This window comes from Ricinus communis, chromosome 10 (assembly GCF_019578655.1).
Source record: "Ricinus communis isolate WT05 ecotype wild-type chromosome 10, ASM1957865v1, whole genome shotgun sequence".
Classification (NCBI taxonomy): domain Eukaryota; kingdom Viridiplantae; phylum Streptophyta; class Magnoliopsida; order Malpighiales; family Euphorbiaceae; genus Ricinus; species Ricinus communis.
In genome coordinates this window covers 19,747,443-19,802,704 of record NC_063265.1, presented here as the reverse complement: position 1 = coordinate 19,802,704, position 55,262 = coordinate 19,747,443, and the positions used below count along the sequence as shown (strand labels likewise).

The 55,262-nt window shown below is 28.4% G+C and overlaps 3 protein-coding genes across 8 annotated transcripts; 1 reads left to right on the top strand and 2 right to left on the bottom strand.

The window, feature by feature from the left end:
* The first annotated feature begins 3,741 nt into the window (after positions 1-3,741).
* Positions 3,742-5,635, top strand: LOC8287663. The gene has a single exon (XM_015725584.3). The coding sequence runs from the start codon at positions 3,946-3,948 to the stop codon at positions 5,497-5,499; it is 1,554 nt and encodes a 517-aa protein (XP_015581070.1). The 5' UTR covers positions 3,742-3,945; the 3' UTR covers positions 5,500-5,635.
* A 19,413-nt stretch (positions 5,636-25,048) lies between these two features.
* LOC8287661 (UBP1-associated protein 2A) lies at positions 25,049-32,149 on the bottom strand. Of its 2 annotated transcripts, XR_001535978.3 has the most exons (3): positions 30,629-32,149; positions 28,831-29,393; positions 25,049-28,693 (listed from the first exon to the last, which is right to left on the bottom strand). XR_001535978.3 is itself a non-coding variant. In XM_002529455.4 (2 exons), exon 1 carries the CDS (start codon positions 32,019-32,021, stop codon positions 30,633-30,635), a length of 1,389 nt encoding a protein of 462 aa, XP_002529501.1. In that variant the 5' UTR covers positions 32,022-32,148; the 3' UTR covers positions 29,658-29,908; positions 30,629-30,632. The 2 variants fall into 2 exon arrangements, 1 of the variants encoding a protein (XP_002529501.1); XM_002529455.4 differs by lacking the exons at positions 25,049-28,693; positions 28,831-29,393 and adding an exon at positions 29,658-29,908 and having other exon boundaries at positions 30,629-32,148.
* A 4,474-nt stretch (positions 32,150-36,623) lies between these two features.
* On the bottom strand, positions 36,624-51,562 carry LOC8287675 (villin-3). Of its 5 annotated transcripts, none has more exons than XM_048380119.1 (24): positions 51,052-51,562; positions 48,661-48,847; positions 48,371-48,470; positions 48,067-48,135; positions 47,705-47,941; positions 47,415-47,592; positions 47,119-47,251; positions 46,262-46,421; positions 46,034-46,184; positions 45,850-45,950; positions 45,590-45,748; positions 44,150-44,218; positions 44,009-44,077; positions 43,752-43,889; positions 42,507-42,635; positions 41,857-42,004; positions 41,699-41,709; positions 41,480-41,620; positions 41,154-41,279; positions 40,196-40,261; positions 38,705-38,806; positions 37,677-37,923; positions 37,255-37,487; positions 36,624-37,164 (listed from the first exon to the last, which is right to left on the bottom strand). In XM_048380119.1, the coding sequence occupies exons 2-24, from the start codon at positions 48,714-48,716 to the stop codon at positions 37,051-37,053; spliced, it is 2,937 nt and encodes a 978-aa protein (XP_048236076.1). In that variant the 5' UTR covers positions 48,717-48,847; positions 51,052-51,562; the 3' UTR covers positions 36,624-37,050. The 5 variants fall into 5 exon arrangements, with proteins under 5 accessions (XP_048236076.1, XP_048236077.1, XP_048236078.1 ...); XM_048380120.1 differs by having other exon boundaries at positions 48,661-48,843; XM_048380121.1 differs by having other exon boundaries at positions 48,661-48,840.
* Between the last annotated feature and the right edge of the window lie 3,700 nt (positions 51,563-55,262).

Here is a 55,262-nt window from a genome sequence, read left to right as displayed (position 1 = left end):
TTTTGTTATATTTGTATGGTCAGGAAGAAGGTGGGTATTGGATAATTTGGGACAAAGCTTTCAATTTCATAGGTCCCAACCCACAAGTTTCTTATTTTATGTCACCATTTATTCACATCCTTCCTGTGTACACAAACGCATTCATTTCCCACAATGTCGGTAACATGTCTATTTATAAATATATATAGTCTAATTAACAATTATCATATTAATAAATGTTACTTTATGAATTATTTTCATGGTTAATTATGTGAATAACTATTCTTTACTTATTTTATTAATTGAACTTTTCGATATGGACTATTTGCTTTTAACTAATTGAATAAATTTAATATGATACAAAAAGAATCAATATACTTGTGTCACTATAATAATGTAAAGTAATATGTTTTTATCTAAATTACCATTCTTATATAAGCAATAGAGCATAACTTAAGCAAGGAAAAAACAAAATAATGGGCTCCTAAATTGGTTTAGATATATATATATTATATACACACTTAATTATCATAAAATCAATTAGCACTAGTTTTAGACCCATGAAAATGATAATAATATAAAATAGATAATAACTACTATAAATTAGATCCAACATATATTTTTAAGAATAAATATCTATAATAGACTAATTTAAATAAAATTCAACTTATTTGTGATTTTAGGGTTTTGTTTTTGCAAATTATCAAAATCAAGAAAAATATAGTTATTTGTGAAAATAAGGAATTAAATAGTACTCTATGTTAATTGATTAATAAAATAATTTATTTAATACTTAAATTTAATACAAAATATCAATTTATTAAAATATATAAAAAATTAAATAAAATTAAAATTTAAAAATTACAGGATATTACATCCTTTCTCCCTTAAGAAAAAGTCATTCTCGTATTTAGGAATAAGGCTTACCTCAAAACTGAAATAGATGGGAGTATGAATCTCTCATTTCCCACTCGGTCTTCTAGGTACACTCTTCGGTAGAATGGTTTCACCATAAAACTTTTATTCTAGTTATAACTTTAGATCTAAGTTGGCGAATCTGAATATCTACGATCATGACTAGCTACTCTTCATAAGTTAAATCTTCGCTCACCTCACATATTGAGGTTGTAACACATGCCAGGGATCTGGAATAACTTTCTTAATATGGAAATATGAAACACCAAATGCCATGTGAAAAACTAGGCGGCAAGTCCATCTTATATGCTACATCTCCAATCTTATCAATAATTCTGAAGAGGCCCACATAACGTGGAACTACCTTGCTCCTCTTACCAAATCGAATTACACATCTCATTGGTGATACCATTAAGAATACATACTCTCAAACTCCATATACTTCCTCCTCAGGTCTGCATAGCTCTTCTGCCTACTAAAAGCTCTTTTCGGTTTTTCTTGGATAATAAGAATCTTCTCAGAAGTAATTTGAACCAACTCCCGGCCTACCAATTTTTGTTCATCAACTTCTTCCTAATACACGAGCAATATGCACTTCCTACCATATAATGCCTCAAAAAGACATTTCAATACTGGTATGATAATTGTTATTATATGTAAACTTAATCAATGGCAGCTACCTTCAAAGGAGGCATCTCAATCTCATTGTCCACCAACATCTATAACATATATTCTGAGGATATCCTTCAAAGTTTGAATTGTACTTTCTGACTGACCATCAGTCTAAAGATGGAAAGCTGTGCTAAAGTGTAGTTTGGTACCGAGTTCTTGTAGCTTTTTCCAAAATCTTGAAGTAGATTGTGGTCCTCTATAAGATACTTTAAAAATAGAAACTCTGTGAAGATCTTACAATTCTTTTCAGGTACACCCTCATATATTTGCTCACCCGAGTAAGTAATTTTTACGGTAGGAAATGTGCTAACTTAGTCAACTGGTCCATAATTATCCAAATAGAGTCGTACCTTGCCAAAGTCTTAGGCAAACCCGACACAAAATCCATAATAACTTTTTTCTACTTCCACTCTGGAATAGGAAGTGGCTGCAACAATCCTGACGATTTTATATATCTTTTATGACTATTGTTATTATCATAATTATATATATTTGGCATTACTGATGTTGAGAATTAGTTATAACATTAGATATTAATATGAATATAATAATAATATATGACTTATTTAAAGTAAAATTATTAATTTACTTAAAATTGTTATAACTAAAACACATTTAGTTACCACATAATTTTATTTTTTTAGAAAAAGTATATTTAAATTCATAGATTTATGTGTGAAAACACTCATAATAGTAATAGAAAAATTAAAAGTTTGGATCATAAATAAAGAAAAGTTGAAAGAAACTTGCAATATGTAAAGAACTTATTGATACAAAGGACTAAAAAACAATTACATCTAAATAGTGAAATTCAAAAATATTAATATTTAAAATGTAACTAATTATATTTAGAATTAAGAATGATCGTTTAATTAGAAAATTAATTTGTTAGTTTATATTTTATTTTTTTAATTAAAATTATTATTTAATTAAAAATAATATTTTCTGGATAGAATAAAAAGTAATATCAATAACACAAAAATATAACATTTTGAAACAACAACAATAATATAAGAATATAAAAATTATAAATCAACATAACACATATGTATAAAAGAATAAGTAGACGTGATAACCTTTTTATATGTTTAAATTTTTATATCTCGAACATAGTTTTTTCGCGTGCTGAACAATTATTATGATTTTAATTATATAATTTATCATATAAATAAATTTTTGGAACTACACTCTGCTATACACTTCTTGCGTGAGGACAATCGTCGTCTTTGGTGACACTCTACTTCGCATCGACGGCACCGACGCTAAAATCATCCTACTTGGAATTTCTTTTACTTGGAAAGATTTATAGAATTTAAATATTTTATGAAATTTGTAATATTTTAAAAAATAATAATACTTTAATATTTTTATATGTTTTTAATAGAATTTTTAATATTTTATATTTCATTAATTTAATAAATACTATCTATTTTATTTAACAATTTAAAGTTAAATTATATGATTTTTTAATATTTTAATTAATATAAGTACTTTTAAGATATTTAAATTTACTAGAATTTAATTATGTTAAAAACTAGAGTAATTAAAGAATACTAATAATTATTTTTATACACACACTAAAATTAATTTTTATATAAAAATTAGAAAGGAGATATTCATATAATAAATAAACTATATATAAGAGGCAATTTGTATATTACATTAAAGATCAAAGGGTAAATAGTATAAAACTAAACTTAGATAACGGTTGTTTAATAAAAAAATTTACTGAAGGAGTTTTTAGTATAAAATTATAAATTAAAAGGATGAAATATAAGAGAAAATAGTGATTACCTATATATATATATATATATATATATAACATTTTCTTATCGTATATTAAATATAAATAACTTTTAAAATAATTTTCTATCTTAATTTAGTAATTATACAGCAATAGAATATAAAAAGAAATATTTTTTTAGAATTAAAAATTATTTTTATTTCATTGGAAAATAAATTTTTAATTAATAAATGAGTTATACGATAAATATAAAAATTAATATCAACATGCAATGGATAGTTGTTAAAAATAAATAGATACGTGTGATATATACGGTTCGTGAGCATTACATTATAGAAATCTGGTTGAATTAAAAATAACCGCAAACATTATTCTAAGAAGAAAAAACCACGAGCATAAGAAAAAGAGTCTTATATTATTAGAAAAAAAAAAAAAAAAAACAGTCACGTATTGGAATTCAATTAGAAAGTTCATATTAAATAGTAAGTCAGCATTAAAAGACAAAGAAAAAGAAAAGAAATTTCTCCTTCTCCTGAAGGCAAAAGGAAAAAACGCGCAGTGAGGTTTTGCTATTTGACAAACAAGTAAAAAAGCATTAGGAATTAGGAGCCTATCAAACCCAGAGTATACACGGAATGGGAATCACAGCCAAGTCCAAAGCTAAGAGCAACCACGACAATTGGGGCATGGGTTTCCTCCTCGTCTTCCTCCCTGAAGACAATTCTGCCACCGCCACCACCGCCGCCGACGCCATTGTTGATAAAGCTAATACCTCTCCGTCCCCATCTTCTAGTTATAATAGCACTAAAACAATCAAAAGAACCAACTCTAATAATCCCATACTTACAAAAACCCAATCAACCATCTCTATTTGTGCTCTTCTGCTCTTCCTTAGTCTCCTCCTCTTCACTCTCTCCACCTTTGAACCTTCCATTCCGAACTCCGCCAACACTCTTAAAACCCCGCGAAGATTATTGCCAGAGAAGTTTCCGAGCAATCCCATTAAAATCCATCAGCCAATTATGACCAAATCAAACTTTTCTTGGTTTTCCAAGATTTGGCTTTCCAGGAATGGAAATAAAAGAAGTGAGTTGCTCTCTTCTTTTGCTTTACAAGGAATGGGCAAGCTTTATTTGCGTGGCACAAAAGCTATGAATGATCTTGTCGTTGGCCATGTAGCAGAAGATACTAATGAAGATGAGTTTAGGGTTTTCTTGCGTCTCTTGCATAGGTCAGGCGTTACAGCTAAAGCTGACTTGGTTTTTATTTTCAGTTCTTCTTTATTAGTATCGAGATTTGAAGGTTTGATTCGAGAAGAGAATGACTCGTTCTTGAAACTCGTTCAATACTATAAACAATTGAACAGTACGAGTCCTGACCCGGTGTCGGTGGCCGCCTCGGGTTTAAGATTTGATGTGACTCAGTTTGTTAAGCATGGGAAGAAAGAAATGGCAGAGCCTCTATGGGGGAAGAGAATTCGGGTTAATAATTATAATGAATCGGAAGAAACCGAAAGTGAGTCGACCAGGTTGAGTTATGGATCGGTAGTCGGGTTCGAAACGAGTGAGCTTGATCCTGAGAACTCACTCAATGGATTCTTAGACCATGTGCCAATGAGTCTGAAAAGATGGGCTTGTTATCCAATGCTGCTTGGTCGAGTTAGAAGAAATTTTAAGCACGTAATGTTAGTAGACGTCAAAAAATTGGTGCTACTCAGTGACCCACTTGGGCGAGTCAGGAACCGAAGTCCTGAGTCAGTGCACATATCAACAAAACTAGAAAGTAGCTCCTCAACTAAGCATGTGAAACGAAACTCAGACAAAACCCAGTCTCATTCCCAAGTTAACTCGGGGATATTGATGGGTGGAATTCGGGGAATCAGAAGGCTTTCAAGTGCAATGTTGACGGAAATAGTTCGAGCGGCAATGCAGAACAAGAAGAAAATCTCAGTTACGGAGTCAAAAATTCTAAGCCAGCTCGTAAGCAATGGGCACATTCTGAAGAACATCGATCTGATAATGGCAGCCGAGTCAATACCGGAAATGAGTTCGCTCACAGAGGCAAACTCAGCAAGGTGGGATCATCATAAAATAATCCAACGGGGTAATGGTAATCATGATGTTAATTCAATTATTTTGAAGCATATATGTTCATGTGAAATAGATTCTTCTGTTTATAGAGATTGCTAGGCTAGCATGTTCTTATTAGAGAATAGAATTTTGGATAAAAGAATAAGGGACATAGACCTTTTGTTGTTTCTATAGTTACCCAATCAGTTTTGTTTTTACATGTACATGTTACTAAAGAAATTATTTATATATTGAATTTCTTTTGTTCAGAAAAAAAAAAAAATATATATATATATATATATAAATATTAGAATGGGTACATTCCATATGATATCAGCAAAATGAGAACATGACAACAGAATAGCCTAAAAGCAATGACATTTTTGGCTTTGTACAACCCAATAGAAGATGTAATTTTTGGCTTTACTTAATAGATTAATTTTATAATAACGTTAAATACCATATCAGGTAGGAAATTTGATATTTTTAAAAAAGATATATGAAATTGATTCGATATTTTATTGAATAAAGATAACCGTTGAAATAAATAAATTTTATTTATTATATAAATTAGATAATTAAAATGTCGAATTTTATTATCAATAATTTACATATTATTACATAATAATAGAATTTGAAAGTCTAAGTAAAACTTTGAAAAATTAACGTCGTGGTCAACTTAATTAATTAAACTGCATGTGCTAAAATATTATAATTATAAGGGAGTTGATTAGTGATTTCCAAGAAGGGGGAGGGGGGAAAAAGTGCAGGCGAAGGCAATGTAGTAGAGTAGCGTGAATTGGCGAAAGCAAAGGCTGTAAAACTGGAATTTTGATTTGGTTGCTCGTTTCAAGGCGAAGAAGATATTGCAATTTAAATTGAGAGACTGTCATGGAGAGAATGTGAATCACCTACACCACGCGTATCACATTTATTACATCCCCATGTGCCTCTCTCTCGTCTTTCCCTTTTAATAATACTATTAATTTTATTTGTAGATAGAATTAATAATAATTTTTTTAGTTTAATTAAATTTTAAATTTTAATTTTAAGTATATTATTGTATTAACAATTTTAAAATATTAGATCTAGATGTATATATTTAATAAACATTATTAATTTATTTTATTTTAAATATATATTATAATATAAACTTAGATAAAAAAATATATTCATTAAGATTAAATAATGAAATGTTTAAATGTATAAAATGTTTTCTATTTGTTCTAACAATTTATAATGAAGTCCAAGGGTCAAAATTATTTTATTTTTCTAATATTCTTAATCCAATAGAGTCAAAACTATAAAGAAGAATAATACATATTCTATATGTAAATTCTTATTCTTTCTATAAAAACAAATCGAAATTCTTAAGGATTAGGGGGATATGGTCATCCTTAGCCCTCTCTAGGGGTAGAATAGTTAAGTCTTACTCTATGTTAAATTTTACCTTTTGCTTTTGGGCGGGAATATTCCAGTTATTTATTTTTATCCTCCATCCTTAATGTATTTAGAGTGTAAAAATATACATATCAATTTAAAGAAATTTTTAAATTTATATTATATTTCCTCAATTGATAATTAAAAAAAAAAAGATATTTTACGAATGTATAAATAAAATAAGGTCTAATAACATTAAAAATCTAAATATTTGTCTTTTTTATAAAACTCTAGGTACTAATCTTTTTTTTATTTTACTAATATTGTTTGTCTCTTAAAAGAATACATAAAATTACAACGAAAATGAAAAAAGAAATGACTTCATCCTTTATTCTTTTTATTGATTCATGATTTTTCACTTGTAATTTACTTTTCCATTCATTTATAACCCGACCTTAGTAATTTGTGTGCTTTGTAAATATATATGGCAGTAATGTATAAATTACTGATAATAACACGTCAAACTATTTTGACTGAGATTTTAATAAGACTATAACTGCAATCAATTAGCCAAATCGGGCCATTTAAGTAAAAACTAAAAAGATGAATCAAATTCGCAATTAGATACAAATGTTTGGATTTTTGTATCATTAGATCATAAAATAATAATAATCTCTTCTAGTTTATCTAAATTTAGATATGTAATTATATTAAAACTCTTAAGATACTATCATATTATCCATGAAAAATTTATTCTGACACGTTATAAATTAATTTTAAATATATATATATATATATATATATATATATATATATTAAAATAATAAGAGAATTAAATCAAATAAAAGACAGATTTAAATATAAATAAATAGAGCATATACCATTGCTTTTTGGTAGCACGAAAAGCATTAAAACGTCCTCTATACGAGTGTCTTTCCTACGACTTTCTTTACCTGTGCCTAACCGAACCTAGTAAATGAGTTCAGATGCAATTAAAGTTCAGAAGGCAGTTAGATTTCAGACGGACACATTTACAATGATGTCTGTAGTAAAGATTCTGAATCTTCTGATGCCAATCTTTATTAGTTTTAGGTGGCGATTTTATTGATGAACCCAGAAGAAGTGAACAAGTATAATTTCTTACATATCCATATCAGCATATGTTAGTGTTATTTTCCCAACAATGATATGTATTTTTCCCTATCCAAGACTGACACGTGTTCTACGTATTTTAACATGGTACTGTACTGTCATATATTTTTTCCGTTAAAAGAAATGTTTCTTTTCTATTCATCATTGATTATAATTTATTTTTTAATTGTTAATTCGATAAATAATTATCAAATATGATTTATTAGTTAATGATAACTTAATATAATATGCTCACCCATAGTATTAACTAAGTCTATACTTAAATATAACAAAGAGCGTTAATCTGACTCGACATAAAATTTTGTTATATGACTAAAAAAACTAATTTTAATAGAATTAAGATACCTTATATTTATAAATTCCTATTCTTATAGGATTTTACTTATTCACTATGCTTTATATTTACTCTAATTTAAATTTAAAAATGAATTTTTTTAATTAAATTAAATATATAGAGACTACGACAGAATATATCAGCTACATTTTATTTTACCTATTCACTATACTTTATATTTACTCTAATTTAAATTTAAAAATGAAAATTCTTATTTAAATTATAATGAATTAAAAAAGTAATATATATATTAAATTTAAATGTTGGATATATATTTAAATTAAATTAAAAAATTAGATAATACTTTTGGGAAAAGTAGAAAGATATAAAGTAATGGAAAAATGCATAGTAAATTTCAAACAGTAAAACTCTTCAAGTACACTAATATGAAACTTGATCCGATGTCAAATTCGTATCATTGGGATGCCTCCTTTTTTCTTTTTCTTTTTTGGTTTCCTTTTTGCTTCCCCTCTTCTTTTTAATTTTCTTTTTCTTTTTTTCTTGGAATTCTTCACTTTATTTTCTGTTCATTTTTTCTTTCGGTTCTTTTAGAGAGGTTTACCCAATATTTGATGTTGAACTTTAAGTTTAGTGGCCATTGGACTCCAATTTTGTCGTATTGGAATACTATTTGCACACCAAATGGAAAATTATTCAATATGTACCATTATGATAAATTGGTCTTATGTTGAATATGGGCATCATAAATTAAAAAAAAATTGCCCATTTTTAAGCACTTTACACTATATAGTAACTCAAGTATTTAAGGAGATTAGAATGTATTTCATATTATGTGAAAAAAGTCTATTCTTTTAGTTAATTATATACTACCCGATGTGTTCCTTATGTTTATTATCATGCATTAATAAAACCATTTATATGGATCTTTATATTTTTCACATTTTATCACATCTATCTATTGGTAACCGATATAATTTATATTTATATATGGGTCAAATATTTTTCTAAATTTGTAGCTCGTAGTTAAATAATTTTATATTTTAATAAATAGATTTAAAACTTCTATTAAAAGACTGAATAGATTTAAAAATTTTGAAAAAAATTTTCTTATTTAAATTAACAAGATAAAAGAGGATAGGTACATAAAATTATTTTATGGTTTCATCATTTTACAAATTTTAGTATGTGATTTTTTTGACAAAAAAAATCATGTGGTTATAAATCGTGACAAAAAAATATTTCACCATTAAAAGTTTCGATTTGTAAGGATTTAGCCATATTCACTCTGATCAGTCATTATGATTATATTTCACGTATTTGATAATATGGGTTTAGAGTTTAACAACTCAAAATATTATTTTTTTGACCGTTAAATTGATATCATCGAATTAATAACTTATTAAATTATGATTTAACAGTCAAATATTAGAATTATGAGTTGTTAAGTTCTAGACTATCCCTTTCAAAACGTCGGGTTTCTAAATTCTCATAGCCCCCCGTACCTGTCTTTTGTTCCATTCTCAAGTCTCTAAACTTTTGAAGTCTAGTTTCTGTAGTGGACCAATTCGTTAAAATACCGCCGAGCCATTTAGTCGTATTTAAAGTAAAGGTGCTTTTACTAAAGAGCAAGACTAGGTGCGTTTATCAAACACAGACAATATGATAATGATAACCGATTAGCTTAAAGACAGCTGAATTCTTGCAAATCGACTTTTTCATAATGAAATATTTTTTTTTATCACGATTTATAACTACATATTTTTGTTTATTTAAAAAAACTACATACTAAAAATTGTAAAATGATAATACTATATGTACTCTCATATACTTATCCTAAAATAAAATAAAATAAAATGTAAATAAATATTAATGTTTAACATCGAAAATTAAACTTTTTAACTTTTACATGTTAAATGTGTTTTTCTTATTTTATATGAAAATCAAAATTAACAATTGATGCATATACTCTACCACCACGAATTTCAAACAACCATTACTATCATTGCCATCAGCCTCTAATAACATAAAATTCATGGATTGGCTGCAGTATCGCATATTACATGAAATGTCATCATAAAGAAAAGACCATAGAAATAATAGAAGAAATACTTTTGCATTTTGATTCATCTGATGTCACCTTCCAGAGATGCGCAAGAGCTCATTGTTTTTCTTTTTTTTTCACCTTCTGTTAAAAGGAGAAAGAAAAGCCAAGCCACCGACATTGAGAAAAATCGTGCCACGTGTCATAGTAATGTTCATAAAAAGAAAAAAGATGACTTGGCTGGTCTTTAATTGATTGGATTTGACGTGGGTAATTGGTGGGCCCAAATGGAGCAAGATTCCACGTGTTGTAACGCAATTTTCTTGTGGGTGAGAACGAAATCCCACGAAGTTGTTGGTGCCAAACAAACTTTAGACTGGCAGAATATGTAAAGGAGAGAAAAATTATAAATTTATATTAAATATTTAGCAGATGAAAAGATTTATTTTTATTTTTATTTGTATGAATGGAGATATTAAATAAGCTGTTCCATTGTTGGTAATATTTTATATTTGGGTCATTATCATATATCATGAGTATATATTATTATATAAATTTATAAAAATTAATTTTATTTTAATTTATAGTAATATAAAAATAATTAAATATTATATTAGTAAGTTATATAGAAATTTTTAGTTATTGGTCAATTAAATATATTATTTTTATTTATTTATAAAATTAATTAGTAGTACTTGATAATTATAAAATTTAATTAAATAATTTTAAATAATTAAAAATTATATAAAACTTTATTGATAATCTAAATTAATAAAAAGAGGTCTCCAATTAATAAATTTTTTAAAAATATTTACTAATTAATTATTTATTGAAATATACATTTATATTGATAGAATACGATAACAGTACTTTACTAATTTATTTTGATACTTTTAATTAAAAATATATTTAAAATCATTATTAAATATTTACTAAAGTAAATATAAATTTTCGATAATTTAATTCATTGACTTATTTATTTTTTTGATAAATTATGTTCGTTAGATTTGCTTTTAGAAATAATCAAGTTATTTACTTTTCTTAAAAGAAAATGGAAAGCTGATTTGGTCATCATAGTCTCAAATGGAGCCTTAAAATATGGCTTTTATTTTATAGAAAAAAAAAACTTTTTCATTCTTTTCTGTTTTTCTCTTTTCTAAAAAATGACATTATATGTGAACTTTTGTTTTATTTTTCTGGCGTCCACTCCTTTCTTTTCTCAAATAAACACCCAAATAAAGAAAATTAAACAATTCTTTTTCTTTCTAATTCCTCCCTCTTGAACTAAACAAAACTACAAGTGACTTTATGAGTGGATGAAGATGGAAATCAGAAAATGAAAAACTCTTGTAATTAAAAATTATTGAAAGAGAAAATGGAGGAAACAAAATCCCAAAAGTTATTGTTAAGATGTAAGAAACATTAGTACTGGAATTGGGTTCCATCTCCTTCTCTTCACACTGACTTGGAAGATCTCAGTGTACCAATGCTTTAGCTGTGACTTCTTTCAAAAATGCTCCCATGGCATTACATTTTCCTTTGCACAATCTTTTTTATTCTATTTCTGAGAGAAATTTGTTTTGAGATGTTTAGTGTTACATTATGCTTTTACATAGATAATCTCGATTAAATTATGAAAATCAATTTTGTGTTAGATTTTTATATTTAAGTAAATTAATGACATTATTAGGATAAAAAATTAATGAAATAAGAATAGTTAAAATTATTTATTTAAAGAGCAATATTTAAATTTAATTCAGTTCAGTAATCGGGTTTATTATATTCTAATTTTAATTCATGTTTTAAAGTAATCTTATATAATATATCAATTTGTATAATATTGTTTAAGAATTAAATAAAAACTCCATATAATCAATATTAGTAAGTTCCAAAGCAATAAAAAGAAAGAAGTAAGAAGTAATTAAAAATGTCAAAAAGAGGACAAAGGTGCACACAGTAGCTCGTCATGAGGCTCCACCGAAAGGTTAATGGCCGCCCCTCCCATCTTTATTTATTTATTGTGAAGACCAAAAGATGCTAAATTATGTTTAATTTATTTAGCTAATCACTACGTCTAATGATTAGGCATGTTATAAACACCACTTTTCTCTTCTTTTCTTTTGTAAAGAAAAATAAATTCAAATTTAATATTTTGCTTAAATTAGATATGAATTTACATGGGATTAAGTTAATGGATATTGCAATATTATAAATATTGAATATTTACAAGTGTCCCAATCTAAAGAGTTCCATCTCAATTTGGCAGTTGTATAGATTTGGATTTATACAACTTTCCAAAATAAAAATTTATAATTTACGATTTCAAAAATTAGATATTAAAGAAGTTGTTTTCATCTTTACTGATTATATGAAATGAGTTTTTTATATTATATATTATTGTTCTCTTCCAGCACTAACAACTAATATATTCTAATTATATCTTTAGTTAAAAATAAAGAATTATGCCATATACTTTTGGACAGTCATTAAATTTTATTTATCTGATTTAATTTAAATTCTGAGAAAAGTTTGAAGATCTAAACTTCTAGTCTGTTGTATATATAATTGATTAATTTAAATCAAACAGTTTACTGGATTATATGTTGGGTTATTTAATAATTAGTGACTTTTTGAGAAGCAAATGATCATAGACACTTTTCAAAAGATGTAATAAGCCCTAATGAAAGAAGCAAAATTAATCTTCTGAGAGATATAAAATGGACAGACAATCATTCCACACATGGTACACCAAAGTGTAGTATTTCAAGTGAAAATGGCAGCTAATCTACTATACTAACTTGCACAAATTTGTCTCTACAAGGCCTAATTATATGCATCATGTGTACCTAATTAGCTTTAAATATTCGCAAGCGGAAAAATCGAAATTGCATAATTATTTGGAGGTCAATCTTGCAAAAACTTGAAAAAGAATATACTTGTATAATGTTCTGTATATTTTCTTATGTATGCCAATTAATATAAATAATGAAATAGATTCTTAAAAACTCCAAGTAATCTTAATTTTATAAAGAAAATAAATAAATATTTTGATAGAATGGGTATTTGGATCACTAACTATTCAATGCCATAACAATTTAAAATAATGACCCTTTTTGACATGGAATTAGATTATAGGGCTCTCTAATTAAGGCTAGAAATATTTAATCGGATGGTGATTGACTGGCCGTCTCTCATCTTGGACCTATTTAATTTGTGCCTTTGATGTATGGTCAAAATCAATTAAATAGTAAAAGCTTAATAAAGCTTTTTTCTTTTTTTATCTATTTTAGACTAAAGCAAGCTAATGTATTCATTTCAACATTTGATTATATAAAAGCTAGTTATTTTAATAACCTAACTCTCATATATTCAAATTAATTAAACAGGAAACCTAACTAATTATTTATATTCAATTAAAGCCTTAAAACACATTGAATATAAATAATTTCAAAACTCATAAAAGAATAATTAATTTAAATACAATAAAGAGTTCACAGAGCACCCACAATATATTTAGCTTCTATGACCTTTTAATTGATAAAAAAAAAGATTTAGCTTTTATAATAATAAGCACAAAAAATTTAAATATATTAAACATATAAAATAAAGTTCAGTTAGTTGAAATTTATTCCAAAATCTTAAAAGAAATTAGCCTTCCTCTTTAAAGACTCCAAGCAAATCCACCAAAGGAGAATGAGATGGTTTGAGGAATAGCTCGACGCCAGGATGATAAAAAGCTTAACACCCCTCATTCTTATTACTTTTTCAATATGAAAAAAAAAATAAAAAGGTCGTCTTATTCAAAATCCCAATTATGAAATCCCCTTTCTCCCACTTCACACCTCGGAACGCACCGTTCTTATAGAGAGAGAAGCGCTTTCGCATCTTCTTAACCCGAAATGGTTGGGGAGAGGAAATGTTCCCTTTTTAGGGTACTCCCGGGAACAGATCCAGTAGAGACGGGGTGAGGCCTATAGCTCAGAGGGGTACAATTATAATTTTATTTTTATTTTTATTTTATTTTATATATACACGAGAAATGGATTATAGAATCTTATTTTTATGGTTCAATAACTATCTTTTTATGTCACGGCTTAAAATTTTTAAAAAATTATTTATATGATATTTTTTTAGAACTATATCTTAGTATTTTTTTTTGATATCCTATCTATCCTTTTAGTGTTTTTTTTTAATAAAGTTGTGACAACAACATTTCAATTTTTTTTATCTCTATTAATTTTTTTTATAGAGATCCGAATAATTATTATAAATATATTACTATCCATCTTGGCACTCTTAAATGAAATTTTTAATTTTATTTTTGTTTTATCTATATAATTTTGACTGTATTTTTTATATTATGCTATATTTCTTGAAATATATATTTTCATTATCATCAAAAAATACACTAGCTGCTATAAAAAAAATTATATCCATCAATTAATAGATATCAAATATAAAGATATAAAATAAAAATAATAAATCTATATCACTTGACTAGTTTAATAGTAATGCAAGTTAAATAATATTATTTCAGTATCTTTTATATATATATTTTAGTATTTTTTAACAACGTTTAAAAAAATAATATAAATAAATTTTAAAAAAAAGCATAAAAGCAAAATTTTTTTTAAAGTCACAAAATTATTTAATTTTTTATATAAAAAATTGCAAGCAATGAAATTTTTTGGAGAAAGGGTCAATTTGTGCCTCTGAACTTATATATAAGGATCAAATATATTTAATTTAAATTTTTTCAACAAATAGCACCCTAAACTTATTTCCAAAGTCAAATGCACATAATTTAAATATTCTAAGCAGATAATCTCTTGAACTTGCATCCAATGGTTAAATACATCAAATTTCAAAATTTTAGAAAGAAAAATAATATTAGATTTTTAGATTTTAATTGAAATATAAAATTATAAATAATATTTATTTTATTAAATAGATACAATATCTAATGATGCGTTATATAATAGTATGTTTGAAAAAATTTAAAATTTCAACTATCTAAGGATTAAATAAGTCAAATTTTAATATTTTTAACAAATATGCTCATAATTTGTCATATTTGGGCTAACTAAATTTAAATTTAAAATTTTTACCAAATATACTCTTATATAGCACATCACTAGATATTGTATAAGTAAATTAATGAAATAAATATTATTTTTATTTTTATAATTCAATTAAAATCTAAAAATCTAATGTTATTTTACTTTTTTAAGAATTTAAATTGGGTGTATTTGATCCTTGGATACAAAATTTAATGATCTGTTTGCTGAAAAGTTTAAATTGGGGGTATTTGACCCTTAGACATAAATTCAAAGATTTTTTACTGAAAAAGTTTAAATTGGATGTATTTGCACTTAAACATAATTCAGGGTTCAAATTGACCTTTGTCCAAATTTACTCCATAATTGTATGTACCCTGTAGGCCTGTAGCGGAGTTATTTTTGTACTTTCAGCCCATCTGGTCCCTGTAATCTAAATCCATTTTAAATTGTTATCTTTTGGGTCATTGACCCACTGATTTGAATGTTCTTTATGCCAATCTTTTGTATACTTGGTTTCTCTTATACTGATTGGATGTTATACCCCACTTTAATACCATCAATATCTTTTAACTATAATATTATATAAATTTTTTAAAAAATTAAAATAAATATGACATGAAAAAGCTTATCCTTATGTCCCATACTATCTTATCTTAAAAGAACTAGAAGAGCCATTATGATTAGTAATTAATACAATTTAAAAATAATGCTATTCAACTTATTATTATATACCTCAAATTTTGCTTACTCGACGTGATATATAATATTTTTATTAAATGATTTTTTTAATATTTTGAAGCTAATGGGCAGTTTAAAAAGTATTATATACTATAGTATGCGAGTAAAAATTAAAATAAATAATTAGATAAATAAGAATTGAGATAAATAACGAGGTAAGTAAGAATTGAAATAAATAAGGATGATTGTTAAGCCCTATCCATAATTTAAGTATAATAAATTGAAAGGTTAGGTGTTTGGATAAGAGAGTATTAAGGTAAAAGCTAGTAGTGTGGTTGAGAATACTTAGAAACTAGGCTCCAAAAGTGGTGACCTTGGCTTATAGTTTATATATAAAAGAAAAAGGCACATGATCAACTCACATGGGCTTTCAATTAAAAGACAACTTTTACATTAAATGATGAATTTCTTTTGTCCTCAAGAGCTTATATTATTATATGAATAACCTTTCAACATCCGGCATATACTTAAAGGCATTTAAACCAAAAAAAAAAAAAAAATCATCAGTTTTTATTTTTGTTAAAAACTTTGTTTCCTCCATTAATACTTTGAATTTTCTCAGAAGTGCCAAGGTTATTTAATAAGTCGGGTTTTAATTCTTTTTATCTTTATTCTTTATGAATAAATCGTTCTCAAATATATAGAACCTAATTACTAATTAAATTTTATATTTTATATTTTTTAATAATTTTATTTAATCATTTGCAAAAGAAATACTTATATTTTCAATTTATTTTCAAAAATTTTCTTCAATAATAATTTTTAAAATTTAACAATTAAGAAAATAATGTGTGGTAAATTAATTTTACTTACTAAAGATTAGCGAGGCAATAAAAATTTTATCACATTTACGTATAAAATATGTGAAAGAATGCACATATTTGAGGTTTTTAATGGTTATCTTATTAAGTCTATGAGAAGCTATTTGTGCTGATTCATAATTATTCTTTTAGTAAGCACAATTGACTTTCCACATCATCTTTCTTACTCTGAAAATTTCAAAAATTATCATCGAAAAGCATTTTGAGAATAAATTAGAAGAATAAATATTTTTAAAAAAAAAATTTTGAAACAATCAAATAAATTTATTAAAAAATATAAAATATAAAATATAATTTATAATTAGGTCATTCTAACAGTTGATTGTAGAATTGATAAGCAAATTTTACCTATACGGAATGTAAATTACGCAATATATAAGAAAGTGATAGTATATATAAATCGATTTAGAGTATAAGTAAGAATATTAACTTAGACAAGATAAAATTTTTCACAAATCATAAATATGAACCGGTGAGAACACTCCTGTAACAAAATCTCTTATACACCAAAGTTTAAAAATACAATTCCATATCTAAGTTGCATAAATGTGTAGGCCAAAGAATACATCATTATGTGTGCCACTTGAAATATGCTTAATATTTAAAGTAATGTTTTCAATGATTGTGAGCCAATGAAGCCGATAGATTCGCAGTGACCCATTGCATAGATTGATCAAATCAACGAGACATAAGGCAATTAGAGATATAATCATACACATGTGATTATATATTGTTTCTGGGTTCCAGCAAAGTCTCTTAAACAATGCTAAAACTGTTTCATATATATCATAACATCATACATTATGAGACAACATTCTCAGAGTTCCCCACCAGCTCTGCATTTAGATAATCTCTATTATGATTTTGTTTTCTTTTTCAATTTGATTATAGTTTTTTTTTAAACTCTCTTAGTAGTAAGACTAAGAAAATCGTGTTAAATTTTTTAGCTTAATGAGTTTAAATTTAAGGCATATTCCTATAGTGATCTCACTTTACTATTAGGTTAAACCATTAGATGAAAATCACATCAAAATTAAGATAATTGTATATGAAAGTTTGATTCAGGTGAGACGGTAAATACCTGTTAGCAATAGAACATAAGGTTAATTGTCAAAGACCAATTACGTACTTTGTACTTATTATTAAATTTAGCACTCGATTTTTAAATTTTCAATTTCACCATCATACTTTAACATTAATTTCAATTTTAATTTTCGGTGAAATTATGATTTCACTTTTAAAGACTACTTTCCACCATCGTAATAAGGAACTTATTTTTTCAACAACTAAAGCATATTAATGAGCATCTTCAATACTGTACAAACAAAGTACTCTCATCTCATTTCTAATAGAATTATTCAGACCAACAAGACATAAAGAAGCAACTTGTTCATTGCTTCAAGAAACCCTAGGTCATCGAACTTTGTTGTCTAGTTGATATGAATTTAACCTATATCGAAGAGTTAAACCCATAGGACGATTGATTTCTTTGTCAATGATCTATCTAGAATCAAGTTTTTGGATGAAAAACCATAGACCTTTCAAGTATATTAAACTATCAAATCCAAGATATTTAAGGTAGAAAAAACACCATAATTAGTGATGGGAAACTAAATTTGTAAGTCAAAGATTGAACACCAAAAAATAAGAATTTGATCAATAAGTTTGAAATAGCTCTTAACCAAAACTAAGAAAGAAATAGTAAGAACTCACACATTTATTCATTATTGAATTAGTTAATACATATGCTTGGCGAGCAAGGGTATTTATAGGCCTCTAAAACCCTATTCAATTAGGAATAGATAATATTCTTACCCTAATAGTACAATTTGAATTCTTCCTAAATGAAAAAGATATCATAAGTACTTATTCTAATAGGAAGGGAAATAATAAATTACTTTAATTAGTCAAAATCGTACACAAAACATATTCAACTTAGGGTTTACTCAATTAGGACTTTTAAATACTTTGATCGATTTTAAAAGTTATGAGATATTTAATCAATGATCTTTAAAGACTCTTTAAAAAAGTTAAGGTGTATTTGATAATGACTTTTATAAACTTAAAAAAATTCTCTAAAAGTTAAGAGGTATGCAATTAAGACTTTTAAATAGTTAATAAAAGAAAATAAGTCATAGATTTTTATAGACAATAGACTTTTTTTTATATTTTGAATGACTTTATAGGTAAAGAGAGTATGATCCAATCATGTCTAGCAACATAATTTAGAATACAAGGTTGAAATTATTATCAATATCTATGTACATTGTGTTTCCTGAATATGTAGATTGACCCAATCTGAGTTGTAATATGTTAAAAATAGTTACCCTTTATTTTGCTTGGAAGAAGAGTTGTATAATGCTTTAATCCTAAGTATTACATTCACCAAACCAATTAATACATATTAAGAGTACATGAAAATGTAATGTAAATTAAAATTAAAATGATATTAGTCTATTATTGTCATAGTATAGTGCCTTTGAAAATACCTTTAAAATATTTATATATCATTAATATTTAATATCATCTAAATTTATTTTTATTAGGTTACTTACTCAATCGTGTTTCTTTTATATTAATTATATTTATTTATTTATTATATATATTACATATATATTATCGTAATATAATAATGACGGACACAAACCAAGAAAATAACAAAGTTAAAGGAAGAGTTGGTGAGAGAAATAAAATTTGGACAGTTGAAGAAACTAACAAGTTACTAAAACTTGATGTTCCGAATCGGGATTGACACAATAGCAATGACTTGATAGGTAAAGAAACTTTTGAGAAAATGATACTCCCTGCTTTAAATAAAAACATCGGATGTAATAAGAATTATTCTCAATATTTAAGCCATTTGAAATGGTTTAAACAAAAATACAATAATGATTATAATATTTTGCGTTATAACTCTAGATTTGGATGGAACCTTGCAATAAAGAAATTTACTCCTCCGAATGTAGTATGAGAGGATTACTCTAAGATAATTTTTTATTCAAAAATATATATACATCAATTCTCTTTATTTATTTGGTTGATGTTTACTTTTATTTAATTTTTATTTATTTATTTATTGACTTTTGTTATATATACATAAAAGCTTGAAGCTTTATTTGGTGTGTCCAAATTTAGAGAAATCTACGTCCTCTTTCTTGTTTTACCTATTATTTTCATATCTATAAGCTCATATATTGATTTTTTTTTATCTTGATTAGTCTCATCCTACCTATAGAAACTACCACATAGACATTTTTTGCAGACTATGAAGATTTGAGAATCGTAATTGAAAATGGAACTGCAATTGAAAAAAATACAATTAGACTAGGGGAAGATATTGAAGCAATAACACTTAATAAAGATGAAAATAGAGGTTATGCTTTAGATGAGTTAATTTATGATACTTATACTGAAATATTTAGGCAGAAGGATATATAAGATTTCTTGTATCATTCTCCATCTTATGGATACTCCATTTCACCACTATCCTCTAATACTATTCATCTGCCCCTCCAACACGCAAAAGACGCAATAGAAGTGAGTTTGAAGAAAAAACTACTTCTTTAAAGTGTAACAATAATCAAGTATATATTGTCAACAAACTCACTCGTCCGTTGACAAATAGGCTGAAGCTACTAAATCATTTGATAACATTAAAAACAATTGTTGGAATTTTATCAAAAAATATCAAACTTAGACAAACATGAAAGTTTCAAGGCATTTCAGTTTCTCAATACTATAGCAAAGAAGATCGAGTTCTTGAAAATGACTTTGAAGATTGTTCTAAATGAATAACTTATCAGTTGGAGTAGTTAAAGATGAAGTTATTTAATTATAGATCTTATTGTTATTTTTTTTAGTTTTAATTAAAAATACATTTTGCTACTTTATGATGTTTATTTATTATATTTAATTTTTTATGTTAGTTTTATGAATGAATAATGGATTTGCTTAGAACTAATATATTATAATTTTCTAATAATTAATATATTTACACATAGATTTATTATTTTTTCTCAGGTGATTTTATTTATACATTTTAAATATGAATGGAGATGATGAAGAAGAAAATCAAAGCATAGAAGAAGAAGAAGAAGAAGAAGAAGAAATAGAAGAAGAATGGTATGAAACTTTTAAGTATTCGTTGGCGACAATTCAAATAATGGTATGTGTCTTGAATGAGCTTACAACTAATATGTCCCAAAATCGTGTCCAATATCTTTTATCTAAGCGGCCAAGAACTTCAAACAAATACAATTATATATATAAAATCTTAATGAAGATCCTTCAGAATTTCGACAAGTATATAGAATGAATCCTAATGTGTTTCTCAAGTTTTGCAGGATTATAAAAAAAAAAATACTCTTACTTTATACAAGGTCTATATGCGAACGAAGAAATGCTTGCAACCTTTCTACTCACCATTGGTTAAAATTTTAGATATTGCTTAGTTTGCAAAATATTTAACCGTTCATATTTCACTACTAGCCAAAATTTCAACAAAATTGTGAAAGCATTATATAAAATTGCAGTAGATATGATGGCTAAACCAAATTCCTCAATTCCAAAAAAAAAAAAAAAAGTACAAGATTTTATCCTTACTTTAAAGTAACTATGTTATAAGTACAAGATTCTATCATTACCTTAAAGTAACTATGTTATCAATTTCTTATAGTACTTTATTATTATTGCCACTTTCAGTACTTTTTATAGTAAGCATTTATTTATTACTTTTTTAGTGATATTATTGTTGTTCTAATTAAATATCTTTTTATATTAATTCAGGATTACAATGGAGCTATTGATGGTACTAATGTTCCTGCAATTGTTATTGGATATGATATTAATAGCTACACCAACCGCCATGAAATAACTTTCAAAATATTTTAGTAGCTTGTAACTTTGATTTGGAATTCATATATGTGCTTAATAGGTGCACATGATTTAAAAGTATTAAATGATACTCTATCAAGGAGTAATGGACTTAAAGTGCCACAACGCACTTTTAATCTACTTATTGCAATTTCAAGTTCTCTTCACTTTTCTTTTTATATTTTTTATTTTGTTAACGTGTTCTTTTTATTATATATATGTTAGGTAAATATTTTGGGTGGACTCCAAATTGATTTTAGTATTTTAGTTTTTGTTCGAGGTGTTCGCTATCATTTAAAAATGCATATGAGTTATTCAATCTTTGTCATTGCTTCTTTGAGAAATACAATTAAGAGATTATTTAGTATCTTTAAATTATGTTTTACAACTTTTAAAACATAGCATACAAGCACAACTCTCTTTGAAAAGAATATCGTTCGAATGAATTTCCAGTTGAACCATATAGTGAATCATGTCCAACTATACCAGTAAATCAAGAAGAAGATTTTAAACTAATTGGTATACCTAAAAAATGGATTTTGATTAAAATCCGTGACTCAAAAGCAATAAAAAATACTCCTAATGAATGGAGAACTATTATAGCTACTAATATGTGGAATGATATTAAGCATATGGATAATATTGAATGTTAACTTTTTTATGTTTAATATTATAATACCTTATGACAACAAAGAGGGACAGGGTGAATTGGTTGTTTATAAAAATCAATTTCAACTAAAGACTTTTGCTTTGAAATACCTGAGTAGTAAAACCAATATTAGCGGAAGCAATTAACCGATCCGATATGAGAATGCAATCAATAAGATAAATACAAATAAAATAAAAGAGCTTACGAAAGAGAAAATCAAACTCAAGAGTTTATAATGGTTCAACCAACTCATTGCCTACATCCACTCCTCAAGCTTCACTTGAAACTTTCACTACCAATGATCCTTTTATGGGTGCAAGTTTAAACCCAAATATTTTCAAGCTCACACTCAAACTTCTTATAAGTGTTTCGATGGCTAACACTCGAACCCAAGTGTTTTGTATGACTAACACTCTAAACCCAAATATTTTCTCAAGGCTCACACTCTACCCCAATCTAAGATTTTCAATCTTAATTACAATAGCAATCAATCCATTACCCAAGTGCTCAACCTAACCTTTTTAAACTTTGAGCATATAAATCAATCATTCAACTACCTAGTGATTTAAGCCCTCTTTTGAATCTTCAATACAAGATGACTTTCATGAAGAAATAGAGATTGTTGAGAGATATAACAAATAGGAGGCTTAAGTAAATACTCTTGCTTGACATATGACAATTAGAAATAAAGTTTAAATAGTCATAGGTGAAATAGAGACATTATATCCTCATTAAATGGAAATATAACTGTTTTAACAACCTTCTTAAATGTAGGTTCATAGGTGGGAACAATCCTTCACGGCCGTGAAACATTAACATGAAAAATATATTTGAAAAACTGAAATCCGTCAGGGCCATGAACCATTCTTCACGGTTGGGAAGGTCTGCTTTCACAACTGAGAATTTTGTCTTTAACAACTAAGAACTTTGGCCCTGAAGGCTACTGGACTTGTAAGGAAAAATCTCTTCACGAACGTGTATTTTTGTTCATAGCCAGAAAGATTTCTTTCACGGCTGGGAAGATTTCTTCATGGCTGTAAAGATCTACTTTTACGGCTAGGAATGTCAGCCCTAAACGCTTCTGTCGACTTTCTGCTTTTCAATCACTAGCATAACCATTTAAAAACTCAAAATATTGATCTATACAACTCCAAATGCTAAACTATTTTTTTGTTAGAAACTTTGGTTAATCCACTATAACATTGTAGTTTTGAGCAATTCCAAAATCAGCAATCTTTATACTCCAAAAAATAGAAATATTTTATTGCTCATCTAGTCTTGATAGTTTGGACATGCTTCAGTATTTCGACTATTGCGCTTTCCATACACCTCAGATTGATGTAAAACCTTTTTCATATGAAACTAGACTCCTAGGGCTATAAATCTGGAGAAAGGAATATTAAATTTCTCTTGTAGAAATAATGCCACTAATTCTAATTGACCTTATCTGCTGCAATCAAATCTAACAGTTTGAGCATAATTCACTCGAAAATCTGAAACTCCATTTTTATAGCTCCAAAAAATATTTCAATTTTTGTTCTTGAAAGTAAACTGATGTAGCTATATATCTATATATGGATTTTTCTTATAAACTCTTTCAAGTAGTACAGTTTATTCTTCAAACTTTAGCAACCGATTTTATTAGATTATACTTGTTGACATGAGTTTCTTGACTCCTCATGCTCATTGCGCTTATCTGTTCTATCACTTTTTCCATCTTTAATATTTCATATTTTATCTTGATGTTCATATTGAATCAACTATTTAAGTCCTTGACTCTTGAATCCATCTTCATACTTATGCCTTCATCTTCATTTATATGCATCAATGATAATCAAATATTATCTGTGAAGAACAACAATACTAAACAAGATTGTTAGCAGCAATGATGTTTTGCATCATCAAAATCACATATAAAATCTTGGACTCAACAAATATTATTTTAAGTGTTATTACATAGAGTTAGTTAGATTTTTTTATTTAAAAACATCTACTTTTATTAATTATTTTAAATTTTTTATTTTATCATATGATAAAAATTAATTTATTATATCAAAATATATTTATTAAAATTAATAAAAAATTTCCAATATCTATAAAAATCATAAACCTATATAAAGATTTTTTAAACAAACTCTATAAAAGTCATTAACAAATTCATGAACTCTATAAAAGTCTTTCAAAATAAAGTCTATAAGGATAATATTCTTTTAATGAAAAGATTATAATAGAACTAAAAATTGTGAAAATTTTACAAAATTTAATTGGTCTTTAGATTTTTGAATGTTGGAATTTAAATTTGAAAAAGATAAGTTCAAGTCTATGAGAAACATAATTACTAAAAAAAAATGTAACTTCAGATGTTTTTAAATATTACTCTAAATTCATAAAATTTGAAGTTATATATTCAAACTAAAATCTTAGTTGATTAACCTTTTAATAAAACATTCTTATTCATAAAAGTTTTGTAATTTTAATATAAATATTTAATATTATATGATATGAAAAAGAGAATTTTAAAATTCACCTACTAAGAACAATAAACTTTAAATTCTTAGAAATTTTAAATCTTGAAAATTTTAAATCTCCAGACTTGAAATTTTCAAGCATTTAGGATTTCCACGGAAAGAACAAACCTTAAAAGTCATTAATAAATTCATAAACTTTAAAAATCATTAAAAACATAAACTCATGCAAAAATCATTCACTGAAAGGAAAGTCTATAAATACCCTTAATTGAATACATTTCCCTTAATCAACCAACAACCCATATAACAAAGGAATTTTGACTAATCATCTTTGAATTGCGATCATTTTTTACTCCGAAGACGGCAGAAGTTGCTAAAACCCAAGCCACGATTGCCTCAATCCGATTTCTCTAAAGTCCGCTTAGAACAATATATCATTCAAGGATTGGGAAAGTGAAACATAACTTGTAAGTTGGCGCGATTTTTAAGTCTTTCTACTTGAGCAACTTGGATTTGCATCGCAAGTCCTCAACCAACATGCGCTTTGCTTCAAAAAATAGAGTTCCTCGTGCAACTGCATTGGATAATAAATTGGCATAATTGCTTTCAAGGCTTAGTTTCATATGCTCCGAAGTGCTCACATTAAGCTTGCCTTGTAGGACGCATTGCTCTCTAATTCTCTTCCGGTACCTCTTAATTAAAGCCTCGCAAATAACAGTTTTTGATCTGCCACATGCTTCCATTAAAAGCAATTCTCCAAATTGGAATCTCAATCTAAATAACCATCAGGATGGGGCTTTCCATGAAAATTCGACTTCTCGACTTCGACAACCGCCCTTTCAATCAATGTCATGCCACTTGTTTAATGAATCCAGCTTCATGGAAAAGGTTTTCATCTCCAACTTCATCTTCAACCTCAAGATATCCTTGTTTTATGAATCCAGCTTCATGAAAAAGGTTTTCATCTTCAACCTCAAGATTTCCTGGAATGTCAGAGGGTGTTCTGATCACCTTCCAAATTCTCTATTCAAGCTCCTATTGGTCCTTCACGCAGCAAGACTTGTAAAACCCAAGTCATCAAAAATTCTCCACATTCAACCATCTGTATTTCTTGGGGCTAGTTGCCTCTACCTCAACCATCCATGGTGTACTAGCTAAAGATCCTTGTAAGAATATAGGATGTTTCGCTCTAATACTACTTGACGATGAACAACGCAGTTAAAGGAATTAGCAGGCAATTAGTTCCCAACAATTAAGTAGAATAAGATTGATTGTGGTAGGCACAAGAGAGAAGATGATAGGTTAGGACAAATCCTCATTGTTGTAGAATTCAGAATCAGGATACCCAGAAGAGATGGTCTTCTAGCATTCCCTTTTACACTAGCTATAATAAAGGATTTAACGGAAGTAACCTACCCAAATATTATATAAAAGAAAATTAAACATAAGTGATCCAAACAACATTCCATTAAGGGAACTTCGAAACATTAAATACGAAAACTGAAAGAGGCTTGAACCAAATTCATTCGGAAGATTAAAACCATATTAGAGAAGAAAATTGAATAACGTATGCTCCTGCATCAAAAAATACTGAAAATAAAAAAAAATATAAACCAACATGAGTCTGGGTGTTTGTTGATGGCAGAGATCCTCGCGTAACACAATTTCATTTAAAACATGCATCATGAATAACCACTACCTGAATTCTTGAATACAACCTGTTACCCTGTTAGAACTTACAGCACAATTTGCAGAAGCCAATAAAATAACACTGAGAACGAATAGTCCATTGTATATTTACCACTGCAAATAAGCATATTGAAGTACCCTTTGAATATTTAAAAAAGAGAAGTTCCAAAGATGAGTAAAAACTAGGTAAAGTGATTTTGTTCAATTTCACTCATTGCGTAAAGTACAAATGATTCATGGTAGTCAAATTGTTCCCAAAGCTTTCGAACTATGTACTAAAGCACAAGATAATATTAAATGGAAGAAAAAAAACAAAAGTAGAGAAACAAACACTATTTATTGGAGATCAAAGAGTTCTTTTCATTAGTCCATTTCTAAACATACTATAAGAATATCAATCAAGAATATTCATATCCTTGGCTATGAATTGATTGAGTTGAAACTTGTTAAAATACTATGAAACAAGAAGCAAGCAAAACTCAACAAAATAGTTTTACTCATGCTAAACATATTTCACCTGAACTTCTAAATCATTTATACGGACTCCGCTCTCCAAAAGGAAAGAGAAAAAAAGAGAGAATGTGTTAATATATTTTGGTTTATATAAAAATGTTAATTTAGGTGGACTTTGGGGCTTCGCTAAAATTATATAGAACAACCAGAAAGTCCCACAGTGCAACAATTTCAGCACAACCAAAAAATACGCAATCTATATTGTAGTCAATAAAGTTGAAATCAGTTTGGTTTTACAAAATTTCAAATAATGGCAAAAAGATCGATGATATATTATATAAAGAAATACTGAACAGAATATGCATATTGTGATCATAAAGATAAGGCAGAGAGTTGCAGAAATTAAAAGCAAGGTTTTAAACCGTAGCCACTTTGACTATTTCAGGGATGCTGTAGTCGAAGTGTATGTTTCCATTGTCACTAACTTGATATCTTTTTCTTTTTGGAAAAGCACCATGACATAAGTTCTCAATCTAACACATAAGGTACAGTTACTATTGAGTCTAAATAAATTAGAACAAATCAATTTCCAGTTATAACTGACATGCCAAACTAATAAACCGATATCAGACTACAACAGCCATCACAAGCAGAATCCTAAGTGATTCCAGATAAATATGCTGAATCAGTATAAGAGTGTGTCTGGAACTGTTGTTAGGTGTTGAAAAAGTAGGTTTAAAATTTTTTTATGTATTAATTTTTTAGAAACTGTTTTCTCGAACCTGTTTTTGGAAAAAACATCATTTTACCTGCTTTTTGCAAAAACAGTTTTTAAATTCAAAAAATAAAATAAATTAAGAATTGAGGTTGGAAATGCCAAACACACCCTAAATCAAATTGAAACCATTTCTTTATTATGAATTGACCCTACTTTTCATGCACAGTTCCATTTACTAAAATGATTGAAATTGATATAGCACCTGATTTATTGATGGCATAAATCTATTTGAACATAAGGATCCAAACCTGCTTGTTGTACCACCATCATAGCCAGTCGAGAATGATATGGAAATTCTTTCCAAGTACAAGTGCAGCAGCTCTTTTGGCCCATGATCCATAACTGAGATCCCAATCACTCCTAGTTCGACTATAAGCTCTGCAAGTGTGATATCATTTTTCTTTTATCCCTGCCAATCAGAATTTTCCCAATTGCCAGTAGGTATCAGAGATGTGCTTTCTCCATGTGATGCTGAACCCTATTATCTCTAAACCTAGTGACCTTGATATTTCCCAAATTCACAATATGGAACTGCAATCCTGTTTCACTATCCTTTATAGAAGAAATCCCAGTCCTTTCCAACCAAATTTCCAAACACCAATTTTACTATCAGAATCTATCTTCCGACATCAAGCATTTTTGGCCATACAGATCATCTTGGTTATTTTTCCTATCTCAATCCTGTTTAGAAAAGGTTGCAGGATAGTCAAAATGGCAAAGGTGATGACTTATGTTTATGGACATCCAAAGTAACTACAACTATTGGACCATCAGTTGACCTAAAATATAATGACAAAGTTTTCTTCCTCAAGACCTTGCTTTTCCACAGAAAATTTCTAATACCTCCTCAAAATCATAAAGATGTCCTCCTTTGTAATCTGAACAGAGTATGGCCATTTTGTATCTTATAAATGAACCCTAAAGAAAAAGTAAAAAGTCAGGAAATTTTTACTTGAACAAAAAAAAGATAATAGACAAAAAAGATAAACAAGTTAAGTGCCATATAGATTCTTTAGCTAAGAAGCATAAAATAATAAGTTCCATTCCAATCTCACCTTTGATTCCATTGCAAACACCTTGTTTTCTTGGAAGAAATCAACTGTGAGAATCAATGCCATTGATATAGTTGGCCCCTAATGCATGAAAACTAGAAATTTAAGCAAACAATAGTTTGCACAGTAAGAGATAAAACTCGAGCTTAAAAATTGTTTACTGTATGACATCAAGTGAAATCTTAAGGCATCTCCCCCCAGCCAACTCTTCATTGTGAGTTTGAAACAGAAAGCTCTCTTTTTTAGAACAATGAGAACAATTGTTCAAGAGTCCTAAACAGAATGCCTTCCTTAGAAACATTTGATCACTAATGATATTTAAAAACCCCTTTAAAAAGTAATAGGGATAAGAATATACATAAGCACAAGCTAAAGCATTCCCATTGGGAAAAACAAATTGGTTTCAAATAACCCAGTCCCATGGAGAGAAAAATCTGTCAAATGACAAATATGGGGGCAGCCCTGATAAAATCAGCATAACAAAAATATTTTAAAATTCTGCACAGTTATATTTTCACCCAACTGCATACTCTTTCTGCAAGTTAGTATATGAACCATTGCTCAACCTGCACCAAAATCAACGACAGTAAATTTTCCGTAACAGCTCTGGGTGTGTTCTGCCAACAGAGACCGATGCATAATACAATGTGATGCTTCAAGTTCCATTTAAAGCATGCATCATGAACACCCATGAAACTTATACGCAATCAAGCAAATTAAGTACCATGGAATATCGAAAAATGAAAAAATGCCAAATAGCATTGCATGAGTAAAACAAAGTAAAGTAATTCTCATCAATCTCACTCACAGCACACAGTACACATGATCAATAAAAGTAATAAAATTGTTCCCAAAGCTTTTAAATTAATAAGTATTGAAACTCAAAATACAATATTTTGAAATGAAAGAAAATACGGAAGAAACAAAGCAAATTAGGGAAAATAAAAATACATTTAAGAATGTTTCTAGTAACCAAAAGTAGCATTTGTTCATATTTTGAAAGACTTCAATTGCTCCATAAACTTGAGAAGAATCAGCAGGCCATTACATAAAAAGACTGATGCATGCACCTATATGGAATCTGCAAAATTAGTAGGAAAACATAAAGACAACGATTTCAAAAGAGAATAATAGTTAAAATTACTTAAGTAAAAGAGAATAAAATCACCATTAAGAGATTATTAAACAATAGCATTATAAAATTATCATAATAAAATCAATTTTTTGTTGGTAGAATATACCAATATCAATTTGATGCTCAATCAATGAAGAGAATAAAATAGCAAACTCTGAATTTGCTTGAAAACTGAAGATATTGTGAAGATGGAATAATAGCATAAACAGTACATAAAACTGAACAAACACTATATGAGAAAAATGATTAAATTCTTTATTCATAAACATAGTTAATCCAATTTATAGTATTAGGAGGCATAAAATGTTTATACTAAAAAGGAAAAAATAAATATATACAATAATAGGAAACAATATAAACACAGATTCTAGAATGCAATAGAAAGCAGATCTGGTTATTTAGAACCGGAAGTTTGTTCCTAAAATCAATGATTGATTCCTAGAAATTATCCTGATTTATTTTCACAACTTCCAGAATTTTTAAGGAATCTAACAAAAATGGTTAATAGCAGATTGAATACTTAACAATTAGCACATGTGACAAAAGAGCTTGCAAAGTTATAAGAATACTCTAAGCTGTGAACCTACTATATCTCTAAATGAAATAAACTAATTCTGAAGGCATAGATGAAAACTTCATGCAAGCAATTAAGCATACATAACTTACCCAACTAGTGACCCATGTAAGGCCCTACACCGCCATATTGTCCAGCACCATGCTGCCCTCTTCCAGAACTTCCTTGACTTGGGTAGGTCCCATGCATCACTCCCTGATGCCCGTATGATCCAGCCTGGTTACCATATGGATTTTGCATTCCAGGTGCTGCAGCAGGCAAACCAGCAGCAGAGCCCAGAGTTCCCAGTAAATTAAGGCCTAATCCAGCACCCTGAGTAGCAAGTAACGCTGTTAACGCCTGTCCAAGTGCAGGGTTTAAAGCAGGTGCTCCTGCAGCTCCTTCATTAAAACCAATCCCAGGTCCACCAGCAGCAGGCGCCATTAGGTGAGACGGCCCTGAAGCAGTCCCACCGCTATAACCTGGATTACCATTCCTCTGAAAATGTGATTTCTGCGCATTATAGTGCTGCTGCTGCTGCTGCTGAGGTTTACCATGTTTAGGACCATCAATTGCCTTCTGGCAATGCAACATGTGACCCTCAAAACTCTTGTGAGGCTCTTCAAGAGCTCTTTTAGCACTCTCAGCACTCTTATACACAAACAGACAAAACCCTTTCGGCTTACCAGTCAGTTTATCTAATCCCAATGGCCCTTCCTCAATTTCTCCAAACTTAGAAAAGAAATTAGTAAGCTCTTTGGGATCCAAATCCGCAGCAACATTGCTGACATAAATCTTTCTCCTAGTATAATCAGACACTTGCTGGTGCTGCGGGTGGTGGGAAGTAGTTACCGCACTAGCAGCAGCCTGTCCAACCGGAACAGGACCAATGGAAGCCAACTGACAGGCAGTCATCCTATTACCAATCTTCTTCTGTGGTTCCTGAAGCGCCTTTCGCGCACCGCTTCTCTTCTTAAAAAGAATGAATCCATAGCCCTTAGACTTGCCCGAAACCTTATCACACACAGCTTTACAATCTTCAATCTCTCCATATTGTTTGAAAGCATTAGTTAGGGTTTCAGCACTAGTGTCCCACCCAAGGCCGTGCACGAATATCTTACGGTGCACAGGATCTGCATCAGCTATCTTCCGTATATGATCAGCAACATCACGATGAGTATCCGCTGCTTCTCGAAGAAGATTTATAAGCTGTTCTTTTCCAAACGGTTCTAGAAGCTTCTCTATAGGATCATCGTCATCCTCATCATTCGCTTCTTCTTCTTCCTCTTCTTCTTCTACTTCTACTTCTTCTTCTACTTCTTCGATTACTTGTTCGTATTCTTCTATTTCTTCTTCTTCTTCTTCTTCTTCTTCTGCAATCTGATTTTGTTTTTGAGCTTCTTCTTCTTGTTGTGGTTTTTCTTCTTCTTGATGTTGCTGCTTCTGCGGAGGCTCAGTTGCTTCGGCTGTTGTTGCTTTGGAATCGTGCTTTCGCTTCTTTGCCATGGTCGTTGTCGATCACAATAGTTACAGAAAAAAATGAATATGGCGGCTAGGGTTAGGGTTTTGTGCAGAAGCAGCCTTTATTAATTTTGTCCACCACCCATTTATTTATTTATCTTGTTATATGTAAAATGAAATAAGGCATACGCACAGAAACAAATTTTTTTATGACATAAAAGTGACAAATTTACTAACAACTTTATGTTCTTTTCTTTTCCTTTTTTGAGCAACAAACTTTATGTTAATTGATTATAAGATTGGATTATTCTAATAATTAAATTTGTTATTAAAATATAACAATTAATATAACTTTTTATTTTAAAAATAAAAGTATTATGTTTAGAATAAAATGTTTATAAATTTAATAATTTATTTGTAATGTTTCTATTTAAAGAAACAAAATAATTGTACGGTTTGCTTTGACCTGAATGGTTGTCATATGGCAGCAGCTATTGAGCATATGGAGGCAATGGCTGTGCCTTGTCGGATTGCTGTGTCTTGTCGGATTGTTTAATTGTTGTTAATTTGCTTAATAGTTGTTCTTATTCTTTCTCTAGTTTGGATGTTCTTTCTTAAGAATTTTATATGCTATTATTTCTTTGGTGCTATTAAGTTTATAAATATTTCTAGAATAACTATTTTGATAGTGGTTCTGTGATTTCCCACTTGCTATTTCAGTGAATTTTCAAGTATTATAAAATATATTTAGGTAAAATTAAAAAATTATTATGCGAGATATTTTTTATACCAAAAAAGAATTATTATGTAGTTTAATGTTTTTATATTTGAGGGATAATTTTTTTTTTATTAAAGAAGTAACATATATTTTATATTTCCAGGTATTTTTAAATACATTCAATATTTTTTTATTTTTTAGATTATAGATAAAAATATAAATATTTATTAAAATAAGTATTTTTAACATTTAATTATATATTTTGTGATCATAACAATTTATTACGGTATTTATAAAAATATAATTTAATAATGACTGTTATTAGATACATGCAAAACTATGTAAGAAAAATAAAAATATAACTATATATCTAAAAAATATTAAGAAAATAAAACATGTGATACTCATTTGATACAAAAAGTATTCGTTCCTTAAATGAAAAAACATCAAATCATGTGATCGTTTTTTGAACTTTGCCTAATATATTTTTATGAATCAATAATAAAAAAATAGTTATTGTAATTTAATTATCTAAGAATAATATAAGAATACATAAATTATACAATATATAATATGATTTGTTAAGAAATAAAAATACTAAAAAATATATCTGATTTTCTTTGTTAATCTTGAAAAATTAATAACGATAAAGGTGGTGCATAATAACAACTTTGCCAATAAGGCGTATAATTTTTCATTATTAATTTATGATACTAACTTTATTTTATGATAATTATATTCTCAATTTTTAATTTATTAATGATTATATATTTTTAAAGATTTACAAATTAAAAAATAAATTTATAGATAAATACTACTAAGATTTATATTTTTTTTATAACCAAAATTTATAATTTAGATGTTTTTACATTATGATTTGCAACGAATCTAACTAGACAATTAGATTGCATTTGGAGAGATTGAGACTGAAGTATACTTGCTTTAATGAATAAATGTTCTATAATAAATTAAAATGGGTCTTGCTAGTGAATTTTATTTTGAAGAAAATAGTTTTTGCATTCTTAATATATATATATAATTAAGAAAATCTTTTGTACTTATTAAAATACCTCAATTTTAGAAATAAATGTTAGAAATGTTTAGAAGTGATAAGTTGGTATTTCTAAACCTAATTCAATAAGTAATGAACCCAGTTGGTATATTGTCAATTCCCGTGATATCTTGGGATCAAGTTGAATTTTGCTATTGATTTTGTCGCTCAAGTCCAATTTAGTCGATTTTTCAAATTTATTAAACTTTTTAACTTAATCTTTTTTATATATTTCAATCAAATTAATTTTATTTAAAAAAATTGAAGTTATTTATTTTAAAAAATAAAAAATAAATAAAAAATCTTCTAATAATATTTAAAAACTATTTTATAGTTTTAGTACAATTAATATAATTAGACAATAAGTAGTTATTACTGTTATTATTCTGTTGAAAACGCTATCATATTCATTGTCAGTGCTACTGTAACCGTAACTGTTTGCTTCACTTTTATTATTTAAAAAAATAAAAATAATAAAGAGTAGTAATATTTATTTTTAATTATATTTTTATTTAAATATTAATATAATATTTCTAAATTTAAATAATTTAATTTAATATAAAAATTAACTTTTTATTTTTCATCCAATCCATTCTTTTTTAGAGAGTATGTAACTCACTCTCTTATTTTCATAAAAGAAAGGACTAAATTAAGATAAATATGTATCTATAAATTTAGAAAATGCCTAAATTGAACTAGAGCAATATGGTCAATAACCAATTTAGATTTTATTCTAAATATCTTCGGTGATAAATCTTAGGAATAAGTACCAAAAATTATTATGCAGTGTTGTCATTTTACAATTTTAAGTATGCTTCAGACAAAAAGATGTATGTGATTACAAATTGTGATAAAAAAAATATTTTACCGTAAAAGTCTTGATTTACAAGGATTTAACCATACACTCTAATCAATCATCATATCATGCTGCTCGTGTTTGATAATATGAATTTAAAACTTAATAATCTATGTTTTTATTGTTTAATTGTCAATCACAGTTTAAGAAGCCATTGATCTTATGAGATCGATTTTGATGATTAAATAACAAAACTAAAAGTTATTAAACTCTAAACTCATATGATAATGATGTTTAATCAGAATAAAAATATCTAAGTTCTTGCAAATCAAATTTTTTTAACGGTACACCTTTTTTGTTATAATCTCTAACTACATACATCTCTTTATTTAAAAGAAAATATACATTTAAAATTGTAAACCAGTAAAACCACAAGATATTTATTTATACTTATCTTTAAATCTTAATTCTTTAAGTAATTGACAATCTAATACTAATTAATTTAATCTAATTAATAAATCATCATATCATATGATAGACAATTGATTTTCATATAATTCATAACATTAATTATTGAACTTATGAAAAACAAAAACTATAAAATAATAAACGACAAATAACCACATATATAGATTTAAAATTAACAAATTGCTACATTAAAATTATTATAAAAAATGACAAGCTAAATTATTAGTCTTCAACTCAAAAAATAATCACTAAGTAAAATAAAATCATATTCTAAATTATTATGATGACTGCCTTTCTTCATTTGCATTCATATACTTAGCCTAACAGAATGTGTATATTTCAATTTAAATAAAATATGAAATTCAAGTCTCTTAACTTTTATTTATAATTAAAATAAAAATACAATTTTCATTTAGCTTTTTCTTTTAGTGGCACCTATATATAAAAGGGTAAAGTTTAAAAAATTACTATATAATTTGATGTTTTTACACTTGAGACATATGTAATTTTTATATCAAAAGAGTAATATGTATTTTTTATTAGCACTTTTTTTAGTACATTTAACTTTTTTATTTCTTATATTGTAAATATTAATAGAAAGATAGATTTTTGATAAAATAAGTATTTTCAAGTAATTTAGCATCCGACTAGATATTCTATAATCATAAAAAATTATAAAAAATATGTTTTTTTTATTTTTAATCAAATCTAAAAGATAATTTTTAAATAAAATTTTAATAATACATTATTAGATGTCATATTGCTTTTAAAATCATAATTGAGTGATGGTTCAAGTTAAATAGATATAGAACTATGTAAGAAATAATAAAAATATAAATATAGCTAAAAAATACTAAGAAAATAAAACACGTGTTACTTTTTTAGTACAAAAAATATATTTATCCCTGGTGTGAAAAAGTATCAAATTATAAGGCAATTTTTTAAACTTTACCCTATATAAAATAATTGCCTTTGTATCAAAAAACTTCTCAAATTCGAGTCTACCAAAAAAATTAAAATAATAACACTAAAATAAAATATACAGATATTTATTAATTTATATTTAAATATAATTAATTATATTATTGAATAAGAATTTCTCATCTTGTATATACATTTAATTTAATATTAGTTATAAATATTTTTTAACTTAAAACTCAATTAAGTTTTTACAATTTAAAAATATTGTTAGTATTTAATTTTTACTATAGTGAAAGAACTTTCTTTCTTCTTTTTGTTGTTTAATAAACATGGATCAAGGTAGGATCTATAACACTACATTTTTATTTACTTGGAAAAGAAATTATGTATAATACATCATCAAATTGTAAATTGTAGATACAAATAAAACCGAAAATTTTATAGATCTTACAAATAATATGTCACACAAGGCAATTTATCTATTAAGTTAGGAACTTCAAATAACAAAAGGAAAAAAAGAAAAAAGAAATTGTAATAATAAATGGAGCAAAACCGTATTATTCCAAACAACAAACTTTCATTCCTGAATATTGGAAGTACAGTACAAATGCAATACATATACCCCCCCTCCCCTTCCCTTTTCCTCTTAGCAAATAAAAAGTAGGAAAAGAACAAGAAAAAGAAAAAGAAGAATTAAAAGAAGAAAAAGGTCTTAATAGATCACATATGGGATACAATACTGACCAAATGAAAGAATGACCTGCCAACTGCCTACTATAGAACTACAATCTGGTATCATTACAGAAGAGGCAGCAGGAGATAAAAGAAGGAAAAATGATAAAAAAGGGCAAAACCACTCTTCAGGCATTATCACAACAAATATGGATGCTAATCACAGCTAGACTCATCAAAGGGCAGATACTAAAATTGCTAGACAAAGCAAGCCGGGCAAGACGTGCCCTGAAAAAAAAAAAGAAAAAAAAAAAAGAAAAGAAAATGAACAAAAAAAAAACCACAACTTTTCGACAGGGCGGCGAAGATCATAATGAATGAGGAAGTGTAAGTTGAAGCATTCAGAAGTAGAGATATCATTCCTTTTGATGCATGTGATTTGTGATATCTAAAATAAATCAACTTTTCTCTTCTGCATGTCCTGCTTCCATTTTGGCAATTTATAGAATGCTTCTTTTGTCATCCCAAATATAGTCTGGAAATCCTCTTCTGCAAGATAGGCCTGAGAATTGAAATGGAGAAAAGTTTTAAATACCCATTTAAAGAAATAAATATAGGTGAATTGCCAGCAGCATTCAATAGTATTACGCACCTCTCTCCGTTTAAAATCGATTCCAGTTACAGGATTCTCAGAATGAGCCTTCAGCTGATCATAACTGAATGTACTATCAGTGCTTTGATTACTTTTGTCATCCTGCTCAGTGTCTTGTTTTGTCTCTGAATCCTCCCCAACACTTTCAGAAACAGATGCAACTTCCTCTGTTTCCTTCACTTCTGAGACTTCTTCAGGATTCTCCACTTCTGAATTTTCACTTTTCCCTTCAGCTGCAAGTGCTTAAATGCATTAGATACTTTGATCCCATACGCAAATGCACAAACAGAAGGTAAAATTTAATTCAAGAAAAACAATACAAAAGAAGACGACTCTTATAGAAATTGATGATACAGAGATTTTAAAGCAGCTGCAGCCCTTCCATATAATGAAATATGATCTAAGAGTTTGTGCATGCTTACGGGAAAAAGTAGCTTCTGGGGGAGGACTGCGTGAGGGAGAGCTTCCAGGTGTTTTCTTCTTTTCAGCAGTAAGCACTTGTGAAAGAGCAGCTACAGCAGCAGCTCTTTGTGATCCCTGACCTGCTGCAGATGGCCTTGAAGTAGTGGATTTGGATCCAGGAGATGAGCTAAATGCAGAATTCAAAGCAGCTAAAGCTGAAGCTCTTTGTGTCGGTCCTTGATTAGATCCATTGGACCTATCTTGACCCTGTAGCAAGAACATAATACATTCAGAAAATGAACTAAGAAGAAGACATGGGAAATGAAACATCATCTATACACACTTTATCAACAAGTATAAATTCTTGACAGCACAAGGACATGGTGGATTAATAAAAAGAGGAAAATATTGAAGAAATTACAAAATCTCTAAAAAAGGAAAAACAGAAATAGATAAAAGAATAAACAAAGGTACAGAATTAAATTAGCAATTTAGAACTGCAATCATTTAATGGAATGCAAAAGCTTTATAACAACCATAAAATAATCATTTCAAATCAGAATGTGTGTGTGTGTCCATATGTGTGTGTTTATATATATATATGTATCTCTGAGTCTGCATGCAGGCGTTGTGCTTGTTGATTTCACATACAACAATAAAGCATAAAAGGACATGATTATGCAAACTTATAAACGAGTTCCAAATAGAACTCGATCACACCACTGAAGTCTCAGCAGAAGTGATGCATAACAAGAAAGAAAAGTATTTTGAACGTTTAAACATTTTCTACAGGATTAGAGAAGTGGAGAAGGAACAGCCCAACCAATTAAATAGAATGACTAAAAGAAGCTGCTCATTGCACCAAAGAAAGGAAAGGGAAAAGAAAAGGCCCCATACAGGGGCAATAAATGAAGAAGAAAACAGAAGAAAAACAATGTAATAACACAATGATGTATATCACAAGACAAGTAAATGAGTAGTTGAACTGCCCACAAGGTGAAAATCATGCCTGAATTTATCTAAGTCAATTCAAGAACAATCAACTTACTGAAGGGCCCATCTTCCCAGAGGATGGGTTAAATGCATTAGATAAGGCAGCTAAAGCAGAAGCCCTTTGAGTTGGTCCTCCTTGATTCCCATTGGATTTCTCCTGCATAGAGATATTGCATAAATATCATATGCTACTGTCAAAAGGCACAGCTGGCGAATATAACAATCTCTCTCATCATCCTCAGAAATAACATCAGAAATAAGACTCCATAAAATTACACTAGCATAAACAAGAACATCAAATGAACAGCAGGGTCTAATTAATAATGAGGATAGCACATGCTATATTAACTTGCATCAGCCAAGGTAAATCACTGCAAAACTAAGCCGTTCACAGAAAACAGTTCTTGCTGAGCAGTCCATTAAAGGAAGAAGAATACATAGAAAAGAGAGGAGAAAAAATTTCACCAATTGAAGTGCACCACAAACAATATCTAGATTCTACATCCAGGCATTTAAATCAAGAGTAACAGCTCTTTTAACGCAGGAGTCAAGTAGATCCTAATTATAAACCAAATTGAGAAGGAAAAAAATGAAGAGAGAATGAGCTGTCAAGATACTTTTTAATCATCTGCTCAGACATGAGAGAACATATGGCCTAGTTTCATACCAACCAGTTCATGCAAGAAAAAAGAAGCTATCCTAGTAAAAGGAGAAGGAAGGCTGCAACAAAGATAGGGGAAGAACATGGTGTCTTGAAAGACCATATATTGTATACAAGACTAAGAAGGTGTTTGACATAGCCATTGGAAAGCAGCTGATAGCTTTTCAGTTCCCAAAAGCTATATCAAGGTGTTTGATTAATTTATTTGAACAACTGGTAGCTATTGGACATTGAACAGCTCCAGTTTGGAACTTTTCACAAACAACTCTTATTTTTAAATTGAGTAGACTAAACTAACTTTTTAAATATTTTTTAATCTTATTTATTATTCTTTAGATTTTAATTTATAGTAACTTAATTTGAATTATTTATTAAGAAAAAACAAATTGAGTTATTCCTTATATCTCTTAAAAGTACTAATTTAAATTTTTCTAAAAACAATTGACTAAATGCTTTATTCTTTTTTTATAAAATTAAAATAATATATGATACCGTGTTAACTATCTTTACTTATTAATATAAAAATTGTTTTGGTATATATTTTATGTCTAATATACGATTAACATGTCTGATTAAAGTTATAATATTATATTCTACATAATTGAAAATAAAATTTCATTTGAAACTTATATTATTAATTGAATATTCTATCAACAACAACTAATAATAATTTACCAAACAATTAAAATCAATTAGCTATTAGCTACTAGCTATCAACTATCAATTACCAGCAATAACTACCAACTATTAGCTATCAATAACAGCTTAACCAAACAGGTCCTAAAACTATGTACAAACACATATGTGGTCAATATGATTATATTATATATCCAAAACCAGGTTATGCAACAGTCAATTGTCTGATACAATAAATCAACCACTTACATCTGCTGCATGATGCCCAACACCAAACAGTAATGCCGCCTTCTTTTGGAATGAATTTCCTGCAACCTGCAGATGATGGAGGAAAGTTCTTAAGATGCACTGAACTTAACTAACAAAACAATATATACACATACATGGAAAGAGAGAGAGGCAAAAGTTTCCAGTAACCGAATACTAGATTTCTCTCTTCTTATTATTTTTACTGAAAATGAATAATAGATCTCTTGAATATCTAACATTTGCAGAAATCAAACACATTGCCATACCATCCTAATTTAGGCTTGCAAAACCACACATTTTACTATCTATGCTCCAAAACCACAATTCTTCACTTTCTTATTCCCTAATTAATGCCACTTTTTCAGGAATATTCAAAATCTACATCTTTTTGCACAGCAACTGATAATAAATTTTCAAATTAAAGTCAGATCATTAGAGCAACACGTCATCAACCACAGGTTAATGACCAAGTTTTAAATTTGCAAAATTCTACAACTTTATCCATAAATACATTTTCCTTGGCATTCTAGAACCTAGATGCTTCAGCGATTTATTTCTGCAGCTTCTTAATTCTCATGCAATCCATTACCGAAGGATTTCAGTTTCACCATATCTGGAGGCTCTTATGCCTCAGGATCTCAGATCTTGCATCTGAACTTGTTTTCAGTTTACAATTTGCTTATTCAACAAGACACCTCAAACTTCATTAAAATGTTCACTTTAGAGTTAAATCCTAAAAACTCGTTGACTATATAAGTCCATCATCGACTTTTACACCTAGATGACTAAAATTCCATTATTTGCAATCAGGGAAGTTCCATTTTGCCAATGCATATCATTCATTTCAATTCTGCCCAAATTTGCCAGATACACTGTAGAATTCACTATTTACAATGAATTATGTAATAATGATTTTAAGAACTTCGGAAAATATGGATAATGTTGAAGCATAACCTACCATCGCTTTTGTGGGATCCCATGAAAAGTATGTTGTAAAGAAAGATGGTTCATTTCCCTCGGTAACTTTGTACAGAGGCACATTTGGAGACAAACCATCAAGAGAAGCAGCCATTTCTATATATTTCTGCAAAGAACATATGCAATAAGTTAAAAGAACACTATGATACAGGAAATCTGCTTAGCTCTCAACTCAACCTCAATTCAAATAGTAAAAATTAGTTACATGGATCAATAATCTTGTTCTGCTCAGTATAAAAATACACAACAGTTTCACTGAAGCACATAGAAAAATAAAAAAGAACATAATATTTTTTTGAGGATTACCTGGCCAATTTCAAAAGCACTCTGCTTTTCTTTGGGATCTACACATTGACCAACCCAGACAAACACTTCAGCATGTGTATCAAGTATCAAAACATCCTCAGTCAACAGGTCATCCTGAGAAAAGTTGTAGACTTCTTCAACCTGCCAAAGAGAATATTAAGAGTTGCTAAGCAACTGCGGCGAAGTAGTTTTCAAGACATTTACAAGTCCAGAACTCACCTGAAACTTTCCTGAGAGATCCGTAGAGCAGCAAAACGAAAATAAGAAGGCGGTTAGAATGTTATTTCAACTACTTCAAAATCTTTATAAGATATTATTTCAAGAGGACATAAAACTAATTTGGAAATTTGGCACTACTTAACAACAAGAAAGGTCACCTTTATTGAATGAGAAAGTGAACAAGTGTGGGTCTCTGGCAATTTCTGATGAAGTTTTTTTGCTGGTGTAACTTTGTTTGCCTCCAAGTGCAAACCAAAAAGCTGAGCTTTCAGTTCCTTCTTTAGCATGTTTCAAAATAGCTCCTGGCTGAATTGTTAGGGGAAATGAAAGTTAGACCAACTAATATAAAGAACAAAACGGAATAAACTTCTATTTTGAGTTCCAAACATTTGATTAAAAGAGAAATTTTTCAAAAGAAAAATCAACAGATGCTACTGAGAAAATTGCAAATACTGGCAAATTGCTAAAAAACTAGAGAACATGGCTTAGTAAAATAAGGACTTTATTTGCAAACTCACCAGTACCAACCTGCCTAACTCGAGAGAACTTGCAACAATGCATAAAATGAGAAAAGAGAATATGAGAAAAATCTGGATGATATATGCATGACTGTTATCATTATATTCCCATTCTCCTTCAAATTGATTAGAATAGTGAAAAGCTGGTGAATTCCACTAGCTAGTTGATGGGCAGATCTATTTTAAATTCTAATGTTACTGTAGATTACTTGATAATGACAAAGTAACGGGAGTAATTCCAAGGACTAAAAAAAATATTTCAAATAATACGAATTTAATTAGAAAATAACCTTCAAGAATTCAGCAATTTTCACAGATAACTGCTGCTGCTCGAAGGTACTTTGATTCCCATGCCACGTGAACATTGAAGAACCAGATTGCAGAAGGAAACATTCTGTAGAGTTCAATGATGTTGCCACCTGAAGCAAAAATCGGAAACATGCAATTTAGTAATATAAATAAGAAAATAATTCAGTTCATATGAATGTAGGAGGCAATTTAATGATGTGATCGAAATGTTCATACTGATTTGCATCTGTAAAAATCAAATGAGTAGCATTTGTGAAACAAATGAAAAGAGGGAAAAGAATATAAAAGGGAGTTCATAATACAAGCATCAAAGATAAAAATAGAAAAGAGAAAGTAACTGGGCCCCCATGTTTGGTTTTTCATATCAGACTCAACAAACCTTATTTGGTCAACTAAACAAATCCCTATTGACATCATGCTATTTTAGGTGCGATATCTCACTACCGGAACAACAGCGTGATAATAGTCAAATACCGGTAAAATCATTGAGTTGTCATGCACTTGTGAGAAATACATAGCTTTACTTTTTACCAATATCTTCCATCCTTCAAGACTTACAGAGTTTTCATTGTGACTCACCAATCCTTCTGAAAACTCCAAAGGTTTGCTTACCTAATAAAATAGGATGAGTCCACGTAATTTTAAGTGTCAAAAAAATTTAATTTCCACTGAATTGAAGATGATTCTGAGAGCTGAAACAGTAAAGAGATATCTCCACTTCTTCAAATCACAGGCATTTCAGGAATTTACTTTAAGTACAGAACCTTGTGGACATTTTAAAGATTATTATGTACATTTTCTTCGTGTCCAAATCTGTCCTTCTACAATGGATCCCAAATCTTGCCCTACTTTTAGAATATTGCAACCCTAAATAAATCTTGCCCTACTATTAGAAAATTGCAAGACTCCAGAATTAATATCTGAGCAACATGGTTGCAACTGATACATTAGCTATATTACATCCTCCAAGGCAACAAAAGCTGCAGGATTATCCTTTCCTTTTTTTCTAAAGATAGAACTGAAACTATTCTAGTTATCAGCAAGAAGAAAGTTCAATTTGAAGACACCACATTCAAAATAGCAGAAAAATATATATATATATATATATCAAAAACAGAAACTAATATTGTGCAAGTTCAAAGCTAAATAAAATAATAGAAGGGAAGTATGTTCACAGGAGACTTTAACAAAATTTATAAGGAAAAGAGGAAGCTTGACATTTATACCCCATCAACTTGTATTGCTTTATTGTTATGAACTGAAGTTCCAGATATCCGAAATAGTGCAACACACTCTGCTGTATAAGTTTCATCTGTCAATCCTTTCTCCTCTATAAATTTCTTGTAACCAGAGCTCACACCACCCTGAAGACATTATAAATTATATGTTAGTTAGCACAGCTCCCAACATCAAACAAAACATTTAATTATTGTGGTTGTAGTTAACTCAACATCAGATATTCCATAAAACTTTGAAGCTGTACCTTGAGGACAACCATTGGCTGAAAAAGTGCAATGAACTGTGGTGGCTCCTTACCTTGAAAAATGTGACCCTGCAAGAAGCACTTATTACTTAAAAATACTAGAAGCAACATTCTACGACTTGACTCCAGATAATATCATACCTGAACAGGTCTACCCTTTAGTGAGTTGGACATTGTGTTGGCCAACTTAACAGCTGTCTTCTGGTCTTCCTGAAGTAGATAATTACAAAAGCAGAAATTAGTACGAGTAAAAATGCACATATGAAAAGATCCCAAGATATCAAAGAAAAACACAAGCATCAAAGATAAACAGAAGCATGAAAGAACATGGCAACAGCTTAAAAAAAAATCAATTAGATATATTATTAAAATCCTTTTAGAGAAAAGTGCATAAACATATATTACTGTAGCACCATGATTCAACAACTTATTAATTACAATGTGATGAAAATTAAAGTGCATAAAAAGAAAAGATAAGAAAGAGTGTTGCATGCAACTTTTAAGTCTAGGGTCTTGCATGTCACTTTTACCCTTTGTTTGGAAAAGAAGTGGGTGGAGGGAGAAAGTGAGGAGAAAATTAATTTTAATCTTCTTGTTTGGAAATGAGTGAAAAGTTGAGGGAAAGAAATGAAATATGACAAAATTTTATTATATTTAAAAGAGTGAATTATAATAAAAGTAAATTTTAAACATTTAAAATTACAATTATGTTCATTCATATATAAAATCTATAGGTAAGAAAATATGTCTTATTGGAGTAAATATGTACATTGATTTAGAAGCTCAATAATCAAAACAAAATTCTCCTCCCTTTCTCTCCAAATCCAAGTGATTATATATTGGTGGGCCCGGGTGATCACTTTTATACTTTTTCAATTTCTCATCTCTTTCTCTTGTTTTCGCAAACAAAGAAAAATTACAACCACCCTCACTTTCTCCCCTATCCTTTCTCCACCCTCATTTTCACCCGTTCCCAAACATAGGGTTAAGTCTAGGATTTATCAGACAGATATGACACATGAAGAACTTGCAGAACAAAATCTTAAAGTCTATATTCATGACTTGTTAAGAAATAAAGAACATCAAAATCATGAAAATTAACGCATCTCAAACTTCAAGTACTTCATATAGCAAACCCCAAAGTGAAAAAGAAATGCACCAATTTAAAACAAAATAACATGCTAGATCAAATTTATAAGATAAAATTTACATCTCAGGGTTGCTGGTCCAAGTATAATGTGGTCCAGCACCCAGCATGAGGGAGCACCAAAAGCCTCAGGCAGCAAGGGAAGCAAGTGGATCTATGAGGCATTAATTTCTATCCATCTAACTTAATTAGAAGAAGATGGGGAAAAAAAAAAAAAGAGAAAGCCAGTGAAAATAAGTTTTTCAAAAACTAGATCATATATGTGTCTGTTCTAAACAGAGTAGTTCTGCTTTCTGTTTTTAAATGGATAAGCACGCTCTGCAAACATCGGAATAGCCAGGGTACAGTTACTTGCAATGTTTGCCTTCGTTTATATTATTATTATCACTATAATCTTCATTATTTTATACACAAATATTAACCACGTGAATTACCTCTATGCTATCCTTCCCAAACCAACAGCACAGAAGGAAATCTTCTTTCCTATCACCGGAATGATAGGTGTAAAGTATGATATAGCAATCTCCACTGTAAAATTTACCAATATCCTCTTTGGGCAATGGAGTCTTTGCGCTACCATTGATGCACCATACCTAGAAAGCAAACAATATCAATATTTATGAAGGATAGTAGACTAGTCGCCTATCAAATAAACCTCCCCAAAAAAACCATGAGAGTGAAATATCAACTAAACCTCCATCTTTCCACCTCCTTCAAGCAATGGTGGGACTTCCTCATTAACAGAAGCACTTTTTGATATACCCTTGACACCGACACCTTGTTGCTTCAGCAAAGCTAGCATTCAATAAATACCAAATCTTTAATAATGTGAATCAAAAATACTCTATTTAATTCAACAATCAGGAAATGAACATTACCTGCTACTTTCCCTCTTCCCTCTTCAGCACCAGGAGCTGCTGAACCAGCTGGCCAGGAATCAAAGTTCGACTTGAATGAATGAGTCTCATATCCTTGAATAACCCGGGTTATACGAGTAGATTTTGGCCTGTTTTGGCTTGTAAGAAAGTCCTGAAAATAAAATTTGGAGTTGAGAACCCATATATTTGTTAAGACAAAAGGAAATAGAATAAATTCTACATCTCTACCTCAGCAGCCTGGCTGGCAACTTTTCTCTCTTCGACTTGAGTTACACGGCCAACCCAAACAAACACCTCAGCACCACAATCCAGTAGATAGCATTTGTTGTTCTCTAACATGCCTTTGGACAGTTCTCCTTCTACAATCTTTGCCTCACTATCAGTAATGCTACAGGAAGCAGTTATAAAAAATTTAGCTCCTTATGTTGATAAATGCATACATCATAAAACACTGTAAGCTCATATCCAAGTTACTTTCAAAGTGTTGAAATTTGATTATTTGACAATAAATGAATCAGAAACTGAATTTGAAGTTAACATAGCATCTGCTGAAAATAGACAGCAAATGACTCGCATCCATGCAGAAGAATTACCTCCACAAGAAAAGAGGTTAAAGTTTCGCTATTAGAGAAATTTATTTTATAATATCAACAAGAAGCAAGTCCATAAAGGTAAAGACATTCAGTTAAGCTACCATATAAGATTCCTCGGAGAAGCCAAGGCTCAATGATAAATATATTGGATTGAACTTTGTATTCTTACTGATGAAAAGTGCACAACATCTTTATTAAACATAGTATGAGAAAACATGAAGAACTAACAGATCACAGATCCCAAATTCATACAAAACACATAGCAAAGTAGTACTTGACCAGGTGCCAAAGGATTATAACGTTAAGGGATCCAGTATAAGGACCAAGTAAAGATGTTAATAATACTGCATATTATAATAAGCTGATCCACTACTTATAGGCATTTCAGCGATTGTTACCAAATAGGCATTATAGCTCACTAGTCAATGTAACTCTTAATTCTCTCTGAATAAATATGCATGCACAACCAGTATTATAAAAAGAAAAGCATACCTGTATAGTTTAGGAGGAGTAGTCTCTAGGACAGCATCATCTTCACTGATAACCTTTTTGCCAATTGGAGCAAAACCACCAAAAAGCACCCAGAATTCACCTGAATCTGACTCGGTATCTAATTTCCCATCATCTGACACAGTGACAAACCATTATCAAACATAAGTAACAGGAAAAAAAATCTTCAAAAGATAGAATGAGGAAGAGCCAATAATAGATGGACAAAATCATGGCTGTTGAAAAATTGCTTAGACAGGAAGGAAAAGCATTATGATAATGTAAATACATGTACTTACCAACAATTGCAACATCACATGTCCCCTCATGATACTTTTCCTTTAAAAACTGAATTACTTCCAAAGCCTTGGCCCTTTCCTGGATATTGGAATTTGCACCATTGAACTGATAGATCTTCTTCTCAGTGTCCAAGATAAACACATCATCATGATTCAATGAAGACCGAGCAAAGGGCACCTACACAAGCCAATTGCAGAATCATATTCTATGTTCCCACTCCCACAGCTGATTCATATTAAAGCAATCTTCCTTATGGATCATTTTGTCCATGTTAAAAAGAATAAGATACCTGCTTCATTCTAACCACACGCTTTCCCCTGCACACATACAACCTTGTTTCAAATTGTTCTTCTTCAGGTGTTTTAAATCCAGAAGCAACACCACCCTCTAATGGTATGATACAAGGTTTGAAATAGGACAAGAACTTGTCAGATTCATGGCCTTGTAGTTCTCTGTGTTGAACAGCACGCCCTCCCAGAACAGCATCGAGTTCAACAGTTTTGATAGCAGCTGTTCCAGCTTCATCCTATAGAAAGATATGATGTCAAGTAAGATCATACTTCCAGTTGTTAAGTCTAATGTGAAGACAATAACTTTAGAACAAATCCAGGTCTCAAAGAAAGAATTAAGAAAAATGGAGTAAACGCACACCTGACTTGTATCTTTTCCAATCCAGAAATGTATGTCGTACAGATAAGCCCCTCCCTTGCCAGATGTTGTCTGCAAAGCAAGTAGACAGATGAGTGCATAATAAAATAAAGACACAAAAAGAAGCCCACTTTGACTAATATGCAGGTCACCAAAATGAAATTTGAGATTCTTGACAGAGGTTTTTTACAAGAGAAACAGTTAACTTTATTCTGAATTTTCACCAGCCATGCAAAGTAAATTTCAAAAAAAAATTAATTCCGAACTGGAGAAGTCCACCATATATCAAAGAGGTAGAAAGATTTACCTGCAAGACAATGTACGAATCCCCCATGTAGAACTTTCCATAATCAGATTTTGGCAGGGGAACTGGCTGAAAGTTCTCAATTCGCCAAATTTCAGTCCCTCTATATGAATGTTAAGTTAAACAGCCGTGCAGAGAAAACTGGAAGCATGCTCAACATTTAACATATATAAACGACACATTTTCTCCATTTATATATCCAATTAAATACAACTTAGAAGAACATGCATAGCACGAAAAGTTTGCACCGACAATATTTTCATGCACAAAATAGCTCCTTCTGTAAAGGATACGGTCTCTGACCCACTCCCTGAAATGCAGGATCCAAAGCTTTTGTGGAGCTAGACATTGCTTGATATCCTCTTTATAACTGGTTTCAAGAGAATCACAATTGGCAATGATAAAAACTCCAGATATCTGCTTTCAGCTATCTGGAAAGTGCACGGAGGTTACTGCTATGCACATTGCATATGCTGCTATCTTTCAAGTTCCAAAAATAGCATAGAAAATTCAGAGGGAAATTTTACAGCAATCCAAAACAAAAGATAGAAAAAGGTAAATGCATACTAATCAATCAGGGTCACGAGTTGCAAAAAGAAATTCAACTTGTAAGACTCGTTTACAAAGGTAAACCCTTTTTAAGGTAGATGATCTACTTTAAAACAATATAGAGTACAATTGAATTTTTATCTGCTAACTATCTATCTTCTCTTACTATTTTTATCCGTCTTTCGATAATCAATAATAAATTGAATTTTCCTGTCATTGAACCTAAAATCACTTTGCCATGCTACTTGTGAGAATAAAGAACACTCTTATAGGAAATGGACTGCAATTAGGATTAAAGATGTCACAAAAACTCGTGCACTAAAACATGGAAAGCCTACCACAATCTCACTAATTCTGTTCTATTCCAGTAATAGTTATTGCAAATGAACCATCCATCCTACAAAGGTTCAGTTAGAAAACAGCATCAAAGAAACAGTATATATTCAGTCAGATGTCTTGTTAGCACCCAAGATTTATAATCCTTAAAATTGTCTGGTTTCATCATACTTAGATTAAAACAACCACTCCTTCCCTTTATCTCTTAATATTAAGAACAATAAGCACCATTCATTACTGAACTAAATTTTCATCTAATATCATTCCACAGAACTCAAAATTGCCCAAACGCAGAACTAGGAATACTTTCCATATTGAGAACCAGCAACTTCATACTTTCAATACCATTTCTTAGTATTTGAGATGACAGATGAGAAACTACGTCAGAGTATTTGAGAAATTGCGCAAAGCTTAGAATTCTAGAAAAACAAAATGTCAGCAAGAACTTTGATATTGTTGACACATTCCTGAAGCTAGAACAGTCCCATAAGTCCTACCAGTAAGCCTAACAACGATCTTTCATGTAGCATGCAGATGATTGTATCTGGAATTTCATGAAGCATTCCCATAAAACAATCCTTGAAACAGGTCACAAAATTCCAATCGTTTTGTACCTTCAAGATTCAGTAACACTTCCTGCTAGCATCGGCATATGCAAGTCACTTATCCACTGACATTCTTAATGAAGCGTTAGATGTAACCAATTGATTATCATCCCTATATCCTGCATTCTAGATAATATCAGGCCAGAAGAAGCAGTGCCTCTTCCTAGGAGTCTTCATTTCTGGTCCTGGGCTATAATGATATTCAAATATGTAAACTAACAGATGCAGTCCATTGTGTAAAATCTCATGCTTAGGCTTCAGATGTCAGCAGAAATATAACCACCACAGAAGAAACTGGGACCTCGTCTGCAAGAACAATCTTTTCAACTTGAATCTTTTTCTTGTTATTTTTGTGCACGTGTGATTTTGTTGCATACCTCCTGAAATAAGAACTAAGGCATCAAAATAAGGTCAGCATAAGTGGTGGAGGATCTTCAGTCAGCATCTTTGTGTCAGAAAATGTTCTCATTTCTCACACAGAGACTTCTTTCCATCCCCTTAATTCCGCAATGTCAGATACTTTTAACGGGAGATCCAGTTTTACTGCACTATCTATACTTAATTCATAATGTTCCCAAGTTCCCCTAGATAGTTGGAGAATAATGCGGTATACCTTGTTCCCAGGTGAGAAAATTTCATGTGCAATCAGCTGAAATACTTGAATGAGAATTTTTAATCAAGAGCTTCAAACCCAACATATGACAAAACATTTTCTCTAAGCAAATCATTTTCAACTTCCCCACAATCTGATTAGACAGGATAAAAAACCAGCAATCTGAATCACAGTTTCAGGCACTAACTAACTTCATAGATCAATGATCTATTTGGTTTTGATCACAAGCAATCATCTCATAATAATGCATTGATAACATAATTGATTTTGTTATCTGATCAAATAGTTTATTACCACATAGAGTGATCAATCATAGCTCCAGATGAAATTAAAATCAATACAACAACATAAAACAAAGAAAACAGAATATTTACGGAGATCAACGAGAAACAATTAACACCAACAAACAAACAGACAAAAAATAAGAAAACCAAGTTATATATAGATCAAAGCATAGATCACCAAAAGAAGGAAAACCCACAAAAATTACCAAAAGATCAAGAAAGCCCAGATCATAAAGAATGAGAAAAGAAAGAGATCTAACAGAATTATAAACAATTAATCAATAAAACTGAACGTACCCAGAAACCTCAGCCTGACGATAGAAGAGAAAGAGGGAGAGAAGGGAATGAAAAGGACGAGGTAACAGAGGTGGAAATAAAGAGATGATATGATATGATATACTGAGAAAAGGGAAAGAACGATAGAAAAGAAAAGAAAAGTGAATTATTGCTGTGTGTGTGTTGGGTTTCTCTTTCTTATTATAACTTTTCAAGAGGAAGAGTGGGTTTCTTTTTTTTTTTCTTTTTTTTCTTTTTTTTTCAGGTTGTTGTTGTGAGATTTAGACAGAGAAAGGCTGCCTTATTAGAGATGGAAAATGGAGAAAATAATGATATGATGCACAGATATGAGATGGGTATGTTGAGCAATAAGCAGAGAGAGAGAGAGAGTGGACAAAGTCGTTATTTATGGCTAAAAAGATCCGGTGACGATGGCACCGGACATGTTGGCCTTCTCTTTTGCCTTCATGGCATTTTTATTCTCTTTTCCTTTTAATTTTTACTTTACAATTTTTTAATTTATTAATATTTATTTTCCTTTTTTAGATTTTTATTAACTATTTTATTTTTTAATAATTATTATCTAAATTTATTAGATACATAATAAAAATAAAAATAAAATATATATAAAAATATTTTATATTTTAATATCAAATAATTGGTATATATTTTATTATTTAAAATTAATAAATATATAACAATAATTTATTAATTTAACATATATAAATAGTAATATAAACTGAGTTTAGATAAAAAAAATTACTATCTAAATTAGTGTATATTTTATTTTAAAATGTTCAAATAGTTCAAATAAGAAAGTTGTATTGTATTTTTATGTTATGTATGGATTTTATTCTATTAAATAAACACTAAAATGATGATGATATGTAATTCTATTGGATATTGGTAATAGGGAAATATAAAATAAATGAAATAATAATAATAATAATAGAAGCCACCATTAAAGTATTTGTCCATTGGGCAATACTGAGAGGAAATGGTATTCCATCATTAATCATTAATAGTTTGTGAACATGTAGACAAATCTCATCCTTATTTTATAATATACATTTAATATAATTATTTTCTTATAATCCATGGTTATACTAATTAGTTGTAGAATTGAGTTGAAACAATGCCATTGCCATTCTAACTTTCACTCAAATATAAAACTTAACACTTGAAGTTCTATTTTAGGTATATTTTTATTTTTATTTTATAAGTTTGAGCTCAATATTTTATTTTTAGTTTTTGATATAAATTAATGTAAGATTATATTTTAAAATTTAAATTCTACTTAAATCTGATAATTTTATATAAATTTTAAGCTTTATATTCAAATTCAAGTAATCTTCATTAAACTCGAATAATAACATTAAAACATAAAATAATAAAATAATAACATGACAAAACTTCAATTAGGTTCATAAATTATTGTATTAATTATTATGGTGTTCGACTTCAACTTGTTAAATTTATTTGAGCTTCAACTTGATTTGGCTAATGCTAAATATCTTTTTTGAATTAAAAAATAATTCAAACCAAATTTAAAACCGATAAAATCAATCCAGCTAGAATTATATTTTCGGTTGGTTTATATTATTTATTAAGTAATATTTTTTGTAGAAATTTAGCTATTTATATTTAGATATAAGAAATGTATCTCATTTGATTTATTAAACTAAATATCTTTTATTATATAACAAATATGGAACAATAAAATTAAAAACTTTAATAAAATAAAAATAAATTTAAATACAAAACGATATTAACTTAACATAGCAGTAATAATGAGTCTCAAGCTTTATGATAATAACATATTAAAGCAATGTTTTCATACTAATTTCACATACCAAAATATTAAACAAAAAACTAGGTTTTAGAAATTTCATAATTTTTTATATTTTTAAATCACCATAAAATCCAAAATTTCAATTTTATTAGATTGAGAAAAAAAACTAATACATAAAATTTAAAAAATGTAATTTTTTATTTAAATTGGCTCAAATATATCCAATTTGGCTAAATTTTATGCAGCCCTATTAATATATCAGGATTTATTTGGTTGAGTGAAAAAGAAAAAGAAGTTCCATTAATAAGATGCTAACTTCAGAGAATAACTGATTCAAAAAGAAATTCAAAGAATAAGGGTAGAAAAATAAAAAATAAAATAGTGTCTGAATTCATTAAATGTTTTTACTGAATTTTATGTAATAATTTATTTCCAATGATTTGATGGCTGTAAACTAAAAATTATTAAAAAGAATAAAAATTTACTTTTATAAATTATTAAAATATCTGCAATTAATACTAAAGAAAAGTAAAATTAATTGATTACATTGAGTAAATTGGAGCCAATCTATCAAATTCTGATTAATATATAGTTAAATATGTGATATTGCATAATTGAAAGTTTTAACTAAATGTTATTTTCAATCTTCATTTCCAGAATTGTGACTTCTATGGCTAAACACGTTTTAAGCTATGGAAATAGACGTTCTTCATTATATAAAAGAAAAAAAATGATATTATGTTGGGTTGAAATAAGATTTTTTTAAAATTTATTTATTTAGTTAACTAAAATATTGATTTAGATTTTATATAATTAATATATAGAATTAATTATTAATTAAATAATTTTTTAATAAAATAATCAAATTTTTTTGAATAAATGTCACATTATTAAATTAATATATTTTATAATATCTACTTATCACTTTTAATTTTATTATTTCATTTTACTTTATTTCTAGTGTCTTATATCTATAAAAAAAATTTATTATGATTTATTTTTAAAAGATATTCATTTTATTTGAAGTAAATTCTATAATTATTTTTTAATATATTAAACATAGAAATTCATTACAAGTAAATTCTATTTAGAATTAAATAAATTATAAGTGAATTTTATTTAAAATTTATTTGTAAGCAAAATAAGTTTCTTAATATATTCCATCTAAATATAATATAAATAATAATTTAATTAAACAGTATTATTTTACAAATTTACCTTGTCTGAATTTGGAGTTTATATTACAATTTCAATTAAAAGAAAAAAGTAGTATATATTATCTAGTTAAAGATATTATGAGATATGAAAAAAATTGATATGTATTGCTATTTTCGTAAATAGAATTATTTTTAATATATGTAATTATTTTTGACAAATATGATTCAAACTGTATTTTTTCACATTAATTATTAAATATTAAATTATTTTTTAATTAAATAATAGTTCTAATATTAAAAATATTTTGATTATATATATTAAATATTATATTTATTAATAAATTAATTTTTAGTTGTATAATAATATCTAATCTTAAAATGTAACATATTATTTATATATATAACCGATAAATTTAAATATAAATTTTTTTGATGTATAAATTTTTTTTTGACATGTGTATTTAACTTTGACATATAAATATTATGTTAATAAATAATTTTATATTTATTATATAATTAAAATATATTAAATGATAAATTATTATTCTAATAAATAATAATTTTAATTTTAAATAATAGTATATTGATTAATTAATTAATTTTATAATTATATAATAATTACTAATCATAAAAAATCTCACATCAATAATATTTATGCTAATGATTCTACATATAATTAATAAAAATCTTAAAATAGTTTTTATATTTATTATATTAAAAAATTTTAAAATATTAAAAATTTATTAAAAAAAACACTTAAGATTATTTTAAATTGTTATTATTTTTAAAATATGTATCAAATTAATAAATAATATTACTATTAAATTTTTTATAATTAAAATAATAATAACAACGCACAATTTATAAAACTTTATGAAGCCACTCTTTTAAAACAAAAAAAAAAAAGGTATGAAAACAAGAATCACTGTTGAAAACTTTGTATACGTTTTAAAGTGTTACTAATTTATTATAAAAAATATGTCATTTATATTTCTTTTTCCTAAGATATCTATTCTTTAATAATTAAATAAATAAAATATTCTGATTGCCTCATGTTGCAGATGTTAAGAAAGATCATATGGGTCTTTTCTTTTTATCAAATATAACGATCATGAAAAGAATGTGATGAAGTTTTCTAAAGACTCTCATTATTTTATTTTTTTGTAAAATATATATTTATATTTTAAATTTTGACTATTTAATCAATTTAATATTATAATTTTTAATATAATTTAGTAGATATTTAAATTTTTTAATTATATTTTAGTTTTATTATATATATT

Excerpts from the sequence above, each read along its gene's own strand:
- LOC8287675 (XM_048380119.1), bottom strand. The coding sequence starts at position 48,716 with ATGTCTAGCTCCACAAAAGCTTTGGATCCTGCATTTCAGGGAGTGGGT. Across the intron at positions 42,636-43,751 it reads AAGCAATACAAGTTGATGGG|GTGGCAACATCATTGAACTC; the intron begins GTATAAATGTCA and ends TTTTTGCTTCAG. Across the intron at positions 38,807-40,195 it reads TTGGGCATCATGCAGCAGAT|GAGAAATCCAATGGGAATCA; the intron begins GTAAGTGGTTGA and ends ATCTCTATGCAG.
- LOC8287663 (XM_015725584.3), top strand. The coding sequence starts at position 3,946 with ATGGGAATCACAGCCAAGTCCAAAGCTAAGAGCAACCACGACAATTGG.
- LOC8287661 (XM_002529455.4), bottom strand. The coding sequence starts at position 32,021 with ATGGCAAAGAAGCGAAAGCACGATTCCAAAGCAACAACAGCCGAAGCA.